General features: G+C 42.2%; 2 protein-coding genes across 5 annotated transcripts; one reads left to right on the top strand and one right to left on the bottom strand.

Moving 5' to 3' along the window:
• Window positions 1-23884: 23884 nt before the first annotated feature.
• Window positions 23885-26281, bottom strand: LOC125323441 (formin-like protein 14). Of its 4 annotated transcripts, none has more exons than XM_048298395.1 (3): window positions 26113-26281; window positions 24640-24935; window positions 23885-24260 (listed from the first exon to the last, which is right to left on the bottom strand). In XM_048298395.1, exons 2-3 carry the CDS (start codon window positions 24802-24804, stop codon window positions 24078-24080), a joined length of 348 nt encoding a protein of 115 aa, XP_048154352.1. In that variant the 5' UTR covers window positions 24805-24935; window positions 26113-26281; the 3' UTR covers window positions 23885-24077. The 4 variants fall into 4 exon arrangements, with proteins under 4 accessions (XP_048154352.1, XP_048154354.1, XP_048154353.1 ...); XM_048298397.1 differs by lacking the exon at window positions 26113-26281 and adding an exon at window positions 25896-26095; XM_048298396.1 differs by lacking the exon at window positions 26113-26281 and adding an exon at window positions 25781-25874.
• Window positions 26282-26746: 465 nt separating this feature from the next.
• On the top strand, window positions 26747-50447 carry TBX18 (T-box transcription factor 18). The gene is made up of 8 exons (XM_048299303.1): window positions 26747-27198; window positions 27965-28148; window positions 29679-29780; window positions 32717-32888; window positions 39232-39399; window positions 40588-40652; window positions 44263-44357; window positions 46924-50447. The coding sequence occupies exons 1-8, from the start codon at window positions 26928-26930 to the stop codon at window positions 47646-47648; spliced, it is 1782 nt and encodes a 593-aa protein (XP_048155260.1). The 5' UTR covers window positions 26747-26927; the 3' UTR covers window positions 47649-50447.
• Window positions 50448-71378: the final 20931 nt, after the last annotated feature.

The following is a 71378-nucleotide window of genomic DNA, read 5'->3' as shown; positions in this document are numbered from 1 at the left end:
ACAGAGGCATAGGTAGTCCTTTTTTTTATGTTATTGCATGTAGGCATGGGAGCATCAGCGTGCCCAGCTGACCTCGTGGGACAGTGCTTGCATAGCACCTTTTTCCACTCACGCATTAAAAATTGTTCTGTGTAGCCACTTCAACACACTCTTGTGAACACTTTGCTTTTGTTCTTTCTTGTTTTGTTTCCCTTAATCTAAATGAAATTACTCAAACTGAGAACACATTGTTGCTCTCTGAGTGTGGAAAAACATAACATAGCAACTTGTCTTAGCTTTCTAATAGTTTCACGATGTGCTTTTAAACAATGTCAAACTTGTTCAAGGCTTGTGACATTTGAAGTTGGCAAGTAAATCAACGTTTGGGGTTTTTTCCGAAAGCAAAACTTTTTAGAAATAAAATGGTTGCATTTATTTCAAAAGAAAATATTCATCCCTGTTTTTTCTGGTTTGGGTTTTTTTTTAGACACAAAGTGCTGTGTATGCAGGATTATTTTTATTTTGTATGTATGTTGCAGTGCTCAACATTTTAATTGCCACTTCCTCAATAAAACTATTGGAAATCTTCCATCTTGCCATTAGCACTTACAAAATAACTGTTAACAATATGTTATCCAGACACAGAAACTTTATAATTAACATTGGACTGGTCTTCAAAGTCTAGTGACTAAAATATATCCTATAAAATTACTGGACTTCATTCAATGCTATTCTGCTGGTTTAATGTTCAATAAATGTGTTGAGGGGAGATATTTGGCAGCATACATTAGTCTCTCTGGCAGAGAGAATGACTACAATGGGGTTTGCTCTCTGCTCTATGGCAAGAGCACCAAGGCTCTACTGGGCTGCCGCGCAAACACTGAAAGGTTGCTGCTGGTGTGAAATAACATCGCTCCCAGACACACTGCTGTGCAATCCTTCACTGCAGCGCTCCTCCCTTGTCAACTGACAAGGAATTGGACAGTTTTCACATGAGCAATAAAACACAACAGGCAGTGTATTTCTGGACCATTATAGCACAACTGGGGTAGTGTCAGAAGGCTGAAGGCCAAGCGTCTGAACTACAGGAGAAATACAAGATTGGCTCTGAAGCGTCTTAATGCTATCCCTAAATGGAATTTCTACAGTACATTAAACAAGGACGAATACTTAGTCCTGTGCCTTTAACACAGACATGGACATGACATCATTGGCAGCTAATTAAGACTTATTCCAGCCAGGATTGTGCTGCAGCCATAGCAGGCCATTGCACTGGTAAAGAGTTTGGAGGACAGGATGAAAAGGATTGGAATATATTTTTACTTAGATTAAACTATGAAAATGTCATGATAATGGATTAAAACCCACATAATTTTGCAGGATCAAGGTCATTTAAAGCAGTATCTCCAGATAATCTGGTCATATGAAGCTCTTTGCCCATGGGAAATATCTGAAAAAACTCTCTGCCTAGTTTCTGAGATAAATAAGACTAATGGACCAAGAGACATGTGGATACGGTTCGGGGAGTTATTTTTACTAGGGTAGAGCTCTTAGTCCAGCCAACAGTATCATGTTTAGCACTCTAGCTGCTCATGCGGTGAAGCGGTCACTGTCCCAGTATACGATCAGTTCTTCATAGGTATGAAATACTTCACGTGCAAGGTGATATCTGTGCCAGGAGGTGCTGAAGGCAAGAGTCAGGCTGTGCAGGGTTCCCACCTAGCAAGAAAAGTTGAGAAGTCAGAAGCAAAATTCTTGGCCTTAGAGCCATTTGATTCCATAGGACACTGAAAAAGGAGGGGTGTGAATGAGACATGCACAGTGCTCCCAGCCCTGCAGTTTTTGCCCTGGGTGGACCCAAATATATAAAGAGAAAAATGCATAAATATGCGCTATAAATATGAATACAGTTTTTCTGTATCCAAAAGGCAAAATTTACTGTTTTTCCAGACCACTTTACTAACTTTTTACAGATTTTTAGCAGGCAATATGAAAAAATATGACTTCAGCATCTGGGCAGACTTTCCTTCAGAAAATAAGCTTTAGTAGGAACTGTTTTCTTATACTATCCCTGTTCTCTGCTCACAAGTCATCTAGTGAGGCCACAGGTCAGAGTAAGGGCTTCAGTGGAAGAACAGCACCAGGGAAGGGCTTTCATCTTTCATGCTCATTGCACACATGAACATTTCCTTTCTGTCAGCAATTTGGACACCCGGTCAGACCAGTTATTTTCAAATTGTTTGTCATTGTCTGAGCAGGTTTGGTCTCTTTGCAAAGCATAATTTTTCAGATCTGTCACAAGCAGGAACAGACATCTGAGCAAGTGGTTGGGTTGCTGAGACAAGTTGCTTGTCCTCAGAAATAGCCACTAGAACACAGTGGAAGCTCCTGTCATCTGGATATTTCTCTGCACTGAATCAGTGGGTTCCCTCTGTTCAATAATCTACTTATACACTTATACTATAGCCTAATAATACACTTGTGGAATTAAGTTGCTGGTCATTGTGAGGGTGACTGAGCTGTGCTAGTATAACACCATTCTCTCATAACAGTCAGGTTTGAGATTAAAAACATTGACAATGTTTTAAAGGGAAAAAATCCTTTGGTTATTCACTGTCAAGCACTCCAACTGAAGAGAGAAAACTTATTTTGGAGGATATAATTCTGTGCCTTTTTTTTTTTTTTTTTTTTTTTTTGTCATCATCACACATTTATCACTCATAAGGTCGGAGAAAAGGCACCTGAAAGGGACACTAAGATGTTATCTAGCTGATTCATCTCCAACATGATAGGGCATATAACTGTATGTACATCATTCCTACCATTTGCTTTTCTAACCTGTTCTTTGGTCCCGTTGATAATTTCACTTCACAGTTTCCCTACACAATCTATTTCAATGCTTGCTTATTTATTACAATAGAAACAATATTCTTACTGTTCTGCTGCCTAAGAGAATTATTCCTTGCTTAAATTACCTCCCTTTTTATGCACAAAGGGCAACAGAAATTTTTTTCATTCTTCTTGCTGCTATCCTCATGTATCTGAAGGCTATTTTCACAACTCCTTTTGATTCTTCTGCAAACTAAACAATCTAAATTCCTTAAGCCATTATTTGTAAGGTGTGATTTTAGACCTTTTCCTATGGTTGGTGTCCTCCTCTGGTGCCCACCATGTCTTTTTGGTGTGCAACACCCAGGATTTACACACACTGAATAGAAGGAATATGACTTACGTATTACAGGTGATATCCCTGTCAACTGCCTTCTTCTAAGATCTGGGGTTAGGAGGCAGAGAGGAGAGATGTGAATCATTCACACTGTGACCAGGGTAGGTATAGCAAGATAAAACATTTTTGTGATCTTTACCCAATAAAACCACTTTCATCTTGAAGTTCATTTATTTTTGTGAACATTTGCCTGAATACACACAGAAGGTGAAAGCAACTGAGGACACAAAGGCAGCTGTAACAAATTCAGACAGATATCCCTAAAATAAGTGTAAATGTCATCTCATCCTGAGTTAACGTAGATACCCTTCCTTAGGATGATGCAAGATTATAAATTATTCTGCCAGTTTGATAAGATAAAATGGTATATATTCATCAAACTGGTAGTAGATGTATATAATGTTGTAGTTTTAATGTTTTAAGAAAAATGAGGCAGTGCTTATAAAGAATACATGGTATCTTATGCTCTAGACAAGAAGGGAAAATACACAAAAAAACCCCAGCAAAGAACTGTCATCCACAAGCTGTCCTCAAAACAGACTTCTGTCTTGGACCTGACAATGGGGTTTTGACCTGAAAGCTCATCTCCTTTTTTCCAATGATATTAGTCAGCCTAATAAAATAGGTGACCTCTCTCCGTAGATTTTGTTTCACTGGTGGTTATCACTGTGATATTTGCCACCAAAAGCCCCTAGGAATTCACAGATCATTCTTTCTCTCTCCCTCTCAAAAAGACAGAAAAGAAAAGGTCAGATTAAACCCTATCCCACTGCAGGTCCATACTCCTGTGTAAAACAGCAATGTCAGGGATTGCCACATCAGCCTCAGATGAGCTGAAGGGTTGATACATCAGGGTGCAGTGCCATGAAGAAACGTGACCTTATGTCCCAAAGCCATGAGGCCACCAGAATCAGGGTTGTGCTGGTGCAGTGACACCGGGACTGGTTTTGGAGGCTCTCCTGGTGCTCCCTCTGCTCTATTGCAGCTACCAGACTTCAGCTCCTTGGGTGCATGGTGGCTTTGGAAAATACAATCTCCATTCACAAGCAGGAGAAAATCACCAAGTGATTTGTTACAAATTATTTGCCATGCTCTAAGAATAACCAACTTATTTCATTTAAAAAGAGGGCACAGAGGTTCTCTGCAAGCACGTGAGCATTTTTCCCCAAGGAAAATTTCATAATGGTTAATATAAGCAGAACTACAGTAGTGCGTATGGTTAACAGCTGCTTTAACATGATATGGCATAACAACTGTCTGGAAATCATTAGCCTAACTTTACTTTAGTATTTGGGTAATTAACCAACAGACAGAGCTATTTCAGCTTATCAGATAATACTTTTTTTTTCTGTATTGTTTACAGTACATGTAGTGCTGTTTCTCAAAATAATACATGAAATGATTGCTGAGTGGATGAAAAAAAATCATAAGTCTCAACAGATATTTGACATATATTTAGATCTTTCCAAAACATTGAAGCATTCATGGGTTCCAAAGAAGACTGTCCTTTAAGGAAATTAAAACATAAAACGCTATTACTGTTAAGGTTGCATAGAGACTAACAAAAGCCTGCAATATAAATATTTATATGTATATATAAAAATTTTGTTAAATATATTAAACTGTAAAGCAGAGTTCTCAGGGACTTTGATAACGTAGATCACCTTTTGGTACAAAGATTCTGTAGCACGTTTTTGTTGCTCTTTACAACTGCCACCTTCCCCCTTTTTTCCTACCCATAATAATTTTGTTAGAAGTACAGCTATTCTTCAGCTTAAACAGTGATGAAACAGAAAAATGTTAGCTCTTGTAGTATTAAGCAGAGCCAAAATTGAAGAGGAAGAGAGAACAGCACCACACAGGGAGGGCAAAATAATCTTTATGTTGATCTACAGAAAGCAAGAAGTCATTGTCTTCTTGTATGAAAACGTATATAAACATGTGCAGCGTGAAGGAAGTATAGGAAGGCAGCTTGAAAAACAGAATATTCTTAGCAAGCCAAGAACTCTATAATTCATTAAGGCTGCTGGTCTAAGAATCAAAATTTTGTTCGTTAAAAAAATAAATTGAAGTTTTGTTGCATATTAAATCTTTATTCGTTCTGCAAAAGTTAAAAAAACATTCCTTCACAATATAACAATAGTATCACTTCCAAAAGCTTCTTTAGGAAGTAAATATGGTCAAAGAAATGTCCTAAAATTTAGAATGTACATAAGTGGCAGAAATAAATACTTAAAATCATAAGAGCTGATTTCTTTTCAACTTTACAAGTCCAAGTAATAGGGAGGTAAGGACTAAAGATATAGAGCTTTCCTTTCTGCTTCACAGGGTGTTTCATTTGGGGATTTGTGCACCTGTCCTTCCTTGAGGACAGCTCAGAATTCATATTTAATACCCACAGAAGGCACCCTCATGCAGGTGCATCCAGGTTCTTTTGAGAGGGGAAGTGAAATGCTCTTAATAGATTTGTCATAATGAAGCTTTGGGAGTGGGGAGGGAGAAGTGGTGGGAAAAAAATATCAGCAGCCTGAGAATAAGACAGACATTAGTTTGACACAATGGACTTCTATTTTGGATGCCACTAAATGTGGACTTCTCTAGCTGCTCCACACAACATAGCTTATTTTCCCCTGAAGAACCTCCTATGTACCAAAGCACATGTTTTTTCAGCACACATCTGAAAACAAAGTGGTAAATGCTAATTCTGCAACGGACTTCAGAGCGTAGGTGTGTTCTTGCTTGATAAAGATTCTATTTCAAGAGTAGCCATTTAGTAAGAAATATGTGTAATGCACTGAATCGGATCTCTCACATTTCTGCTAATACAAAACTTTCTAGAAGCCAGACACAAAAGACTTATTAAACATCAGTAGCTTTTCCAGAGACTTGCCACTGCTATTAATTAAGTGCCTGTTAGTGAGGACAGCATGCTTTCTGAATCCAAATCTAGCAATTTGTGCCGAACTCAACAATAAACCCACCATCCTGATAGGATTTGACAAACTACTAAAATGCCTGTTTGCAGTTGTCATTGGAAAATATGGTGAATAAAGATACCTGATGGTATTTCCACATTTACAGGAGTTCTATATGTTTTGTGATCCATCCTGGGCAATGACTGCAATATGTGTAAACTAATGGTGGAGATGTGTCTGGTCGCACGTAGTCAATGGAAGTCACCAAAGCATAGAGCAAGAGCTCCCTTAACTCTGAGAGCTAAGTTTTGGGAATAGAGGCTGTACTGAATCTGTTCCTAGTTTTGGTTCCATGGGAGACAAAAAACTGAAAAACTCACATTTCCTCATAAATGTCATGAGCTGGGCTATTCCTCCAAGATCTTCATATAGCAGAGAAAGCTTTTGGGCAGACAGTCTTGCACAATGTTTAATACTTGACCTATAAATCTCAGGAGAGTATTTAATTACATTTTGTCTTCTTCAAGCTTGACCCAGAATCCTGCTAAGTCACCCTGTGACTGAGAAGGACCTTGTGAGGTGCAAGAGTGGAAGTCCTACCATCTTCCAGCTGAGCATTCCCCTTCTTGCAGAGATCATGGGAATGCTTTTGGAGCACCTACCATGAACTGCCATGCACAAGCACATTTTGATGACAGCATCTGAGCCAGATTCCCAGCCTTCCTGGGGAGTTTATAGGAGTAGGATGTGCACTTTCAGATTGCTCTCATCTTTGTGCGAATGAGGCATACAGCCATTCATGTACAACAGGCCATTGTAGTAAACAAGTACGTAGGGGTCATGTGAGAATGGATGAAAAGCAATTCTTATTGGGGGACAAGGGTTTTTACCTCATTTGCCCTTTTTCTCTCTTATAGGACAATAGCTAGAGTAAATCTGCACAACAATAGAGTCAGATTTCTAATCACAAACTAATGTTTCCATTCACAGCACATTGTTGGCCTCTGACCAAGTTCCATGTGGGTCCAATAGTGCAATCTTCATTCAAATAAGAAGAGATTTATCAAAGTGAGGATCTCACTTTGTCTATAAAATCAGCTGGTTCCCGTTAGAAGATTCATTCAGTCATGATGACGTTTCTGATATCTACACCAGAATCAGTAAAACTCATTCCTTCTGCTTTGCAGGATTCATCTCATAGTACGTTATCAAAGACTTTCTGTTACTCAGACCTGTGACTGTAAAGAATTATCAGAAAAAAATTCTAAAACTGCTTAGAAATACTGATTTCATGAGGGAGATGGGATGACTGCATAGAAATCCCCTTCCAAATTAACAGCATTTGAATCCTGAATGAAAAGTAACACAATAAAATAGTCTTCAACATCACAATGAAATTAATGAGTCTTAGAACATTTCAGTCACAAAAACAAAACACAGAATCATATAAATAACACTAACAGTAACAGACAAATTCTAAGAATAGGTATTGCATCCATCTGACAGTAACAATGGTAAGAAGATGAGAAATTAAATCTCAAATGAACTTTCAACTGAAAGCTTACTACCCAGGAAATTTATAATTTAAAGTATGTCTAAAATAAAAGCAGTACGAAAATGTTAAATATTCTACCATTCTACCATGCTATTCATATTCCAATTTTTTTTCCAGTTTCATAACTTCCATCTTTGTTTTTCAATATTTAGGGCAAGATTCCTTGTTAGCTTCCCATTTATCATGTCTCTTCTGTTATTTGTTCCTAGAACGTAAGAAATTACAGTAAAGGAAAAATAATGGGTCAGTGAAAGAAAAAAACAGACAAATTATATAGCTTTAGTCCCATTTTCTGTAACATTATGTCTACTCTTCTTTTGTGAAAAATGGGAAACGACACATTATAGTTTCTAGATACTGTTAAATCCTGAATCTACCAGTCCACCAGACCTATAGTTTCTAGACTATTTGTGAATCCAACATTGGAAAATAGCTCATGCTTTTCATGAATCCAGCTGGCTCTTTTGCATGTGACCCAACCTGTAGTTTATAAACTATTTGTGCATCCAGTGTCGGACCTATAGTTACATTTTCACAACACCACCAGCATTTTTGAGAGGACTGCTGCCAAAGAACAAGTAATATCTACACTTCAAGAAACAGAATTCGTGCTCTAAAACTTACTCCAAGAAAAAGGAGAACATTACGCCCTGCCTTTATGTGTTTCTGAAGAAACATTTAATCTATGAGCTAATTGATTTATTTTGGCAGAAGAGCTGTCCTTTTCTCGTTCTCTTTTTTCTTTTTTTATCTTTTTCTCTTTTTTTTCCCCCTTTTTTCCCCTCTTTTTCCCCTCCTGTGAAACAAGGATGCTATCAGGACAGCTTTTTTAAATGTGATGATCTGCTTAATAAACTCCTCTGCGACTATTTGGGACAGAGATGTTTCTTATAATTATTAGTTATAGCTAAAAATAAAATGATGATGGCAAATTAGAAGGCTGAGTTTTATATTGTGCACCTATTAAATCTCTGTTAGTGACTTTATCCAACAGTATGCAAGAAACATATTACTGCAAAGCATGCATTAAATATAACATGCACATGTAGCCAGATAGTTGAATGACATACAAATAATGCAAATATTTGCACTCCTTTTCCATGGGGATGCATTTATTTCTGTAACATAAAGCAGTCCAAGTTCATTTAATAGGGGAATTGGTGTTTCTCCTCTTTTTTCATGGCAAATACATAAATCTTCCCCTCTGGATGTTTTCCTGTAAAGCTTATGTGGCTCAGCCCTCTCAGGCAGAAATAGGACAGCACTCGCTGTTGACCAGGGTAACATGGCCATGTTAGACCTTGACCTAAAAAACAGGTCTTCAGTATTAGCTGTCTTGCTGGTGCTTAGGGGTCTCTATTAGTGATCAGGGGTGTGACTCTTCTAAGCATCTCACATACACATAAGAGCAAAATTTTTGCTGCCCTGAAGACTTCAGAGGCTTGGGAAAGTAGCTATGGCCAGGCAGCTATGGCTGGTGCAAGTTCCTCACCAAAGGCAGGTGGACATCCCCCAGCTGAGAGCAAAGGCATGCAGCCTTTGGTGTCCCTCCAGGCCATGTTCTGAACTGCTGACTGCAAATAAGTCTTGTTTTCTCCATTTTTGACATCTCATTGCTGTGTTCTCTTTCTCCCTGTGTTTTCTTTTTTTTGTTGTTACTGGGGTTTTTTTTCCTCTTTTTTTTTCTCTCATTCCCTTTCAAACCCATCCCTGTGTTGCCACAGAACTCATTTCAGCCATCAAGGTTTTAAATTTAGCTCTGGCAGAAGTCAGAGGGCAAGCTTATGTGCCCACCTCTGGTGATTTAAGGCTAACCTCAAGGTCCACACTTCCAGCTGAGCCCAGTGCTCAGCCCAGGAAAGCTAAACACACTGATTTTCCCATGCCCTCAGAGAGGCCTGCAAAGCCTCTCTGGGCTGCCTGGTGGCAACCACTGGAGTAAACAAAAAGAAAATTCAGCACAGCCGGTTCTTGTTTAATCCTTGTGCATCAGGGTTGACCTGATCAACCCAGCAAGGCTGTGCCAGGTTCTGTCACCTGAGGGACCTGGCCGCTGTCTGAGGAGCCTGCCTTGAAGTTCACTGGGCACCTTCCAGCCAAAAAGCTTTGTGTTCCCTTTCCAACACTGATTGCTTTTTCCGGCCCACTGGAAGTTCTCATAAAACATGTACTCTTGTTATTATTGTGGGGCAGTAATGCTTGGTATTAGGGTAGCACCCAGAGGCCTGGAATGAGGTCCCATCAGGTTGTACACTGAGCACAGCCATGGGTCTTGGCAAAGGCATCATCCCTGCCATGACAGCAATCACTGACGTGTGCCTGAAGAGGAACTGGAGGTATTGAGCTGGAGGAGACCCCCGTGGCTGCCAGGTAGGTGCACACCAGCCATGCCTGTCTTCAAATACCCAATCTTTTGTGCTGAAGGCAGGTTTTCACCCTCCTTTTCACAGCCTCAAGGAGACTGCTGAAAAGAAATGTTATAGGATGCAACATAAAGCAGAGGGCAAGACAGGGAGGTCGTAGTGACCCTCACAGAACAAGTAAGAGAATATCTGATCTGTGCGTCACCACTGGTGTGTTTCTCAAGAGAAATATTCCAGTCATAGTTTCTCTGAAAGAGACACTTTCAATGGCTTAGGGTAACCAATAATGTCTTATGTTCCCTCCCAGGATTCAAAGATCACTCTTTCACATCCAAGAGGGAGAGAAAATGTACATGCTCCCAACTTCTGGCTCTCAGACATACCTTTAAAAATTGTGCAGTGCCCTGAAAAAGGGTTACAGAGGAGATGTCACCAAACAAGCCTGTCTGAAAGAAGCTTTCCATGGTTCAGATAAGTGATCTGCTGGAGAGACATGGGAGCCCACAGCTCATTTGTTCATTCTTTTTTGTCAAGAATGTAAAAAAAAAAAAGTATTCAATTAGCTTTAGCAGATTTTTGGTTAAAAATTTAACTATTTTAGCATGAGAAAACTCTAGTTACTGTGCCAGTTTTTTTGATGCAGAAGCAATTATTGATTGATACATGCTATTTATTGGTACTCTTTAAACACTGTGTGTTAACTGATTTAACTGATTCCTCAGTCCTAGTGTTGCCATTTGTTCTCTGTCCTAGGGTACTTGGAGACTGTCCCCATGCTTTATCATTCTGCAAGGTACTCTGCAGCCACGTAATGTTTAGCAAACCCTATTTTGAAGACTTTTAAAATCACATTCACAGTTTCTGGACTGGTTTCTCTGTTAGTTTAGATTGGCAGCCCTGCATTGACTTCACTGAAAGTCTGGCAATTTACACCAACTGTGAATTTTGATCTTTATTTCTTCTTCTTTTTATTTCTGAGGACAGATTGGTTTATTTTAAAACCTGGCTGCTGGTGCAAAATGTGTGAAATGGCTTTTTTGCTGCATAAATATTTTTAAACAGTATTTTCAAGGATTTTGCAATGAGTTACAAGAAGCTGGCAAAGCTCTGGTACCCCCTTCATCTTGTGCAAACAGAATTATGTAAAGAGTAGGCCTCTGGGACATTAGCATGTTCAAGCAAAAAGAACATTAAAAAGCAACTTTTTTTCTCAGAGACCCTTAACTTTTCCCCATCCTGGCCCCTGGAGTGACATTCCACCATCTAGATGTTCTACCTGATTTATCCTGACTAGATTTTCTTTGTACCCCTGATAGAACCAGCTGGCCAGTTCACTGCTTGCATTTGCCATCACTGTAATGAACAATTCATCTCATGCTGTGAGTCTCTCAGTCTATAAAGCCTACTCCGGATTCAATTAAGTTCCTAAGCATAGGCACAAGGCCATCTAAAAGTTGTTTTCCCTTGAATTTAGTAGGGTTTGGCCTAGAAAGTTGGTCCTCTGTCCTGGTAGTCTTTCCCACATAAGGGACACCTTTCTTCCTTACTCAGAATTACCTCAAGATCTTCTTAGCAGTGAGTATTTGCTTAGCTATACACCTTCCTAAAATGTTTTAATGTGATGAAGCTCTCGAGCATTTCTAAACATAGATGTAAATTTGAAACTGTACTCTAAAGGGTTTCTGCATCCTTTGAGGGCTGTCTAAGGCCAAAACTCATAGCCAAGGAAGCAAGTCTAAAACCTTGCCATGAAAATCAAGGCTCAGTATCTGGTTGTCAAAGGAGGGCTGCACCCGCTCTGAGGCTGCAGGGATGCTTTGCCTTCTCCAAAGCTGGCATTCGCCCAGCTCCCTGCACGTGCCTCAGCATCCTCTCTCTCACCCAAGGTTTTCTTTCCCTTCTCAACAGTATTTTGGGGAAGCCAGTCCTACTTCATGCAATATTAAGTCTCTTTCCTGAGGATGAAGAAATTTTCCTCCTCAGCTCTAACCACTATTATTCCAGCTTCCAGTTAGTTGTACACTGGTATTGCCAAAGGAAAAAGTTAACAAATTGGGTCACAGCAAGACACAGACACTGCCAGATACTGACATGTATGTGGGATGACTTTGAATCCTCTTTTGGGCCTGATTTCCTTTCACTTCCTCATCTCCAAAGGCTGTGGTGTGCATGGTGGTGCAAGGCTGCATGCAGGTGGGTGAGAGCTGCACAGCCAGTTCCAGTTCCAATTCCAATCCAAATCCCAATCCCAGTCCAAATCCCAATCCCAATCCCAATCCCAATCCCAATCCTGACATGAATAGCTGTCACAGGTCTTTGGGCATTAGAATGTTGATGGCTTCTCCTGACCTTTGCTTCATTTGACAACCTGCATGCCTTGCACCAGTGCATCCCTCCATCTAAGAACAGATGCCGCTTCCTGCCCCTTTCCACCTGCCCCAGATCTGCCCCCCTGCCTGCCCCTGCTGCCCAGCTCCATTTCACTTTGCATTTCCAGCCCCAAGGGGCTGCTTCCCCACCTGCACTGTGGTTCCTCACTCTTGCATTCCCATTGCTAGTACATCTGCTTCTGCAGAGATTTCCACTCCTTTCTGCTCACCTTCCTGCTCCCAGTTTTCCTGTCCACAGCATGGCAGCAGGGCCTGGCCAGGAAGAAATCCTGGGGATGTGCATCCACCTGAGCTGCTCCCTTCTCCTGGAGGTGTAGGGGTAAGGCACAAGGGGCCAGGCAAGGAGGGCTTCCTCCCAAAGGCAAAGCTGAAATTTATTAGAGGGCTGGAGTTCTGTCTTTAGATCTTTCCTGGCTCTGATCCCGAGAAAATCATGTCAGTGAGAAGAGCTGGCAGCACTGCTGGCTCCCCTGGCTCCTCAGCCCTGGAACACAGGCTCAGCATTCGGCCCTCCAGCTTCTGAATCGTGGCTGAGCTGCACATGGAGCTGGCTGTTGCTCCCAGCCTTTGCTCTGCCTCTCCATGCGCCGCTTCTATGGATCACAGGTGTTGTGCATTTGCCTCCATGGACTGAAAGGAGTTTTCAAGAGCTCCAAAATCACTCAAAGTTAATGGGAGCCGGGAGCCCAAAGCGCCCCTGAGGAGCTGCACTGCCCCAGCACCGCTCAAGCCCTGGTGTGTGCTGGAACTGGGATTCCTAAGTCACAGGATGCTTTTAAAAATGTGTTTCACTCTCTCACACAAGTAGGAGCCAAAAGCTTGAGAGTTCTGGTCTTGCTTCTGCAATTAAACTGTTCTGAGTTTTTTTAGGCAAGTCACAATCCTACTGAGCCTCTTTCACCATCTGTAAATGGGAGATAACAATACTTAACGTCCTTCCAAAGTAAATGTTAATGAGACTTCAGCAGCTTACGTCTGCATCAGGTCTTGAAGATACAAGGCACTGGGAGAGCATTATGTGCTGTTGTTACTAATTGTGAATATCCTTCACTTTAGTTTGTTGTCAATTATTATTAAAAGTGAGAATTTGTGATCCAATGTAATATTACTCAGAAAAGATTTAGTATCTTTCACAGCCTGTAAATAACTTGGTTGTATTTGTCTGATGCAGAGATGGTAATAGGAAACAGATTTCAAAAGTGGTGCAAAAAGGAATGTGTGGTTGTTCTGACAATATAGTTTTCTTAAATTTAAACCTGATAAATCTACTTTGGACTTATATTTTCTGTGAGGAGAATATTTTTAAGTGAGGCATCATAAATGAATTCCTTAACTGAAACATAAACATTAGCACTATGTTTCTACCCTTCTGTTGAATTGTAATGAATAAACAGACACATGTCGAGGCTTTAAACAATATTTGGCAAAGCAGTATAGGGAATTTGTTCACAAATTGCAGAAGGAATCTGAGGAGGGTCTTCCTTCTACCAACTTTTTAACCCCAAGAAGTGAAAAGTGACACGTGTTGCAAGTCTAGACACATCAGTGTCATGAAGGGCATTGTGACATTTCAGCTGTTTACCAGAACTCTTTGTCTTCATTAACATGAAATGCCTCTCTGAAGCCATCTAAAATTTGCAAATGAAAATTAATTAAGCTGCAGTGAAGATATTAGATCAACTAACCCCCTCATAGGGAAAATTACTCAGGCACAGGAGAGCTCTGCTCAGTTTCCTTCACCTTTTTCATTTTCTTTATTCCCCCTGGAACCACAGGACGCTGGATGCATCCACTCAAACTCTGTAACTCCAGCATGAATGTTTGGCTTTCCTCCCTCTTCATTCCCATGGACTCACACTACTGTAGGCTCCTCTGTAGTGGGGGCTATCCCTAAAAGTCTACCTTACTGTAAATGGTGGAATAGCTTTTGGCTGTTGTGTCATGAAGAAGTCAGTTTAGGAAATGCAGACGTTTTCCCAGGGATATGGGTTTGCTGGTTAGAGTTTTCCTCTTAGAGACTTCCATTCCCCGTTGACTGAGTCTACATTCCCTAACACCAAAGGGTTCCTAGCCCTTCTGGGCCATGGTGCACCAGATGAAGGATTACTGATATTGCCATACTGCTCCTTTGCACAGGAGCAAGTAAGCACACGAGTATGGGTCACTGATGCGAAGCAGCCAATTTGTCTGTGGAAAATGAAGTCTGGGCTCTTTCTTTCATGGCTGAGGGTTTTTTTACGCTCTCAAGCCTCGTAAAGCCACTGCGTAGCTCCAGGTGTATGTATGGTTTTGTGTGTTTTAATGTAGCTTCTTAAATACTTTAGATTAAAATCCATAATATTTTTCTAATATAATAGGAAGTTTGGAAGAGTCAGCTCTAATTAGTTTTATTATTGTTGGTAGCAGCTCTTGGCATATATGGATCTTTAATGGAATCTTGACTTCTGTGGAACTGAAGCAGATAGGAATTTCTCACAAGAACAGAAAGGAGTGAAAATTCTAGTCTTTTCCATATTTCTAAGCAGCCAGTTATTTTGGAATCTATTGCAGATGTATCCCATTAACTGTCAAGTTACTTAGTAAACCCACCAAATTACTGCACACTCACTCAATAAAAGTGTTAGATACATAAAATAGCAAGGAAGATCTCAAGGTTTTGTTTAAACCTCAACAGGGAAAAAAAAAGAATTGTTTTGGTTTGGTGTTTTTTGTTTTCTTGTATTTTTGGGGTTTTGTGTTTTTTGGGTGGTTTTGGTTGTTGTTTTGGAACTTTTTTTTTTAAGCAAGGAATACAGCCAGGGAAAATGAATGTTAGAAAGCTAGCAGCACAAAATGAGGGCTTACATTTCCAAACCTCGACATACCACATGTGCCTATAAAATACAGGAAATGGGTACAAATGTGAAGCTGCACACAGGATTAGAGGCACATGAACACATTTAAAGCAGGTGGAAATAATGTCAGCTGGAGCTGTAATGTTAGGTTTGTACCAGGGGGCAAAGAGTAGATGGGGCTGTACTGCTATTAAAGTACTCTTGACACAATTTTCTGAGAAGAGAGCATAAACGCAAACAATTTCTGGCATCCTTAAACAAAAGTACAGATGTTAGTTGCATCTCTTCCCATTGCTTTTAAAACAGGAAAGCCTCCGGGCCTTCAGTTCAACTGCAAAGACTTCCAAATCCAGAGAGCTACTTTGTCAACAAAAGAAGCCTGGGGGAATAACACAAAAGTGACTCTTTTTTGTCAACTGGCATTACAATATCATGCAAGGCCAACACATGACATCAACCTGTTGGGAAATCTGTGGTCTGGTGCCAAGTTATCGTCCAATAGGTGTGTCATGCATCAAAACAATGATGGGATGTACAGAGAACAAGGAATAAGATGGCCTCTACTGCCTCCACAGACTCATCCTTACAAGATCAGCACAGGCAGGGGTATCCTCTGTAAAAATGTCTGTTTTCCCTCACATTTACCGATTACCATTTACCAATTTACCCTTTAAGGTATCCTATATCAGAAAGAGCCTGCCAGGATGAGTGTAGGGTCTACAGAGGAAACAAGCTTTTAATCTCTTTTTGGATAATCCTATCGTCAGTGAGGGTAAAAGTAATTTGCCATTAGTTATGCCCAGTGCTACAATCTCCTCCCTCAAGATCCTGGGGGCAGCTTGAGCTATGAACCCAGCAGCCAGGTGCAAGGGCTAAGAGATGGCAAAGAGGCACAGCACAGGATGGCCCTGACCCTGTCTACATCCTCTGGGATATGAGTTGCTCTGTGTGCACAGTTGGTAAAGTTTACTGCATCCTGTGCCTCTCCTGCCAAACTCTTGCTCACAGTGAGGATCTAAATCAAAGGCTCTTCTACTTCTGCAGCCCTGCCTCCTCATAGCAGCTTAGATTACACATTTTCCACAGACTAGAGGAGCACCCATATCCTACGGCTTAAAAGCAAAACCTGAAGAGCTGCCCGGTCCAAAGAAATCTGTGTTTCCAAAAGAGACAAAATGAGAATGATTTCAGAGTCTGGAATCCCTTCAATCAGCATCTTCCAAAAACAACCCTAGCCCTGCATCCAAAATCTACTGAGAGAGAGAAAACAAGCAAACCTTTCCCACTTCTGAAGATACGGCATACTTGCTTCAGTGCCCGTTAAATGAGATAGTAAGTTTTCCTCCTCTTTGCCAGGTTAAACTACAGATATTCCTTCCCATTCTCTTGTACTGTGCTCTTCCAGAGAACACATAAAGCACCATCTGGCCCTTCATTAACTCTATTTGATTTCTTTTGATCTCATGTAAACGATGAGAAAAAGATCTAAGACTCCCTTCTCCTCTTTAGACATGTGCATAACTCACATCAGTGTCAATGAGAGTTAAACATGACTACAGAGAGGAAGAAATAGAAACCCCTGTGTGTTTCACTGTAGCATCTTTGCATTCGCAAAATGGAAACAAAATGGTCCAAAACCTAATTCCCAGATCACATTCCTCCAAGTCTCAAAGTGAACCTCAGAGAGGATGTAGAAATACCAGGATAGTATGACAGGACACAATGGGGTTGTTGATGTTCTTATTCATAAAGAAAATCCTCTCGATTGTCATGAATTCAAGTGTCTGCAGCCCAAAGGAAGAGAAAAATAATAAAATTTAAAATGCATTTTGAAGTTTTCCACAATACATTTGATCTTCTGTTTATATACAAGACAAAATTTGCTGTAAATTAAAGCCCGAGGTCACGGTGCTTTCCAAAGCTCCTCTTTTATTTGGCCTCCACAACCCCCCTCCCTAAACAGTACCATCACTCTCCAGATGAATGGATCACGTTCAGCATTATCTTTTGTCACTGCTGGTCAATTTGTAAGGACAAAAGATGCTCTCTCTGTTTGGCATTGGGCAAAGAAGCAATAGCTCTGGAGAACTTGCAGTCACCAGTTAATACCTCGCTTTCCAAGGCATGCAGGGAAGTTTGCACCGATGTAACACCTCGGGCAGTAAAGGCCAGGGATACCTACAGCCCCGGGAGAACCCCAGTCACCCACGCAGTTGTGGTCAGGCAGGGGGGCAGGGATGTGGCATAGCCCCTCACATCCCCTGGAGCAGGGTGCTTGTAGCGGGATGCTGAGGCGTTCACTCCGTCCTGCACCACACCCTGGCACTGAGGCTCCCGCTGTGGTCTCCTGCCAGTGGGTTTCTCAGCCTCTGTCCCACACCTCAGCATTCCCTTCTGCCCCTTCAGTAAAACTTTCCGTGGAGCAGGTGATGGATTTCAGGGTGCATGAGTGTGGTAAGAACAGCCAAGCCTGCCCAAGAGCTCATCGTTCTAAATACACGGCCTCTTGCGCCCAGCTGAAGCCGTCTCTATGTATGTGTGCGTATTGGTATAGACACACTTACACATCTCAGGCCTGTCTCTGCGGTGAGGGCGCTCCCAGCCTGAGCACCGACAGTGCAGTCGCGCTGCTGCGGGATGCGACGGGTGCTTTGCTGCCGGACCACGACGGGAGAAAACGGGGGCGCGGGGCTGGCGACAGCGGAGTAGCTGCGCGGGGCTCCGCGGGCGCGCAGCCGGGCACGGGCCGTGCCCACGGGGCTTTGAGCCTTTTCGAGGCACAGCGGCGGGCTGCTCGCCCCGCCATCCGCGGGTGCGGAGCGCGGCGGGGAGTGGAGCGGCCCCGCGGAGCCCCGGCCCCGGCGAGCCGCCGGTACCGCGGGAGGCAGCCGGGCCCTCACAGCCGGTCCATTTCGTTCCCCTGGCGTTTAATGCGGGCTCTGATCTAGTGCAATAATCAATAACCATCCTTTAGTCGTTGAACACCAGGGGGCTGAGAGGACTTTTCAAGACAAATTCCTCGGGCGATGATGTATATTTCACACTTACTGTGCACTTTCCACTGAGAAAAGAGAAAGAAAGGGAATGGAAGAAAAACAAAAAAAGGAGGAAAACAAGAAAAAAAATAGAGTGAGAGAAGAAAACACTAAAGGAAATAATTGCACTTGTCTACAGACGTGAACGACTGAAGGAATCTGAACCTCAAGGCATGTTTATATTTAATACAGAATAGTGCAATCGATATACATGTATGTGTGTATATGTGTTTGGACATACATATAGATTTATATTATTATGTATATCTGTATGGATATACCACGGGCATTTGTTTATTGTTAAAAAGGCGCCAAGGGACTTTACCCACGCAAACTTTAAAGGACAGCGATTTTAAAGACCCGCTTTTCTTAAGTCCCCCACTAGCGCCTCGTCCTTGCCCCACTCCCCGGGTAATTACAAGCAGAGTGCTCGCACAATTTTAGTAACTGTCTCCCTTTCAGCACATCATCGAAAAAACAATATATTTAAAAGATAATTCTTGTTTGCAACACTCGATAGGGAACTCGGGGGAAGTGGTCTCCTGGATCTGAAAGCATTTTGGTCTGGCTGTCTGCGGAGGGATTTAATTTTGACGAGCCAGGTCCTTCGTTCAGGTGACAGGGCGAATCGGGCCATGCTCCGGAGCTCGGCCGGCACCTCGCTCCAGCGGGTGGCGGGGGGGGCGTGGCGAGCCGCCGTGCGTGGGCTGCAGGGCAGAGAAGCCTGTTTGATGTCTTCTTCAGAGATCGCTGCCCAGATGGAGCTCAGTTTTCTCCTACATCAATGCTTTTCTAACCCTAAAGCCTACCCGCCTTCCCCTTTCTCCAACAGCTCCCCGATAACGCGCTCGCCCGCCGCTTCTTTGTGTCCCGGCCGGGCGCTGGGGCGCGACGGCGCCGTTCCCAGGCGGACTGCCCCCAAAAAAGCGGGCACGCGGAACCGAGGGAGCACGGCTGCGGGCCATGATGACGTTCCAGCAGGGATACGGGACTGCGGGGAGCCGCGGCGGGTCTCGGAGTGGGCAGTGCCCCATCACCGTCCCCTGACATGGGCCGCCGCCAGCCCGCGGCTCGCCTGGGCTTCGGGGATATTTGCAGGGGAGAAAAAAAAGCAGAAAACGAGTGCTGCCCCCAGAGTGCGAGTGTCTGCGCTCCCTCGGCAGCGAGGGACGAGAGGGGCTGATCCGAAAATCCGGGCGTGAGGCTGCGAGGCGAAGCCTTCGGGCTCCCAGCGCCGCGTCCCACTGCTCGGGTAAAGACCAGTCGGTGAAGGTGTGTTTCAGTCAGCGAGACAGTGCTATTCCCCTCGCATATAAACACAGGAACGGCCTTTCATGAAATTCAGACAACTTTGTAAAACACCATCTACTCACACGTTCACACCGAGAAGAGCAGTAAAAGGATATGAGTGCAGGGTCTGGATTTTATATTTTCCTGTCCTCTGGGGTCTGGTTTTAGACGGAGGGGATTGTGGTTTTTTATTTTAGGGTTTTTTTTTCTTTTTCTGTGTGGGGAAAGATTAACCTTTGGAGCTGAGAAATACAGGTGCTCCCAGGAATTTCTCTCCCCCCGCTTCCCCCCGACGCACACATCTAGGAGAGAAGGGCCAAGCTGGGTTGTGCGGGACAGGGAAAGGGAGATTACAACGTTTAAAGTTAAAACAAAGGGCTCTCGTGTTTCCCACCGAGCAGTAGTGGGCTAGTCACGGCAGGGAAAAAGTCAAGTCTTTAGCAAGTGAGGGAAGAAGGAGGAAAGCCAGTTCAAGACCGAGAGGCAGAGACTTTCGTTCAGAAATTGATCTATGCTTGGAACAGGAAAAATTGACTCTTCCTTTCACATCTGTCCGATTATTTCGGTTTATTTATAGCTGATGGGGAAATATCTTCTCCCTCGCCTCCCTGGGAACAGGAAAAGCGCTAGTAGCTCTCTCCTACGGGATGAGCTTTTCTGTCGCCGAGAACAAGCGCTGCCCGCGGGACGCGGCGGCCGGCGGGGCGGGGGCTGCTCCGAGCACCTCCTGCCCCCGCCGCTGCCCCCTCGCCCGTGTCCGACAGAGCCTTAGAGCGCCCCGCAGGTCAGGCTCGTGTTTCGGGGGAGCTCTGCGAGGCGCGGACAAGGAGGCCTGATCCTGCAGTCACACCCGCATAGCGTTCGGACTGAGCAGAGACCGTAAGGTCAGCTTCCGAAGCAGCCTGCTGGGCCGTTTCGTGGCCATAAAGTCCTTAAGTAACCTTGCATTAAAAACACAGGGGAGAAAGGAAAATAAAATTTAAAAAAAAGACTTCTTTGACACGGTTCAGTAATAAAACAATCGAAAAAGTTAAACCTCTCCTACTCGGGCTCTCCAAGAAGGGAGTTCGCAATTAGCTGCAAAATCCCCTGTGAGTTAATGACCTAATTTGTGAGGTATAAATTCACGAACTGTCTTGCTTTCTTACTCTTTTCTTCTTCTTTTCTTTTTTCTTTTCTTCTTCTTTTCTTTTTTCTCTTTTCTTTTCTTTTCTTTTCTTTTCTTTTCTTTTCTTTTCTTTTCTTTTCTTTTCTTTTCTTTTCTTTTCTTTTCTTTTCTTTTCTTTTCTTTTCTTTTCTTCTTTTCTTTTCTTTCCCTGGACCTCCGTGGAAATGTCTTTATTTATTTGTTATAATACACCAAAGCTACAGCTGGGACACTGCACAATATTGAAAGAACAGAAAATACTCGCTTGGGTACCCTTGGCTTTGTAAATAACTGCTTTGCCAATAGATGGCATAGTGTCCTTTCCATTCTGAGGAATCTCCGCTTCCCCGTTTATTTACCTGTCTTGTTTGTTTTGCTCGCAGCATTTTTTTTTTTTTTTTAACGTGTAAACGTCGCTTTGCATTTCCTTCCCCGGAATACAGAAAACATGGGTATCTTTAAAAAGGTATATTGCAAAAATTAAAATTACAGATGTAATACATACTGTAAAACCTATAAAAATGCGTTTACAATGGTTACTTAAAAAAGAAATTTATAACTTTCATATGTACCTTACTCGTGCAATATGCAACTGCCATATGTTTCCTAGTTCCATAATTCAGTTTTTCCTGGACAGCTGGAGCAGGTAGTACTCCTTAAAGTACATTTCACGTAATATGAGAACTAGCCTTGACTAAAGACCGAGGGTTGCCATAAAAAGACAAACCCTGCTTTAAAAATGCTGTTTAACTACACCTCATTTCTTACAATGGTATGATATAAATGTTCTCGTAGACCCACGTTATGATAAAAAGGGGATATACTGTATCTTTTTACTGCTGAAATCCCAGCTTCGCAAACATAAATATTTCCAATTAGTGACTTTACCCTAAACTACAGTGATTTAAAGCTACCTGATTTAATTTTATTCCATACACATTTTCATTTTTTTTCCGAGACAATAATGAAATTATGAGTTAAATGTATAAGGAAGCAATAAAAAAGTAAAACCAAGGGTTTCTTCAACCCTCATTTAGCATTTGCAAATGCTTATTTTGTGACTGGAGTAATGAAAAGGCTATTTTAAAAAATCGTTTGTCTGAAACGAACAATAAATGTAAGTGGGAGCGTCGTATTAAAGAATGGAGATTTCCTTAAAAATGATTCATACTCGTGACTGTGTAATTAGGAATTAAGAAAGTAATATAAGCGCTATAAAAGGCAATCACCAGAATGTTTATAATTTTAACACGGATGCCTTTAAACTGTGTTTTCAATTCTTTAATGCAGTTCCTCAGCATTTTCACCCGTCCGGAAAGCCGGTCGGTTGGCTGAGCGTTTATTTCCTTACGCTGATCTTATTTATACACCGCAGCAGGGGAGCGAATATTTTTTTTTCTCTAAGTTTTAAAACGAGACCTGAGGCTGCGGGGGCACCGCCCTGTAAGGACGGCCGGGACGAGGGGCTCGGCGGGCTCACGGGGAAAGGCCGGTGCCCGCCGCGCGGGGGGTGAGGGGCGCCTGCCGGCGGACCGCGCGCCCCGTCGGCGGCTACGGTGGGCTGGCCCCGACCCGTTTGCCTCCTCGGTGCGCGGCCGTCCCGCGGTGCTGAAGCGGCAACAAAACGTGCCACGCCGTATCGATGAGCCCTCCCCTAATCCCACTCGCGGCGGCTGTTTGAGGGCTGCCGTGGCCACGCTCCTGGCAGGTTGGGCTTGGCTTCGGCGCGACCGGCGATAGCCGCAACGAGGCTCCCCGCGGCTCAGGCTAAAGCTGGGTCACTGCAGGCGACAAAGGGCTCTGTGCGCGATGGGAGTTCGGGGCTTCCCCTCTCTTCCCCGGCCCTGTTCCCTTTTCTCGGCTCCTGAGCTAGAAGCACCGAACGGGATGCTGCATGCTCTCTGGTCCTGGAGGCTGGGTCCAGAGCGGCCTCGTCGTCCGCTTGTTTTGGGACCCGCCAGTCGAGTTACGTAGTTTGAGCCCGGGGAGTCTCAAGTGTTGGGAAACCGACCCCTCTCCCTCTCGTTCCGGCTCGGCCCAAAGCTAAAGCCCGTCGGGCGGGCGCACGAGGCGGCGCGTTCGGGACAGGCCCCGGGACGAATACCAGGGGGTTGCCCACGGCCGCCGGGGCACCGCGAGCCTGGGCCCGGCGTGGGATGAGCCGGGACCGCCTGCGCTGCACGCTGTGAGCCGCGCTCGTTTTGCGCCCGAGGAAGGTGATATACAAAAGTGGAAGCAGGGGCCGAGTTGCTCTCATCGGAAACCGATGCAGAGCCCCGCCGCCGCTCCGGACGACCGCTCCTACCGGGTCCCTAGTGCCACCTCTTCCGTCGGGCTGCAGCCCACCTGGCAGCGGGGAAAGCAGTCCGGCCGCAGGATCCCCGGCGGAGTGGGACGTGAGGGCTCTGGGGACTTTCCTCTTTTCTATCTAAGCCACGCTTAACCTTCTCTCAAGCCTCTTTCGAGGGTCACCTGTATCTCTGGGCTAGTCGCTCTAAGCTTGCTGTTCAGCCCATTATAGCAAAATTGGAAGTGCTAATTCGCCCCCGACACACACTCAGCCGCAAGCAAGGGCAAGGGAGAGAAACGGGGGAGAAGGTGCACTTGGGATGCACAAAAACAGGGTTCACAGACGACTCTCTCACCGGCGCCTATAATTTTTCTGCAGTTGATAATGTTTGACTGACTAGACGCGGTGAGCTCCTTGCTATCAGTTTTACACACCACGTCTCCTTAGGGTGAAGCGATTAGACTCACTTGGGGGGCGGAGGGAAGAAGAGGCTAATGATAGAAATATGTTTTCCTTAGTGACTGCTCCTATGGATCCCTGCTGGCTAGTTACAGAAAACCGTGTCTTTGAAGTGAAAAGGACGCTGTGGATATTTTACTCTCTGGATGCACCCGGGTTCAATGTTCGAAAAGATCTGCAGAAATCACACTGTGAATGGCAAAACATGGCCATAACCTTCCTGTAAATGTCATTCAAGATTTTCTAAGGGAGGACAGGAAAATATCTTTCTGGTGTAAAACAATATATTTTTTTTTCCCTGAAGTCTAAATATGTGACTCTTCTACATCAATTCACCTCACCCAATTGCCTAAAAACCCAGACTGCATTTTAAAGTCCGGAAATAAAAGTAACCTCAGAAAGGTGTTTTGGATATATATATTATTCCATTAGCAGATCATTATATATATAGATCCTTCTCTCTTTCATCATCCCATAAAAAAATTAATCGGACAGACATATGGATAACAGGTTGTTCGATAAATTTAAATCCAAACAGTTATTTCAAAAAGTCAAGAAATGAAAACAACATGCCACATAGCAACCTACAGAAATCTAGCGAGGAGTAAAAAAATCAACAAGGGTCATTCCTCTAGAAATAAAAACAATCCGGGCGATCTGTCCATCCGCCGTAGGGCGAGCAGGCTGCGCGCACCCCGCTGTGCGGCATGGAGGGATGCGGAGCGGTGCGGAGCAAGGGGTCAGGGTCTCTTCTGCGGGAACGCGCGGCGGCTGGCTCTAGAGGGAGGGAAAAAAATAAAAACCGGGCAGGATCAGCAACTCCGTGCCCAGAGACTTCTCCGTGACCTCCGCGGCACCGCCACCGCTTCGTCCCCGTCCCTGCATGCGCGCCGCAGCCGCCCTCCACCGGCGCTGCGCCGCCGGAGAGCCCGGCGGAGGAGCGGGGCAACTCGCCCCTACGCCGGCAGGTCCCGGCGGCCGCTCGGGGCCGGCCCCGCTCTCCGCACCCGCGCCGAGTTTCTCCAGAAGCTCAGCCTCGCCCTAAAGCCCCCGCGCCCCGCGTGGCTCGCACCCGGGCCCCGCCGCCCCGGAGCGCGCCCTCCTCCTCCCGCGCTCCTCCGCGCCCCTCCCGGGCCGCGGCGGCGGGGGTCGGTACCTGCTCCCGCGGGCCTCGCCGGGGCCGTCGCACCGGTGGCGGTGGCGTGTGTGGCCCGGCGGCCGGCCGCGGGCGGAGGGAGCGCGGAGCGGGGCGGCGGAAGGTGCCGTCGGAGATGGGCGGGCGGGCGAGGAGGCTGCGGGAGCGCCCTCGGACAGATAACATCCATTTCCTTCCTTCCTCTCCTCTATCGATCTCATCTCCTCCGCGACGGCGTTTAAACTCTTGCAAGATCCTCTAGCTTAGCACGTTTCGATCACTCTCGCACATCTGATTTCCTTCAGATTCAATCACGGCTGGAAAGGCAGAGCAGACAGACTTTAGACCATGGAACAGTTAATACGTCCCAGATTTAATGTAAAGATAAACTAACTCCACAGCACTGTTTGTCGGTGACAGGCATTAAGCATTTTCTGCTCTCCTATCAATTCAGAGTGACAGTCATTGCAGCGCAATTCTTTTCGTAGTAACGAATTTTTCTCAGACAAGTTGCCATCTCTTCCAATGTGGAGAGAGTTAGTGCTCCTATGTCGGTTTCGTTTTTGTTTTGTTTTTTATTTTTCTTTAATTAATTATCTTTCTGTCACATACCTAATTTTTCACGTCTGGAAAGCACTTCTACAATTTTAACGCTGATAACCTTATTTGAAGGGAAAATTTATCTCTAGGGTATATTTATTAATCAGTCCATTCCTCATAGTCTCTGACGAAACATCTATTGAAATTAGCGATAAATTTGCATTTTACGGGTAGGTAAAATACAATAATGGAAACGGTTACGTCTCCTAAATGGCAGCTATTTCCGTTTTAGATTACGATCAGAATTCTCAGCTGTGCCACTCGACGGCCCGAACAGGACCTCCAAGGCTGTGACACAGGCGAACCAGATCACGAATTTCCTTCTCTCCTTTGCCCAAAACAGCGAAATGAGTTTGAGATCCTAGTCCCCTAAACAGTGAAATCTGCCACATTGGGGTTTTTTAAAGCTGGAGGGTTTCTATTCTGTTTCTTTCAAGGGAGCATGTCACTGCATTTAGTTCTGAGGACAAAAAATAAAATTAAAAAAATAGGCAAAAATGCCCCAACAAGAGAAGAAAAAAAAAAATAAAAGAAAAGAGAGAAAACACAACAAAAATCTCACCAGCTTTTCATTTCCCTGGATGTGCAAAGGAAAGAATATCTGGTTCCAAACTTTTAATAGTTTTACTCACTGGAAAGATACGAAAGAGGATTTTCCCTGTAACTATTTTATGCACCTGAATATGATTATTACTGAAGTTGCTGCGGCTGGATGCATCGATGTTCATACAAGGTTCGGTTTAATTCTCGTTTTATTGCAGCCTTAGCGCTAATGGGTTGGGTTTAGCGGAGGTTGTGGATTCTACACTGGAACCTCTCTGCAGCCAGAGTTTGAATAACAACGCGATCAATCTCCAAGCGCAACAGTAACAGCAATAATTCCTAATCCCTTACAGCAAGACAGAGCACAACGTCATTTTTTAACGTCCGAACGGTTTTCCCGGCCCAAACGCTGCGCTCCCCGAGAGCCCCCCTTCCCTCTGCGTTCCGGGGGAAGATACGGCTGGGATTGGGGGTGTCCCTTTAGCGTTCATTGCGGGTGCATCTGCCGCGGGCCGGGGGCGCGGGGCTGTTCGGGCCTGGGCAGAGGCGGGCGCGGGACGGTGGGGCGCTCCCCCCGGCCGCGGCGGCGGGGCCCCCTGGAAGGGCGGCGGGGCCGGGGCGGCGGGGCCGGGGCGGCGCTGATTGGGCTGCGGGCGGCCGAGCCGCACCGCCCCCGCCCCGCGGCTCCGCCCGGCCCCCGCCGCCGCAGTGACACTAATGAGCGAGTTCTTCCCACAGGTCTCCTGCCTGGAAGTGCTGACAGATCAAGGCAACAAATTTCAATTACAAGCCCTAATTTGTGTCCGCAGAGCGTTTGTTACCCATGTCAGTCCTGCCTGGCCCATCAGACGGGGCAGAACGTGGAGGAGGAGGAGGAGGAGGAGGAGGAGGAGGGAGAGAGAAGGAACGCATCTGCAGAAAGGAATAGATTTTTTTTCCACTTTAAAAACCCCAAAACAATCCCCCCCCCACCCCCCCCCCCCAAAAAAAAAAAAAAAAAAAACTTGGCTGATAACTCGGATTTAAAAAGAAAGGCGAGGAAAAGCCCCAGCCCCTTGCCTGCGCGGTCGGGAGGACGGGAGGGCGGCCGGCGCGGCGGGCCGGGCGCGGGTGCCGGTGCCGGCGGCCGCTGGGCGCCTGGATGCGCGGGCTGTAGGGTGGCGGGCATGGCCGACAAGCGGCGGTCCTCGCCAGGCACCACGATGAGCCTCAAGGCTCACGCCTTCTCCGTGGAGGCTCTCATCGGGGCCGAGAAGCAGCAGCAGCAGCAGCCGCCGCCGCCGCCGCGGCAGCCCAAGCGGCGGAAGCTGGGCGGCGAGGACGAGGCGGCGGAGGACGAAGGAGGCAGCGGCTGCTGCGCCAAGAGCTCCCCCGCCGCTGCCATCGGCAGGACCTGCGGAGACATGGACCTGGGCTGCGCCGCCCGCGCCCCCGCCGGTGAGTGCCGCATCGCGCCCCGCCGCTGCCCGCGGCCCCGCTCCTCGGCCGGGCTCGGGATCCCATTTCCCCTCTGCCATCGGCGCTCTGATTCCGCGTTATCCCTGTCTTTTCACGCTGCGTGGGCACCCACCACTCTTCCCGCTGGCCTGGCGGTGAGGATCCACGGCGGCCTTGGGACGCCGGCACGGGGCAGGGCGGCTGCCGGCGGGGCTGTGGGTGCCGCAGCGCGGGGGAGCGACGGCACGGGGCTGTCCCTAGCCCTGCTTCCAAGGAGAGGGAGAAGCGCTTGTACAACACATATGTGTATATGCGCTGGCGAAAATGCATATGCAACTATGTATAGAATTATACGTGCATATATATATATATATATGTATATACACACACAAAACACCTACATATATGTGTGTGGGCAATTTGCTGTGTGCGGACGGGAGCGCAGTTTCTCGCTGCGGGACAGAAGCCCGTGGCCAAACGAAATGCGCCGCCGGCCTCTCACCCCGGACCCGCTGCCGCCCGCCTCGGCGGGGGCGCGGTGCGGCGCCGGGGGCGGCTCGTCCCTGGCAGCCCGGCCGTCCTGCCGCGGTCCCGGCACTCGCATCGGCCCGCTACCCGGAGCCAAGGCTGCGGCCCGGGACGGGCCAGCGCAGGCCGTCGCTGCCGCCGGGCTAGCGCGGCGGCGGGTCGGCCGGGGCCGAGGGGTACCCCGGTCGCGAAGTCCGCTCTGCCCCGGCCGCTATCGCTTCCTCCGCTCTCTCCGCAGGCGGCTGCGAGGAGGGCTTCCTGGCGGCCTCCCCGCCCGCCTCCCCCGGCGGCTCCCCCAAGGGCTCGAAGCCCGGCTCGCCGCTGCCCACGTCGCAGGCGCCGAGGGTGGACTTGCAGGGCGCCGAGCTCTGGAAGCGCTTCCACGAGATCGGCACCGAGATGATCATCACCAAGGCGGGAAGGTAACGGCACCGCGGGACCGCCACCCGCGCGCTCCCGGGGCGGGCGGGCACATCAAAGCGGGCGAAAACCGGGGGAACCCTCCAGATTTACGAGGCAGGTAGATGGCGATAATGTTAGATGGGCACGGGAGCATGTGGCGTTTCGGGTTTCCTGTTCATTAGGGCGAGGTCTGGGAGCGCCGTGCCCTTCTGGGGGGAAGCTTTTCCCCTTTCTAGGGGCTACACATGGTAAAAGCCTGGGAAGTATAAAAGTATTTGAACTTATTAGAAATTACAAAAACATATTTTATTGAATCCATATGCTACCGTCTGCATTTTCAGAGAGGCTTTATTAATGATTGAAACGCAGTCTTAAACAGCACAAAGCTACATTTGTCTTAAGAGAGTCCAGTCGGGCAATTTCTGTTTTATTTTACAGGTGCACTGAAATAACAGCAAAAACTAGTCAGCCACAGTCAGGTTTTTACCCTACTGCTTATTCAGAAATGGCGGAGATAGGATTTTTGTTTCCAGTAACGACTTTTAATTGATTGGTTTTTTTAATATATGTGTGTGTATATATATATATATATATATATTAGCACAGCAGCAAATACTGAGTAAACTGGAATAACTTTCAGGTTTATAAAATACAGAAGAGTATTTTATTAGCGTGCAGTCAGGACTTTTTTTTTTTTTTTTTTTTTTGGCTTCAAGAATGAAGTTTTCTGATAAAAAGCATGCCAAACTAAGAAGGGCAGTTTTATGTTAAAACCACCTAATTGGTTAATTAATCCGTTTCTCCACAGAAGAATCTAAATCTTGAACGTTTTGGTTTTTGTCTTTTTTTTTTTTTTTCCCCCAGAAATTAGCTCGTAGATTTGTTTCTGCTTTCAATAAAGAAGTTTTACTATACCTTTCAAGGACAGAGTAGCTCTCGCACTTCACCTTTAGTAAGTTGCAGACAGGAAGTCCCGTCTCAATAAAGACCATATTGTTGGGTTAGAGCATGGCACATTGGCTTTTATAACTGCATCCTTGCGGTGTTATAATTGTATCACCGTGGATTTAGCTTTCTAATTCGTCGCTACAGCAATGATACACCATTTTCTGCTGTCAGTTGAAACTTCGGTGGCAATTTGCCTTTTTATAAGCCTTGGGCTTCCTGGGTGGAGGTGATGTTTGCACATCTCCAGGAATACATTTCTAGCTAATATCACAAATGGGCTTTAAATGTGTGTACTGCTAAAGTAAAGTCTCAAGCCCAAATGATTTACTGTCTAACAATAAAGTTGAAATGATGTGGTAATAGCTGTACTCCCAAAGCGTATCCCCAAACATATGAAGCATTGTTCGAGTAAATCCACTTTGGAAATCTGTTTTGACATATCGAATGGGCCATTTCATGGCTATGTAACTATAATCGTCCAAAAGGACTCTGTAGGCTAAAAGGAAGAACGAGAAAAATCCCACGAAGTGGTTACTTTTCCTAAACAACCATTCCCGAGTCTGTTTCGTATTAAAAATGACCTCTCTCTTTCCAATGTTCAGGCGGATGTTTCCCGCAATGAGAGTGAAGATCTCAGGTTTAGACCCACATCAGCAGTATTACATTGCTATGGATATTGTGCCAGTGGATAACAAAAGATACAGGTATGGTGGCTTTTAGGCAAAAAATATATGATGTAAGCTATAGGGTGCTTGGCTGTTGGAAGAAAATATTAACACAACATAAATTAGCAGAAGATCATATTTAACTGTCCTTAAAGACTCTTATTTTCACCCAGTCCATTTTAAAAGACCATATTGTACCAAGTATGCAAAAGCACTTAAAATTTGTGTTGAAGCTCTTTGTGATACATTTGCCTCACACTGTGTATGTACTGTGGCCAGATGCTCAGGTTTGGCTTTCAGAGGGCAGTTCTGGTGTGGTCAGGAAATGTTATCATATTTTATTCCTCATCCTGTCAGTGGGAATTAATTCCTATTAACAAATAAATACGAAAATGTACATTTTTCTAATGGTAAATGGTATTCACATTAATTAATAACATTAATAGCATGGATGTCTGAATAAAATACTTATAAGCTGTCTTGGTCATGTTTCAAATTGCTTATATAATTTAATTTAAAAGCTGTTTATCACTGAGATGTTTGGTTGCTTAGACTCATAGGGGTAGTGTTTCTAATTACTGTTATTTAAAGAATTAATGGCATTATTGTCTGGAGAACGATGTGAACAACAAAAGAGGTTGTTCTATGAACGTTTAGGAGTAGAAATGATGTCCTGAAGCATTCGCTATTTCGAGGGTAGTTGTGTATTGAGGGAGCTGGTTGTGCTCTGCAGAAACCACTGGTCCTGTAGAAATGTTTGCAAGATTGGGCCCGCAGCAGTTCCTGTTGAGAGTTGAAGCCATTTCCAAGGTGTTGCTTTACAGATGCAATCCCATGCACCAGAGTAGCCAGGGGGGAAGCCTGGCCAGAGTAGTTCAGTGGAGACAGGATCAGGTCTTTACCAATTGCGGGTTTGATTGTTCTAACCTATACTTAGCATAATGTAGGGAAAACCGCTGCAGATTTAATTCTAGAACTAGGAATATTTCAGACCAAGATTAAAAGGTTGGTTCTGCAGGAATGCTGCCTTGTGTCCTAAGCAAACGCTGCCCTGTGTTTTTCCGGTACTTACCTCATTGACTGCTATTTTGTCATTTTCTCATGGGATGTTTAAGACCTTAGAACCATTTTAGATTTTGTTTTTCAACAAGGGGCACCAGATAAAAGGGCTGAGGATGCCCAGCATGTACATTTAGGGGAGTCTTTCCTGTCTGTAACACAGAGGAAAAAATGTTTTTTTTTTCTTTGTACCAGTGCAGCACAGTCCAAATGAAAACATTTTTCTTGCTTTGTGTTGCATGTATGCATTTACTTAATTTACTACAATCTAAACATATAGTTCCTAGAAGGTCTGAATAATTCATAAATTCATAGAAAAAGCAAGGTAGTAATCCCAAATTAATTAAAATGTTATACTAAAAATTAAAAGCAGTTATTCTGAGTATGAATTGTTTAAACCTCCTTTCATTTAAAATAATTAGTCAAACTGACCTGCACTGTCTTCACAGTGTGATACGTGGTGCACAGGTAACTGAAGTAAGTTAACAAGAGTTGTATGAATGGCAGTATTTTCTTAGCTGACAAACTTGAATTTTTTTGTATTCATGTATTAGTATCCATGCCTTTGAGCTTTCCGCTAAATATTAATATTTTACGTGTTTTACTTGTTGCCTCTTCTCATTCTATTCTGTGCTTTGTATTGCTGACTGCTATTTCAGCTCTGGCTGTTCGTGCAGCTTCACACACTGTCTTGCAGATCTTTAAATTTCATAGACATGACAGCAGTCACACAGAGTCTAGTCTTTAGCTGACAGAGCAGATAGCAAAACTAATGGAAATGAGGAAAATCACATCTAGGTCTGGATTTCTAGCAAAATTTGACCTTATAAATATTTGGAAGCTTAAGCTGTAGCTCAAAATGTGTATTTATAACTAAATGTGTATTTATGTGTATTTATAATTTTATTTACTTTTCTAGGGAAAGCATATATGTAGTATAAACCAAGAAATGTAAAGTAAATTAAAAATGTTACAACAGTGATCTGGGTTTAAGAATTTGTCCCCAGGAGAGAATTTCACCACCATTCTAGAATCTACTATGCAGCTTGATCTGAATTGTATAGAGTGATACCTGCATTGGATCATTTTGTTTTCTGTTCTGATTATGTTGCTTGTCATTTTCTAATAAGGAACTGAATTGTTCAAAGATATGATTTGATAAAGTCTTTCTTGTTTTCATTAAAAAATACGGCTGAATTACTCGAATTTTACTGTACTTGGAAAAAAACCCCTTTCAATTAACACTTTTTAAACTGCTTTGTGAAGTGTCTGCCTTCAAAATAGATTTTCTACCAAAGCAGGCACTATTTTTGTCATAAAATCACCTCATCAGCATTGGCCTATCAAAGGAACTACAGACCCTGTGTTTTCATTTTTTAACCTTTTTGCAATACTGTTCAAGCCAATTAATACGGTCTACAGAAATATCGAGGGCATAGTTTCAAATATTTTCATTATTTTTCCCAATCATAATGTTCTTTCCCTTCAACAGCTTTATTTATAGAGTCTTATATTAGATTCAACATGATAAATCTTCCAAATATGGAATTACTACTTAATTTGATAAAAGAAGGACCAGATTTGTTTGCTGGTGCCTTTTCAGAGCAGACCTGTAGCAGTCACTAAACTGACACCAGCTTAAAGTTCATTTTGAAAGCTAATGTTGAGACTGTGAGTGATTTTAGGAAGAGTAGGGTCACATCAGAGCATGAATTTTAACCTTATTTGTGCGGGTGCCAGAACTACGTTTTGAAACAAACAAAAAAATCTTTTTATTTATGTAAAATTGTGTCCTTTCATGTTTTTTTAATTGATGGGTTTTTGCTATGTGCATGGGCCCTAATTTATTAATGCTGAATGGGTCTAACAAATTGTTTTGGTGCTTGTGGTTAAAGGTATTTGTTTTCTTTTTATAGGTATGTTTATCATAGTTCCAAGTGGATGGTGGCTGGTAATGCTGACTCCCCGGTGCCGCCTCGTGTTTATATTCACCCTGATTCACCCGCCTCGGGGGAGACATGGATGAGACAAGTGATCAGCTTTGACAAACTGAAGCTTACCAATAACGAGCTGGATGATCAAGGGCATGTGAGTACTTGCTCTTCAGTGGTATTATGTGTAGGCACATTGCTCAGCCCTGAGAGGCTCTGACGTGCAGCTTCAGGGTGCCAGAAATAGACTTGACTTTTCAGAATTGTTTTGGAATTTTACTGTCCAGATCTAAAATCTGCTTACTTTCTGCTCCGATAATTAACTGCTTATTAGAGCCTGCTGTTTTACTCCCCCCTCAAAGAGAGAACTCCTTCTGCAAAGTAAGACTTTACAAGGCTAAATTGCCTAATACAGAGGGGCAGAATTGCTGTCAGTATTTCCCACCAAGCGTGTTACTTGCAACTTCTGCTACGATCGAAAAGGACGCTTAAATTCACAAGTGGCTAGAAGAAACATTAATAGTGTGTAATAACTTCACATGAATAAAAATACACTTAAGTATTTTCTTAACCTAAGCGTTTGTGTGAAACCCCGTGAGGTGTTAATAATTGCAGTCAAAGACAAACAACATGGGAGCTGGGTTTGCTCCGATGATGATTTATTACATACCTTATGAAGCAAGACCCTCTCACAGCTGAGGCTCATTACTTCTGAAAAAACTGGCGAAGACGTATGCAGTATGAGTGTTCTGTTTGCAAGTTCTAAATTGTTTAGTCATGACATTATCTAATGTGACAAAATGTGTTATGTTAATATTTCCTTTTCTCTTCAAAACTGTTGAAACATGACAGATGTAAGCCAGTATCATTCCAGCAATCCTTAAAATAGTTTTACTTGACACCTTAAGAAATAATTAAAAAATGAGATTTTTTTTAGTCAGGGTGAAGTCTTTGATTTTACAAACCCCTGTAATAAGTGGCAAATGTTGGCATCCTTTCAGAAGGAGCATCAAGTTCCAAGTGGTGGAGTTTTAAGATGTTGGAGGAAAGTTTTGAGACAGGATGTGGATTCCATTGTCCTTAGTGTAAACCAATTTACTAACCAAGATGCTTTGTCCTTCAAGGAAAGGAGTGAAAGAAAACATACCTGGCACAGAGCACAAAGATACCGCACTCGTCTTTCTTTATGGTTGCAACTCTGACATTGAGCCAAGTATTTTGTTAATACATAGTCTGAGATTTTTCCCCTCATTTGTGTTTGCAAATGAGATTAACAGAGGCAGGAATACAGGAGAGTGGCTAAGCTAGCAAATGTGATAACAAGGATAAAAAGGCTTCCATTTGTACAGTAGTTTTCATAATTTTATTTTGTTCTTCCTTAAAAGAAATGTGGGGGTATTCACTGAAATTAACAATGCTTTTCTTAGGATAGTACAAAAGAGGTTTTATATTGTTTCTTTCCAGAATTACAGTTACGGAGTCTTCCTTGGCAGCATCCTTTTGAGTTAAGGTTAGCATATGAAATTCCCTTAGTTTCCCCAGCATTCGTGTATTTGGTACTCCTCTCAAGTGGGAGTTGTTTTCCCTGCATCCTGAGCCTATTGTAAGGGCTCTGAAAGTGAAGCAGATGCAAATGGATAAAATGTTGCTTTTCCAGCAGGGAGCTGGTTTTTGTACTCGCTGGATGCAGAGGGATGATCTGTGGGTACTGTGGTCCACCCGTGCACTTGCAGTTGCAAGCTGCCCTGCGATAAAATCTCAGCTACGCAGAGAATTGTGTTACTGTACTTTTCCATCCCAGATTTTAGCTTTGTTTTTGTTCTGAACCGAAACCTGTGGAGTGTACACAGCACACTGTTATTTGTAATATGGGGGATATAAATTTTCTGGTCTTTAGTTAAGTATTTCAGCTTGGAAATTAGTGAAGCGAAGCTCAAGTACAGTGATTTGAGACACATTGAACTGATTCAGAGTTATGGCAGTACCCCTTCTCCCCAAAATGGAAATTTAAGTATTAAAATAAAAGGACAAAAGAAGGATGACTGTAAAATAATTTCATATTTCTCAAATCTGGGAAATTGCAAACATGTCATTCATAATTACCAGAAAAGGCAAAAGCAGAAAGCAGAAAAGTGTCTCTTCCAATGGGTACATTTTTTCTTTTAAAGCTATGGTGGTGTGGAATGCTGTATTGAAAAAGCTATGTAGCCTCTGAAAGCCTCTAGCAATAGTGGAAAATGAATAATCATATTTTGTGATGAATATAAAAAACCAATTGTTTCTCATAAGCAGGAGGAAACCATTTTTCTCAGGAGGGTACCAGGGGACGGATGGTGAATTAGAAGAGCTAGGAGTCAAGGCTGTCCCTCTAATATTTGTTCTTATATCAGATGTTCTGACTCTCCCACCCCTGTATGGAACATGGGGTATATTTTAGATTATTAGAAAGTGGGGTTTTTACCTCTCGTGTTTAGGCAGAGTGGCTCAGAGAAGCCTTGGTGGGGTTTCCACCAAGCAGCGTTGGGCTTTAGCTGTCGTTCTTTGGGAATGCTTTCCCTGCTTTCTGGTTCTGGCAATTTAATCCCTGTTGGAATTGTTCCTTTATGCTTCCTGTACTTGTCGAAGGTGTAAGCTTTTGCAGAGTAGTTGTGTTGAAATCCCAGGGGTAGGTTTGGTCTTGCAGGCATTGAGGTAGGGAGCTTGCATGATATCAGTCTAGAGCCCTTTTACCTATTCTAGAGTATTAACTCTCAGAATGTCTGAGAGAAGTGGCCCATGTCTGTGGGAATAGAGACAGTATTTGCAAATAGGCACTAAGGTAGAGTTCCTACACAGTATTTATGTTGTGGTAGTAGTTGGTGGCAGCCTGTTCATTCCCTTTGCACTGTGTTGCCCTGGGATTAGCATTCTGTGAAAGTAGATAAGCCATCTCTAAGAGACTCACTGCCCCAGTGCTTTCCAGATTTTGTGCTGCCTGCTGCTATTTTCATATTTCAAGTGGGAGTTTGTGACTACGCAATTTTATAGTGCTGCTCAGCGGAGAGATTTTGAAGTCATATTGCACATAGGACACTCTCTGATACATGGGTTCCACTTGCAGTCTGAGGAGATGAGGCAAAATTTGTACAGACACGTTTTCCTTGTGTGTTTCTGATCTCAAAAGGGAGTTCCAGGGTGAATTCCCTACTTTGGAAATACTGCATTCTTATAGAGTCGTTAAGACATGCACTGTGGCTTTTGTGTCTTTCATCTAAACTGTGATGCTAAGGAAAAGTAAACCTGGATTTTGCAGTTGTCACTGAAATGTGCATGGTCTGGATGCTCTTTGTTAATGCCTCTCATCCCTCTCTCGTCTGTGGAGTGAGTGCTGCATTGTAAAAGCAGTCTCTCCCTCCGGCTGGTTAGAGCTGGGTAATTTTTCTATTTCAATGCAGTTTTTAAACTGAATTTCAGTAGAGGGGAAAAGTCAATATTTTTTATGCTATTTTCCATGCTTTTCAACTGACTATTTTTTGATGCAGAGGAACATCTTTTAGCTTTTAGTGAAAATGAGGCTGTTAGTGTGTTAATTGTTCCTTGGTGGTTGGGGAGGGTTTTTTTCCCCATTTGAAAGTGGGGCGAGGCTGGAAGCAGAGGCGGACTGTAACTGCCCAGACTTGGCTCCAAGTAGCGAGCTCTGCTTACAGTCAGTGGGCAGTTATATGTTCTTGTCACAATGAAAAGCTGTGAAACGTCAGCATTTGCACTTGCAGTTTTTGTCTTAGTACAGAGGGAATCCATGCTCCTCAGCCCCACACACTTCCCTGACTGCAGAAAGCCTGAATGCTTGTGCTTTGGAGGGAGGATAAAGGAAGATTTTTGGCAAAAACAGCAGCAAGGACCGTGCCAGTGGTGGGGAGGTGACTGTGTACTCTTGACACTGCCAAGTTGCTGGAGGATTGGCATCTCCCCTGTGAAGGAGTATCTGGCTCTCATTTGTTCTGGCTGAGATGGTTGTGCCACAGTGGTGCTCATGCTCAGGGTTGGCTCTGAGGCCTCATTGTGGCAGCAGCTCTCAGAAGCCATTGCATAGGTGATTGCAGCTTTGTGTGCCTGTAGGTGCTCTGGTCGCCTTTGCTCTGCCTCCTACCTGTGGGGTCCTTTCTGCGGCGTCTTCTGTTTGATTGTGATTTCTTGACAACTGCTGTGGCCAAAATATAATTTTACTTTTTGTGAGAGAGGTTTATTCCCCCATGAAGTGTTTTGATCTTGTTCTGAGAGGGCTTTGTAGAGAGAGGCAGGCTCTTCAACTGTGAGTTGAATGTAATTCCAGTTCATATTTGGGAACACAGCAGGACTTCTGATTGGGGTTTTTTGGTGTTGGATTTTAAGGGCATGAAGGAAAAGTTGCTGTTTCTGCACATAAACTGTTAGATCCTGTTGGTGCTTTTAAATGTGCAAGCACTGTGAAATGAAAAGCCAGAATCTCCTTTTTGTTAGCTTTTTCTTCACAGTAGCTTTAGGTGATGCTTTGAATAATAAAGCTAAAATTGTTTTGGAGTGGATGTTGTATCTCCTTCTCCTTTTATGTCCTATATTCATATGCTGCTCTTTAATTCACAGGGGCTTTACAGTTATGCATTATTTAGAGTTCAGAGTCCTTCAGATCACTAACAAAGATCCCATTGTTAGAAGACATGGTACAAAATCAAGAAAAAAGATTATTGCTACAGATTTGCTAGTTGCCAAACAGTGTGTCACCACAGGAAATTTCAGTATAGGACAGGGCCAGACACGTGTCTCTTAGGGGATGACATGGATCAGTTTAGCTGTAATAGCCACCCAGATAAGCAGTGGGAGATGTTCATCTCCGTGCTGCTTTGATTTCACTTGTTCTGACGTGTGAGCAGAGCTCTTTGTGGCTGCCAGGGTTATCGCTGATGTGCGGGCAAGCAGTAGTTTGCACCACAGAGCTGATGGGGTCAAGTAATCCGTGTGGGAGCAGAACATGGAGTGCTCAGTGGCATCCAGACAAATGGCAAGGCACAGAGTTGCAGGGGGTTTGAATAGTGAAACATCTTTCCTTGATCACGTCTTTTTCTGTTGCACCAGTATCTCCCCTGGTACCACTCGGTGTTCACAGGAAAACAGGATGAGGAATGTGCTGTCCTCTCCACGTTTTCATTTTGTAGATCTTTGCCACTGGAGAACTGGAAGGAATGTTGTAAAAGAGAAAACACTTTTGCATGATAAAAAATCTTGCTCTGTTCAAGATCTCAGAAACTCGAAAAAGACTTCGTATGAGAACATCCATAGGGCACTCCCTGGGCAAATTAAATGGAGCCTATGATGTCATTGTCAAATCCTTACTCAAAGGCTAATAAAACCCCTGATTATCCAGAAACTTGCCTTACCAAAACAGGGTCATGTAATCTGGCCAGGACCAAGTGTATTAAACTAACCAAACTCTAGTTTATCCAAATGAATGTAATGTCCTCTATATCGTTTGGGTGAATGAACTTCCACAGTGTCTGGCATAGGGGCTCTGTTCAGTGCTTGAGCACATGTACACTCTGAGGCTACTCAAGGAGCAGGAAATTAAAAAGCTTCCCCAGAATGTTGATTAGTAGTTCCACAGGCCAATAGCCATAGGACTATTTATTTATCAAGTTACTAATTTCTTAGGGCTTCCAACAATAATAGTTAAACTTAAAATTTTTTTTATTGAAATCTTCTATTTTAATAGTGGTTAGCTGAAGTGGAGTAAAATAGAGGAAAAATTCTGTATTTGCAATCTCCTCTAAAATTGTGATGCAGTACCAAGAGGTATTTGTGTGTTTAATTTTATGCCCTATGAGTTCATCCACTTCTCTTTTATAATTTATTTTTGATTGAGTTTTTGTATGTTGGGAGGGGTTTGTTTATTGAAATTCATCGTCTGTATTATAAATCGATTCCTATTAACACTTTGGAGTTTTGGATTTTGGTATCATTTTACTCTTAAGTTTATGCTTCTTCAAAGTGTGAGAGTCTCAGCTTGTGTTCCAACCAAGACTTGTTTCCAGCCTTTGGGATATAAGGAAAAAATTGCTCCGATAGCATATCCTGGAGGTTCCAAAAACAAAAGGCAAATTTCTGCTGCTGTTAATCCTGTTAGATCAAATCCAGACTTCAGTGGAAAAAAGTGACAAAACTTTCATAATTCCAGTGGGACTTAGACTTCACTCCTGATTTCTCTCTTTTTTTTTTTCCTCATTTTTTTGAGCCAGTTTCAATTGAGCCAGTCTCTGAATTTGGAGCTCCTGAGTCGTAATTTTTAAATGCTTAGGGTTGGCAATAACATAAATGCACAGGGATTAGACTACTGTAACAAGAACCTTCAGAGGTTAAAGAAAACATTTGATTTCCAGTAAGTGGCATGGTAAACACATACCATAACCTGTTCCAAAAAGCTCTTAGTCCTGAAACAGCAGGGTGTCCTTTCTAATAAATGTTATCTTTTTCCTTTCATGACTATGTAGATTATCCTTCATTCTATGCATAAATACCAGCCTCGTGTGCACGTCATCCGAAAAGACTGTGGTGATGATCTGTCCCATGTCAAGCCCATCCCTTCAGGAGAAGGGGTGAAAGCCTTCTCCTTTCCAGAGACAGTTTTCACTACTGTCACAGCATACCAAAATCAACAGGTAATTTGGGCTTTCTGATTAGCACTTTACAGGCTTTTCAGAGCAGTCCAGAGACATAAAAGATAGGAGAAAAGCAAATAGTTTTATTGTAACTCTTATTAAAATAAAATTATCTAAACCCTTTTTGTACAAGTAGCTTTCACTGGTAGTATTGCTGCAGTGCCTGGAGGCTATAGCTGAGACTTCGGAGATGTTGCATGTAAAAAATCATTCTTATTATGGAGATCACACAGTCTAATTAGCATGCTTAATGGTGTCTTGATTATAAATATAGCATTGAAGAACAAGGCAAAGAGCAGTCTGATTTTTAAAGGTGTTTCTATACCTTTAAATGTAGATACATGTCTGGATAGAATTTTTAAAGCACTTTTGTTCCTGACTCCAGTGCTTTTAATACTCCCAGGACCTTAACAGAGAAGCTGAGTTCTGAAGAAAGTTTCAGTAGTTTTTATTAACTGCATACAGCTTATATTATTATGGGCAATTTATCTGGATCCACACAGATTCAAAGTCAAAAGTAAACTGCAGGTTGTATCACTCAGCTGTTTCTACTTCTCGTTGAAGTATTAGCAGACGTAATGACACCACAGTGAGTGTTGTGACATTTTATTAATTCCATATAAATTATTGCAGCTGTATTTTTTGAAATTACATATGCATTGATATCTTTACAAAGAGAAGGGCAGGAGAGCCACATAAATACTGAAATATAAGTATTTGGTGACTTTCCCATTTATTAAAATAAATTACAGTTATTTGGTGTGGGGTGTATTTTGCTGGGTTTTTTGGTTGATTGGTTGGTTTGGTGTCTTTTTTATGGAGGATAATAACCTAGAGATAATCTTTCTTTTCACATTTCCTTCTTGACCAGTACAGAAATAAAATTTAATTTAAATTTTATTTCAGTCAGACAGTGTACTCTCCTAGGTGAAGAATGAAATTTGCCTCAAGTTTTTCTCAGTAATTCCAACTGCCATTTGGGAACTTTAAACACCTATTAGTTTCTCTGGGGATCTGTAAAAATAATGATCAGAAGATTGGTCCTTATTTTGCTGTTTCAGGACAACCATCTTAAACCATACAAATATGAAGATGTTTCTATTGTCAGCTTACTTCTGTCAGAAGAGTTGTTTTCTCTGCTACTTACCTAAGTTGAAAGATAGTAATTTCTCTTAATCATATTCACAGATAACTCGTCTGAAGATTGATAGGAATCCATTCGCCAAAGGCTTTAGAGATTCAGGCCGTAACAGGTAGGTGTTGGGAAGGAGCTGGGCTTGTTCCTGCTGACAGAATCAGTTTGTGAAGGCTGTTCAAGGTGAACACTTGTACTTAGACACAAACTAATTTGAGAGCTCGTACTCCTTGAGGGACCACTCAGTAATGTTCTCTATGGTGAGCTCACTTTGCTACACCTCTGACCATCTAGGTCAAGAACAGGCTGGCACTCATGAACTCAAGCTTCCTTTCAGTGGAAGCAGTGAGACACCATGAAGGCTGCAAATGGACTTAATGTATCCTCAGGTCCGTGATTTCATGCTGCGCTTGAAATCTCCTCTTTCTCCTGGCTGGAGACACAAGTTACAGATACCCTTGTCAAACTCTAAGCCCAGGTTCTCTTGCATGGAAGTGGCATATAGCACAGATGGACGGCTTGTTTCCTCCTAAAGGGGGAGAAACTGCTTTGTGCAGTAACCTTACATTGAGTATACTTGCCTAGGAGGTGGAAGACCTGTGTTCAAGGGTCTACTTAGTCTAAGAAGTTTTAAATCCACTTCCTAGGTGAATACCTTTTCTAGCAGGCTATAGAAGACCTTGAAATGAGACTGGTTTCCACCTCTTCTGTTGCGGATGGACTGATTAATTGCTTATTCTCTCTTGATCCACGAATCTTTCAAAATTGCAATGGGAAATCTGAGTAGTGCAAAGTGGAGATTTGGGTCTGGTCCAGGCTGCCAGGGCTGATGAGGTATTTTACCCAACGACTGTTTAATGCAAGCTAATTAAGCCTGCTTTGAATTGTATGTTAAACCATTTCAGCTAAAAAAGCGCAGTATTTTATTGTGGTGTATATTATACTTCAGTTCCAGCAACCACATTGCATTTGGTGTCTGCAGCTGCTATATTTATGACAAGCCTTGCAGAGAAGGGAGCAGACTGTGTGCTGGTAGGAATGATCAGAGAGTTTCTTTTTGATAGTTACTTTATTGAGCTTGTCTGTTAGCAGATGCTACAGCATTAAAGCCTGTTTTGTGCCTACACCTGATTTACATGCAAGCTGAGACTGGACAGCAAATGAGAGTAGTTTTTAGAAGATGAATACTTACAGAAAGGATGAGGTTTTTGTAAAGACTTACAGGCATTCACTGTTAAGTATCTTTTCAGTATCTTTGAGATTTTGTCTTCTAGCAAGAAATAATTATCCATGCTCTGCAGCCCAAATGGGATGTCCCAGGCACTGACATAAATAGAGTTTGGCAGTCCTTTGTAGCCTTCTAGTTAGAAATTAAGTGAACAGCAGCTTCCAGGTAAATGCAGTGTCTGAAGCAAAACATGCTCTGTGTACTTTAGGAAGAAAAGGGTTGCCATACGTGCCCTGTTTGAAAGCTCTCTCTCAAAGACAGTGTCTCTGTTACGCTTGCTCTTTGCAGAACTATAAGATAAGTACTAAGGAACTTCCTAAGAAGTGTGAAATCCTGATCCTCTGAAACGTACAAGTTTAGGTAGACTTGGAATTTCTTCCATTATGTTATATGAAACAAGAGAAGATACCCTTTAAAACAGAAAGGAAAGAACTGTTCAGAAACCAGTTTTGAACAGGTCTTAAGATGGCAGGACAGCTCTGGTATTACCTGAGGACAGTGTAAGAGTACTGCATCTGCAACCGCACAAATACAGTTATGGGACTGGGTGTATCCAGAGAGGTGTTTTTTGTTTGGCTGCTAAGAATAGTCTGGTTCAGGCATTAGAAAAAAAGCTGGATATTTTGTATGGAAGACAGTTATTTTTTATGGAAATGGATTAAGAAGGCCAGTCCTGAAGGAAGAGCCATCATCTGTAAAATATTTTGGAGCAGCCTTTAAATGAGGTCTGAGTGCTTTTACTCTACAAACACACTCGTTACAGAATTGACTCTGCAAACTCTTGTTTGCTGCAAATTGACATTGCTTTACTGAGGTCGGTATTGCTGTTTTCTTTTATAGTCTGCATTACTGGGTAAGTGTGTTTGGGAATTCAGCTCAGAATTTTAATTGTCAAGGAAAATTTCTATGCATTTATTCAGTCCGTTATTAATTTACTCTGTTACTAAATACTGAAATTAAATGTTAAGGTTCTGTTACTCTCATTGTTCTAGCTGGTAGGTTTATCATTGAGGCATTTTAGTCTGCAACAGGTTTAAAAAAATACTGTGGTAAAATTATACCCAGCTTTTCAGTATTGCTTTAATAATTGCAGCTATCTTACTCTGCACTGCTGCGTGCAGTAATTCTGTTCAGCTAAAAATATGCCCTTCTAGGTCATTCCTGTTCAGTCCCACAGGCTATTTTACAGAAATCAGTAGCTTCACCTTTTAAAAACATTCCCTGTGCATTTGCAAAGTGCAACAGAATTTATGTGCTGAGAATAGTTTCATTCTTCAGGTGGGCCTTAAGTTTGACCCTATAAAAACTTTTACTCAGGAAAGGACCAGAATTTCTCCCTTTAAATACTTTGGGAAAAACATAACTGTTTTGTTAAATAAACTTGGGCATTTGATAGCGCAAATTAGGGTGGTGATAAAATGTGGAAATTGTTCGAAGGCATCTTGTATAAATTATCGCCTTGGCTACACTCCTCCAGGAGGTGGCTTTTATCTCCACTTTAACTAGAAATGAAAATTCACCATTACTGCAGAAAATTAAGGCTATCTTTTTAGTCCAGGTTCAGCTAATAAATGCTTCATAAATGTTTCCTGACAGACATTTGTGCTCCTGCTGGAAGGAGCAGTATCAGAACATGTTGGTTGCTTCACATCGGGCTATTTGCATAATTCAAGTTTACAAAGTGCTGCTGCTCGAAGGCAAGCCCTTGTATTTGGTGTGTGCCTGATGCTGACACTTAACAGGCCTCTGGGGCCCAGCAGCCAAAAATAACACCAAAATTATACCTCTAAGCATATATACCTCTGAGGTGCATTATTCATAAATAATTGTCAGAAAACAAATGGGCCTTTACATTCAGGAGACAGAGATTCTTCTAATTAGTGTCTGCCACCGTTGTCTACGCAGTCACTTCTGTTTTCTCAGGACACTGGCAAGAAAATAAACGAAGACTTTTAGTTTCTAAAGGCATTTTGCTTAGCAGGTAGTAACCAAGACAACGTTGCTTTATATGTGATTTTAGTAGCAAAACATCTGTACGCCCATGCCTTGCTCATGTTCTGAGTGTGATTTTCCAGCTCATCAGTAATGACTAGGAATTCTGTTTTAATAGAAGTTGTCAGCAGATTACCTTTTTTCTAGGAAGAAATAGCAGATCATCCCTCTGGATGATCTCTTTAAGAAATATCATACTAGCAAAACATTTAGCATCGTTTTAGCCAAGTCTTCCCACTCAAACAGCTGTCCCAAAAGACCCAAAATATTGAAATAGAGAGCCAGGCTTGTGGAATTGGAAAACACTTTGTGTGGTGTCAGCCCAGTGATTGCAGGTCTCTGTGGTCTCGTGGATAGGCTGTAAGGCTCTTTTCTAAAATGCAAAGTCAACTTCAAAATAATCCTGAAATCTTACTAATTTTTACATGTTTCTGAGGTAGAGTATCCAGAGATGTGTGGCAAAATACAGGTTGCTTTCATGACACCATGATTCTTTTGTTCTAAATAGAATGGGACTGGAAGCTCTGGTAGAGTCTTATGCCTTCTGGAGACCTTCCCTGAGGACGCTTACATTTGAGGATATACCTGGGATACCCAAACAAGGTAACAATTGTCTTTGTGTTCTTTCAAAACAAAAACCAAAGAAGATGAAGCTTTGCCCATCATACCTTACATAAGTCTAGGTAAGTGTGTCACTTGCAAGACAGAAACAACCAACTAACCACAGTGCACCCATCCCCCCATATCAGTTATTCTAAGTTAGAAAACGAATGCCAACTCAACCACTGTGGCAATAAAAATGTTAGATTGTAAACAAAAATCAGATCACATGTGGAGGAGAATGCCAGTTAGACAAGAATTGAACAACCTGTTCCTTAGCATTATGCTCTGGCTAGTTACAAAAGGTAGAGATCACTTACAGATAACTTCTGTTGTACACACCCAAATCCCAGTGTAGGAATCACTTGTGTTTTTAAGAAAAAAAAAAAAAAAAAAGGAATTAGAATAGAAATGTTCTCAAAAGGAAAGAAAAAATAGTAGGGCGCTTAATTTTTTTTCTTCTTAGAACCCCTTCTTGATTCTTAAAGACCTGTAAATTGTTCAGTAAGTGGGCCAACAAACTTTATCTGCATCCTAGAGCTTAAAAAATTGGATCTCCTCTCCATTTTGCTTTTTCCTGCTCCTCACTCTTTGTTGGAAACCTCTTTGTTTCCACTTTCCCCATTGTGCAGGTAGTGTCATAAGTGAGAAAAATATTTAAATGGCCTATTTGGACAGAGAATGGAATCTCTGTACTCTTTTCTGAGTTCTTTTATTTTCAGAGTACACCAATGCATGTAGAAAACCTCTCAGCCTTTTCCCAGCTAAATCAGACATATTGCTCCCAATTCTTCACATTTTCTGCTACCAAATTTACAAACATCCAGTCTGCTTTCTTGATAATGACTGCAAAGTTGTTAAACCTCCTCAGAGCAAAAATCCAGAAAATCCAGAAATTCAAAAAATCACCTTTGTCAGCTTCTTAGTTCACTCCTTCAAGAGATCTTGAGCATCAGTCCTTGATGTGGGCAACTAAAAGGTTTTGTGCCAAGTCAGAGATACATTGAGTGAGTGTTGGCAAAGTTTTGGGTGGAGCATGGGGGTGAGGGGTGGTCTCATCAGAGAGGCCTTTAATGAGAAGTTAGATTGAGACCTGAAATCCCTTGTAAAACTCTGTAAGATTGAAAGGCAACTGATGATGCAGGCAATCTGTTTAGGAAAAAGACCAGCTTCATTGGCCGTTTGTATGTAGGAGCATTGTTTGAGAGCACAGGAACTGCTGCTATGAATGTCTCACTTCCTTTTCTGCTGTTACCTGAGGTTAAGAAGATTGTTGAAGTTACTCTTGATATTCTGAGGATGGAAACTGGGATCCTTGCAAAATCTGTAGCCACCTATACCTTGGACATAGAGACTTTCCGAAAGACCCCATTTGAAATTTGTCCTGGTTGTTAATGCTGAAAGTGCCCATCTTCAGGTACTGGAGGCATTGATTGAGATTAAAAGAAAAATATGTCTTATACCAGGATTTCTGTAATGTGGCCGTGTCTAATGGTGCTTTGTGCTTGTGGTATCCTGTTAACAGAGAAGAAGCAGCAGGCAGTGTTCATTAATAATGTATTTTTCTTTTTACTACCTCAGCTATTATGATCAACTGTTAGCTTATGGACAGCATTTATTTCTTTGCAGCATCAGACTGCTTGATTGTTAATGTGATTCGTAAACAGGAGGTCTTCCTTTTTAAGTGTCTTCTGCCCGGGAGACTATAAAAGGCCCCAGTAAATTTTTCTACGCTGAGTTTTCAGGAAGATACAATCTTTTAAGAAAAGGAAATGTTTCTTGCAGCTGGGAAACTTTCAGTCCTGAGAAAAGGCTTCACCTGTAGCAAGCAGTGTGCTTTCAGGAGCATTCAGCACTGGGATTTGTAATGTAAAAAGTTCTGACACCAGTAAATTAACAATTTTCAAACAGTTGACTCCAAATCTACCTATTCAAGGAATGAAGCAGCTATGCACATTGTTCAGCCTACACTTTTCCTGAAGTTGTTCTGAACCTTTTTGGTTGTTCTCAGAATTTTCTGGTTTGAAGTCAGAAATTTTTTGTTCTGAAGTTTTGTTCTGAAGTTGGGAACTTTCCTAAAGCTGTTATCTGTGAGAGCCTCTGTCATCTGAGCTAAGGAGCTGGTTCCTCAGGTGGTGCTCTGACAGTAACAGTCAGGCAGAGAGTGCTTGAAACCCATTCTGAACTGTAGCAAGAGCATAGACAAGCCAAAAATCATAATTTTGAAGAAGGCGTCCTGTGATGTGGTACTCACTAGGTTACATCTTGACTGCCATGCAATTTCCTTCCATGTCACATAAGGAGCAGTTAACCTTTTGGGCAGGAGCTCTAAGTACTGAGTGATGGCTGTAGAAATGTAACTTCGGTTCTCTTTCTTGGTCAGGGTGTTTCTTTAGATATATGCATGTGGTTTACTCACACATCCTCCTGCACATGTATGTAAAAGTTTTTAATTGATTTGATTTGGATTCCATCTCCAGGGTTGTTATAAAAGGCAAAGGTCTTGATCTGTTACCTAGGAAACGGACCTTTCCCAATGTGCTTCTTACACTGTAATATTCTCTTCCAGGAAATGCAGGTTCCTCTACTTTACTCCAGGGATCTGGCAGTGGAGTGCCATCTACCCACCCTCACCTTCTACCAGGTTCCCCTTGCTCATCTCCAGCCTTCCACCTCAGTCCCAACACTAGCCAGCTGTGTACCCTTGCTCCAGCTGACTACACAGCTTGTGCCCGCTCAGGCTTGACCCTGAACAGATACAGCACTTCCTTGGCTGAAACCTACAACCGGCTCACGAACCAGACCAGTGAGACCTTTGCACCCCCAAGGACTCCCTCCTATGTCGGTGTGTCGAGTAGCACAACTGTGAATATGTCTATGAGTGGCAATGAAGGGGATGCATTCAGCTGCCCGCAGACTGGCTTATCCATGCAGATTTCAGGGATGTCTCCACAGCTCCAGTACATCATGCCTTCCCCATCCAGCAATGCCTTTACTGCTAATCAAACCCACCAAGGCTCCTACAACACGTTTAGACTGCACAGTCCCTGTGCGCTCTATGGATATAACTTTTCCACGTCCCCTAAACTGGCTGCCAGTCCTGAGAAAATCGTTTCTTCCCAAGGAAGTTTCTTGGGGTCCTCACCAAGTGGAACCATGACGGATCGGCAGATGTTGCCCCCTGTGGAAGGAGTGCACTTACTTAGCAGTGGGGGGCAGCAGAATTTCTTTGACTCTAGGACCCTAGGAAGCTTGACACTCTCGTCTTCTCAAGTGTCTGCACATATGGTTTGATGAAGCCTTTAAGTAAAAGTACAGTATGTTTGGTGTCTACAATGTATTTCTTTTGGAATATGAAAGAATACTCGATGTAGCTTGTAAAGTGTGTGTATATATAATATGAGAGGAAGTTTCACTAAAATTTTGTCTTGCTTGTGGCCAGATTATTCTCCTATTTTGAGTTACACAGAGTTTGCTGGAGTGCAGACTGCTTTAGTTTTCTGGTATAATACACTTAGTTGTATAACACGTTGGGACATATGCAACAAATTAAGTAAGGCTTCCTCCCCTTTCCCCCTCCTCTGTTCTAACCCTTTAAAGAATGAAGTGACACTTGGAGTATTAAACAACACAAAAAAGCCCACTTACATTTCCTACTAGCGAGTTTCTTTAAAACATTCATACAATAAGCTGATGCACCAAAGGCATTTTACAAGTTTCTTCTCTGTTATAAGGGATACAAAGGGTATTTGGGCTTCTTAGTGTTAAGCATCAAGCATCCAGCCTAAAATAGAAGTTTAGCTAATGGATTATTTACAAAGTAAACGGAATGATTCGTTTGCCTTCTCATGATATGCTGTTTTTAGCTTATCAACAGCACAGCATTGTCACTAGGATTTGTTTTTTTCAGCATTAGTCTAGATTTATGATTATATATTTGAGACAAATACTGCGTATTCAAATTGTGGTGATAGGAACAATATAAACCAACAGCACTAGAAGCAGCATTCCTTTGTATGAAATGAACTTTGGGGTGCTTAATTTTTGTCAAAGGAAGGGCTTGATGCATTTTTTCCTCCATAAATATTGCCTATAAGACATTTACTGGACAGTAGGATATTCTAATGTATCTTTGTTTTTGTATTTTTACTTTTTTAAAGGAAAATGCAGGTTTGATTTAGGAAAAAAAAGTGAGCAGGATAAGAAATTCCATTATTGGTTTTACCTGTTTTGTGTGTGATGTGTTTTGGGTTTGGTGTTTTGCTATTTTTTTGTTTGGTTGGTTTTTTAATGAGGGCGAAAGGTCGTGCATCCTGAATATTTCAAAAATGTATCACCTGTATCAATAAGGCAGATGACCCAGTTTGTCCAAAAGTGTTTCTGGAAGCAGAACGTTGTCATAGCTGCCTTCCTGTTGCTCTGGTTTTGTCCTGGAATTGGACAGGTTTCTTTCATTCCCACCTCTGGTTTCTAAATGGCACTTGTAAGAAAGTAGATCACCATCTGCTCCTGACCAGACTTCTCCAGAGTGACAAGGACACAGAGAGTCATTTACCATGGTCAAATTTCTGCCCTCATCTGCACCTGCACAGCCCAGGTGTGTATCAGTCCTCCCACAAAAGCTGCCTCTCAGCTGCCTGTCTGTCAGAGCTGAAACCCAGAGGTTCAAATTTTAGTGCTTGAGAGAACAGGTCATCTTCAACAGTATGCTAATCCTCATTTATATTGTGCAGGTGATGTAAAGGCATTCTAAGGTGGGTACAGATGTAGTTGAAAATGCTTCCCTAGTCAGCACTGAAGGAGATTAAGGTCTTTCAGGTTTTATGTTTGTTGGTTTTTTTTGGTGAAGGTGAATTTTCATGTTTCTCAAGTGTTCCTATATCTTTTCTGGCAAATTGTGGGCTTAAACACTCTCACTTCAAGAAAGACTCATTCCAGCTAACATTTCTTCAGTGAGATGGAGATAATGCGTGCAGAAACAGCCCTCTTGCTACCTCTGCTTACTTGGGAATAGAACAGCAATCTTTATGCCTCTGCCTGAAGAAGACTTTATCTCTATCAGTTATATATCTGTGTCTGTTAAAGATATGTATAAAGTTCTCATTCAAAGTTAGAAAGAGAAGAGGATTCAATTGAGGTGATGTGGGCTTGCTTCTTTGCTGTCTCAAACTTCCTAAGTGACCTTTCTGAGTGAACCTAAATTCTCTCAGTCTCTATTAGATTTTTTTCCTTCTGAAAAATGTGGTAATAGCACTTCTCTTCCTCTGAGGAAGGGGTGACAGTACACTGAAAATGAAGATCATTACGTCCACTGTGCTGTGGACAGTATGTTACAGATGAATGGCTGGGTAGGGTTCATATATGAGGATAATGAAGAACATGCGTGGTACTTCGGCTCTGTCGCTGGTCTTGGCAGTGCAGCGTCCTTTGAGGCAAACTTCCTAGAAAAGACCTGCAATGCTAAAAGCACTATTCAAACTCATGATAATGGTTTGTGAAATGGTTCTAAGGTGTGTAGGTGATGGGCAAATTTTCAGCTGTCTAAATTGTCATAGATCTCTTGGTTTAAATTAAGAAGTGATTTGTGCTTAGTTATTCCTGCTCTAGCCAAAACTGAAATTTTGCAGTTGGAAAAACACTTAAGTGGAAAGATGGTACAAGTAATCTGTACTTGAAAAAGGGTAATTACCTGTATCAACTTAAGAGCTGTGACTGGGTAGAAATGTGGAAGAGCTAAATCATGCATGTTCCTATAAGGAAAAAAAAAAAAAGGGTCGTGCATGGATGTTCATGGTGGTGCTTCTGTCAAGACTATGTACTTTATTGTCTGGGAATTTTTTAGAACTGGTCTCTTATTTTTCCTCAAATTATTCTTATCATATAACCACACAATATCATTTCATTTGTTCCTTAAAATTTGAATAATATTGTAAATACTGGTTTGTCATTGTGAAAAGACTAGCTTTTTTATCAATACAGTAAATGCTATATATGCATTATAACTATAATGATATATCTGTATTTTACAAAAATGCCACAGAAAATATATTAAAGTGTGTATTCAAACACTTTTTACTACATTTGGAAAGCTGAGAGGCTTGGGCCTATTTTTTTCGCTACAACTTCAGCAAGACCAAAGACAGTGTCTCTAAGGTAAGCTCTGAATTTCAGAGATTTAATACAACAAGCTCCAACAAGTACGCAATTCTTTAACCATCTGCAGTTGAACCTCTCTTATTATTTCTATGCAAAACAATCGTCCCAACAGATGCTGTGTACCAGGAGATACTCAGGCTGAAAGCAGAGCTGTGAGGTTTTTATGTGGGGAAAAGGGACTGAGCTGCTTGCCAGGGTCTTTAGCCGGTAATGGAACTTTGGTACTTCCTCATAGCTCATGTCATCCCAGCTCCCAGGACCAGTTCAGCTGCCCTGTATCAACTGGATTTGAGAACTTAGCACTCCATGTGGGCAGTTTCTTGGGCCAAACTATTAATGTTTTCTCTCTCTGTATTTCTTTGGTAATTTGCCCTTTAGTTCTGCTAGTTCTAAATGCAAAGAGCCATTGATTTTGAAGGCAGAATTTACACCCTATAATCATCTTGGCCTACTGTTACTCAGCAATGAGCACCATTTCTCCCCCCAGAAATACTATTATGCATAGTGGCCTTATTTCCTATTGTACTGCAATAAATGATTCCATGTGACATAGGGCACAGGGCCTGAAAATCTGATTACTTCAGAGACTGGGGTTTCATAGTCACTTAACACCAGCATTGTTGCAAATGACCAGAATTAGGGCAAGAGAAGTAGGCATGAAATGCTTGATCATAAATATCAGGCCTCCAGAGAGAATGAAAGCTTCTGTTTTTAATAAGAGAACAGTCTTTTTTTTTTTCTTTTCTTTTTTTTTTTTTTTGAATATCACAATCAGACTCTTAAGAGGGCTTACTTCTGCCTTGGTGAAGAGACAACTGGAGCAACTTGAAAGTCATGGACATTGTTGTCATTAATACTAGTATGCCTGTACCTTAAGCAGTTCAAGAAAAATAAATATAAATCATCATCAGAAGTAGCTCACAAGTTCTATGGGTATATTTGTCTTGTAAAGATAAAATATCTAATTAATCTGTGTAGAAGTGTGTTTAAAAAGGTTTCAATTTATCATAATAAATTAGTGCTTTTTTGGGGCTGACTCTGCACTTCAGATGACAAAACTATTAATTTGTCAGTTGAGCTCTCCATTAACATGATCCTCAAGATTCAGTATTTTGCCTTGAACAACATGAAGTTGTAGATAGGTCAATTTGAAATATGTAAAACTGCAGGAAAATTCATGTTCTGCCCTATGTTCCACCATATTCCTCAGTTACGTGGTTGATTCGAAACACTGATATGCCAAGGTGACACACACTTTTAAGAGGTCGTGACTTGCTTCATTAGGAAATAACATTTCTGGAGAATTCAACTTGCTTTAAATGGTTTTTGTCAGTGCTGTTGTGTTCAAGCTCTGAAAAGGTGTTTGTTACCCAAAAAGAGCAGAAGTCCTTTGCAGTCACCACTTACACTTGAAAAGCGGTGTTGAATTGGCCATAAAACCATCTCAGATAGTCAGTGCCCAATGCCCAGACAGAGAAATTACATCAAAATGAGAATCTGAATCTTCTGCCTCAGTTTTAGAACTTGAAGCCCGTAAAGTAAGTGTTTTCAAGAAGCGTCAGTAAATCAGATCAAATACTGTGGGCAAATAGAAACACTCACCTGACCTTCATTTGGGTGTCACTTTCGGAGGTTTTTTGGCACTTAAATAGTTAATATCTCACATCTTTCACCACTGCAGAATGAACATTAAACTTCCATGAGCTGGATACAGTTCCAGATTTTTTCTTTGAGGCCTTTCTAAATGTTGGAGGCAGCGCCCAGGTTTCAAGACCTGGGCTCCAGTTTTGCAGCAGGGAATGGCGGGAGACAATGGAGATGGCACAAATGGACCCTGCAGTGCCACCACACCCTTTTGGAATGTCGCAGGTGCTGTGGCAGCACCCACAATGTGTAGTTCTATCCAAGCATATCTCAGTGCACCTCTCACAGGACGCTGTAGCCTAAACTGAGAACTGACAATAAAGGCTAGCCAGGAAGGATAAAGTGTGATGTGGAAATTCTTGGTCTACCTGAAAGCTGGGCTATGGCAGTGAATGTTAAGCATAGCCCCAGCACAGACTTGCCCTTTGTCAATGCTGCTGCCTCTTTGACTTTGCTGCGCCCTTATGTTCATTTGCACACCACTGGTTTTATTTAGATGCTCTAATAGAGAGCCAAGAATAAATTCAGAGCATGTTGGAGGAAACCTGGGCTCACTGTGGCCAGTGGTAATGCTGCCACTGACTTGAGCTTTATGGATACCACATTGTCAGACCCTAAGCCATCCCCCTTTCTGTTCCGGAGTGCTTTACCCACGCAGCAGCTGTAGTCATAATGGTCTTGGCCATTTTTTTTGTCCATTTGTGATGTTTTTTAGACAGATAACTGGCTTCTTGCATTTCACATTCTTGTATTTTGTTTTTAAATTTGTGGTTCTGCAGTTTTTGAGTCATAGTCTGAAAGACAAGACAAGGCTGCAACTTGTTGCTCCATCCTCCAGAAGCCTTGCCGATGGATGGTGTATTCCTTTCCACTGCAGATAATTGACTATATATTTCCCCACAATGTTTTTATTGTATTTTACAGAGAAAACTAATAAAAATAGAGGTTGTATCACAATCAAAGCAGTGTTTCCATTCCTCAGGCAATGTTTTTCAGTAACCCAAAGGAAAACACCTCCCCACCCTTCCCTGGTTACTATACTCAGTATATGGTTCTCAGTAAAAAGAAAACCAGATGCCATATTTAAATGTAAGATGGCAGAAACCAGAAAAGCAGAAAAATGGGTCCCAGTTTAGGGAAGTGTTCCCAGATAGTCCTTGTATTCTTTGAAGTGCAGTATGGACACTAATGCTTCCAGAGACGTCTGTGAAGACCCTTTGATATGTCCCCCAGATGACTGCTGTTGATGTGTGATAAAGGCCTCTGATGCAGCTAGCACTCCGGATTACCTGCCCCTACTCAGCCAGGGTGTTGTCTGTGTCACACAAGGATGTGCAAGAAGATGTCATTTATGTGGTTCTAGTAATCCTGTGCAGAAGTGTAGCCTCACAAGTGTTAAGCAGACCCCAAAGCTACTTTAAGAGACCAGATTTCGGGGAGAATTCATTTCAGGCCAAGCCTGTGCAATCCTGTTATCCTCGTGGTGGTAACTAAAGAGCATCTTACAATGAATATAAAAGCAATTATCTAAGCAGACATTTATTTCACTTTGCTATAACTGGATATATTAATTTCCTGAACATTTTGGTGGGGAGGGGGGAGAAGGGGACTAAGCATCTAAGGGCTGTAGCACTGAAGATTCCAGTCCCATACAAATTCTTTTGTGGAAAGAGAGGAGCCTTGGAAAATAAAATTTAAATTAAGGCAAAGGAAGACTATGAGTAAGGACCCTTTAGACATCAAAATATACCATCATGAATGTCAAAAAATGGTCTGTCTGGTGTCGCATCTTTGCATTCGGTAGAGGACAGAACAGTTAGATCAAGGAGTGAAGTGTTGGGTAGAATGAAAGCTTTCGGTAAAATGACCTACTTAATCTAAGTTTGAATGTTGTCCATTTTAAGTCTTAACATTCTTGCATTCATGTTTGGTTTGATTTTTGTTTTTGTTTTATTTAAAGATGCTATTAGCACAGATGAGATGATGCTTAAAAATTTCCAGCCAGATGTGTCTCCAAACTTTCCCAGAGATGATGGATATTCAGATGTAATTTCAATTAAACCCATTATATAGATAAGTTTGTTTTATAGCTGGCTGCAGCTGTGAAGTTTGGATTCAGATCTGTAACTCCCCTCAACTTTGAAGACTGTAGTCAAATCTGTGGTTTTGGATTTGAGTCTCCAGTTGCTTGTTGCATCAGACTGTCTTTCACATCTGTTCCACCACCAGCTCGGTGCAAGACTCTGATACCAGTTTCAGACTCAACAGAGCTGAAGCTCAGAAAGGGCCCTTCTCAAGCACAGTGTTACATATGAGCAGCGACAGCAGCATTTCGTAGGTCTGTAGGTTAACAACTCTCTACATGCCACCTAATGGCCATCGATGACCCACCACAGAGCACTGGCTGGTGGGTCACAGGTTGTTGGCTCCCGCCCTTCAAAGTATGCTTTGCATACTTCCTTCATATTATGTTTCTGTGTAAGTGAGAGCTGTAGCTTCCCACAGGGATATTACATGATCCAGTGTGGAAGGAGAGAGGGATGGTGTAATTGCAAATGGGATGAAAGCTGCTCCTTGAGGTACTCTCTGAGGGCTTATCTGTACAGAGTGGTTGCTGAGAAATAAACTAGGTGTGAATTTACAACACCTCAGCTCCACAGGTGGGCACTCTTAACATGCAGTATGGAAGAAGGTGCTCCATGTGAAAAGTAAGAGAGAAAATATTCCACACAAGGGATGTTCCTGTGAGGATAATAATGCTTTGAGGCTGAGGTCCTGCAGTTTCCCTCTCTTGTTTGCTCTACAGGCAGACCTTAAGGCTTCAGCCACGCTGTAAAAAATAACAACCCACAAAATCTGTCTGGGAGGGTGTTGCTGGTTGTCACCATGGCACGGACGGCCTCACCAACTGCAGTGACGGAGCCACCCATGATAAATGCCGGACAACTCTTCTGACCTGTTAATAGTTGGCAGACTATTTGATGACAGTTGCAAGAATCTGATGCACAGCAGTATCCTTTACAGCAGTTTAATCTTTGTCATCAAATCCCCCAGCAGCCATGATTAATAGCAGCACTTGAGCTTGTTTTGAAAGTTGTATATTTGGCAGCTATGAACTTTGATCTATGGTTTCGCTTTAAAGAATCATTATGACACAAACTTTTCCTGTAATCCTTCCATCTAATTAAACCACACACAAATACTATGTGGGGAAATATGATGCTATTGATATAAGCTGTCTGTTTATTACATTATTTTAGGCACTTTATTAAAATGGATAGTTGTTCCCAGTAAGATAGTAGATAAGCTCCCCAAAAACAATAACATCACCCAGAAAGAATATATAAGAGAATTTCCCAAGGCCAAATTCGATTAGAAACTTTCTTTGTTGATTAATACTGTGCCCTTGAACCCTTTAAGGGCTCAGATGTTTTAACCTGAGCTAAAATTACTAGCATTTAATGAATTCAGTCTACTAATGTGTACTTTTCCACAAAATGTTTGCCTTTGTTCTGGATAGTCAAAGGACTTCAATACCTAACATGATAGCATCTGTCTTCCTGAAGTAGTTCTTTGAGTGTTTGGGTACAGTTTGATCAGGAAGTTTTCAAAAATCCAAGAAAATTTGTTTTCATGTAAATATTTTAAACAACAGAACATTCATTTTTTTGTAGCTGAATCAACCATAAGACAGCCATTTCTTGCTGGTCTCTATCCCACTGCATACTTTGTAGAGAAATTCCCATGAGGCAGATAATGCTCATGTTTTCAAGATGAGAATATGAACTGCAGATCAGTCTGATCATTAATTTTTTTAGGGCTGAGGTACAGGGCTACATAGTCTGGACTAAGTTGACTTGCTTGCGCATTTCATCTTCATGACCCCAGCATTTGTGCAGAAGTGGATTTTTTCCTCTAGAACAGACTACTGAGTCTCTGAGCAGTAGTTTTATGGAGCTACCTGGAATCCCCAGAATTTCTCCTGATTGGACTACACAGATCTCCTAACCTGGGTGCCACCAAACTGAGAGATAATAGAGGTATAAATCACCACGATGAGGTTCCTACTGCTGCCAGGGCCAGCAGTGTTTATATTTGCTGATGACCATCTTTTCCATATTTTCGGGGTAGACTTTCAGCCAGCTGGCTTTTGGCTACAACATTATTCCTGTCAGTACTGGTTAAGCCCAGTAACCATGGTTTCTGAGTCAGCTGGAAACCAGACAAAGTACCAAGTATAATAATTTCCCCAAATTGTCTCACAAATTTCCAGAGACTTCATATAAATGTAGAACAGCTGAAGAAACATGAGTGATCCCTTAGAGAATTCACAGCTGAGCACCCTCAAGCAGAGGAATAGCTGCCCATCACCACTCCCTGGACTTGATCAGGAAAGAGTGAAAGGGAACTGCTCTAATGCAATTCTATCTCCTTGTGCCAGGTTCTCCAGTCTTCGTATTAATACTCTGTGATGATCTGTGTCCAAGGCTACCACAAAACTAAGCAGAATTAGCTGGGACATTTGTCATGTGTCTGTTGTCATGTGGGAGACTGGATCAGTGGCCAGAAATGGCCTTGACCTAACCTGCTCCTGAATAGCTGGACATGAGCTACATGAGCTGTCATCCTCTCTTTAGTGGCTCTTCTCTGAAAAGCAAAACTTGCTTAGGTGACCTGGAATCCCTCAGATGTCTGCACAAGCAGGGCTTTGAGTGACGGTCGCAGCCTGGGCAGAGCGGAGGTGTCACATTATTCTCAACCAGCCACACAATCTTGTGCATGGATATGGGGTCAAAATGTATTTCATATGCAACTAGAATAAAGTTTTGTATAAAGAGCTTATAAAACCTCATGAAGACTTTTTACTAGTTCAAGGGCTGCCTCTTGTTCTTATTGAACTCAATGGGAATTTTGCTACTGACTTCAAAGGAAGTTGAAAGGAGCCATGAGGGGTTGATTTTCACTCCTACGTGTGCACTTCTGCACACCAAATTTGCAGCTGGAAGGGCTGTGTTTTAGTTGTTTTTGTTGCTGTACTTGTTGGGTTTTTGCTGCTTGAGAGTTTGCATAAGCACAAGATCTGCTACATGCAGATTGTCTACACACGTGCAAAGCTGTCTGTATGCTACATACATTGCATGTATGCAATGCAAAAAGGATTCATCAAGCTACCTCATCTGAGTGGTTTCATTCTCCCAAGAGGCAAAAATCTCTCCTAAGCACATAATGACTGGTGAAGAAGGTTCCTCACTTACCACTGTAGGATTCATAAAACCGAATCAAATATAAATTACTCCTTTTGCAGGTCTTTTCCCAGGCTGCAAAATGGAAAGCTTCAGTTTCTTTTCTATAAGCAGGCACAGAGCCTTAAGACCAGATTCAAGAATCCAAACAGTTGTCAAATGGTTTGGAACTTACTTTAACCACTTCTGAGAGCATTCTTTTCCATTCCTTCTCTGCGGCAATTTGCAGAGGATGAGACTTACCAGCCACATCCAAATGCACTCCATTAGGCAAGAGGGCCTCTTGCACAGGAGTATGAGTTAAGGCTTTGGTGGTTCAGAAATAGGAAGGAAGTTGTTTAGAATGGGAGCACAATTTAAAACTAGTGATTCACTATGAATAGGGGAGTGACTTTATAAATATCTGTCAGTTCTGTAAAAACCTTGTGAGCACTGGAGGCTCCTGGGGACCTAGGCAAAATCATATAGAAGTCATTTCTGTGTCAGTATTGGCATACTCTGTTTGCTTTACGGTTGACTGAGACCTGGCTGCTGAGAACTTTCTTTTAGGGATGATTTCATAGGCTGCAATCTTCCTGCTAGGAAACACTTCTGCATTGCGTGCTTCAATAATTACCATCCCATTCTTGATACGCATTCTCTGTGAGTCTAAATAGCATTACTCTTGCATAGATTTTTTAGGTACCTCATATATTAGCAAGCATTATCATAACCTTCTTCAGTGATCCTGTAGCCAAGCCGTATGTATTTAACTCTTTCAACCTTCCCTTGTGAAAAGATTCCAGGGAGACCAGAAGAAAAGTTGAGGCAATATCAGCATCTCTGAGCAAGTATATAACAGAAAGAGGAGTGGTTGGGCCCCCAGTCTCTCAAAAGAAAACTGCTTTGCTTGGTCTCCCCTCCTGCATGACTCTCTTCTGAGTTACTCAGACCATGGGCATGGAGTAGAAGATTGCAGAAGCTTCATAGAAGATGACTCCTGCTAAACCAGAGAGGATTGAGTGACCAGTATGATGTGTGTAGGAAGATGCTGACTGTGGAGATAGAGAGTAGTAAGTAGAGAGGATTGGTGAAAGCCTACACAACCATGTGGTAAAGAGTTTGTGTAGTCCCACAAAGCACCAGCACCTGGTTGCTGATAAGAAACAAATCCAGTTTTCTGAGCTGACTGATGTTTCTTTCCTCTTCATGAAAAATATGTACTTAAGATCTCACACTCTGAAGCTAACCCAGTCAACTTTTCAGAAGGGGTTTAATATCTTTCCTTGTTTTGAGGTCAAAGGGCTTTGCTGCAGCTGCAGCTCAGTCAAATAATCTGGACCTGTTGCAGGAGTTACTAGTCAGAGCTCTGATTTGTGTCAGGTGTAGGTTCAAACCAGATGTGACAGGGATACTTTCTGGTGTTGAAAGCTAGAGAGGGTGTCCCACACTTCCTGGGAGCTTAGCCTTGGGCAATAGATACTTAAAATATATTTAAAAGGCAGACAATAAAAAAGTGACTTTGGAAATGGAGTTATAATTCATGTAATAAACAGAAACATCCTATACCATGGTTGTGGTGGTGTCTAGTGTTGATTTTTTTATGCTTTATATAAGGCTTGCTTTATGTCCAGGATTAGCTTTTCAACATCCTAGCGTGATAAGGGCTTTTGAAGGTCTGTAGGTAGCTAGCTATAAGATAAGGCCACAAAACAGGTACTAGCTTTCTTGCTGTTAAAGCAAATATAAGTACCAAATGTAAAAGAAAGTGTCACGGAGACAGGCACTGACACACAAGCCCAATTTCGAGGTTCAGGTCTTTTAAAAGGTGGAGTTTAGACAATAAGCCTTCATGGTTGGGAGGGAATGAGGAGACTGAGGGGATATGTGCACATACATGCAAACCGGAGCTAGACTTGCCTTTCAGTTCTGGCAGCCCTCAGTGTGGAGTGAACAGGCAAAGATACAGTACAGATACTCATCATCCATAGTGACCTGACAGATGTTTCAACCAGAATGTTTGACACCATTTTGTCACCGGGTTTTATGCCCATAAGACCTGATGGGACTTCATGGATCCTCACTTTGCATTGCCAACAGTGTTTTAGTATATAGTTAGTGACTCAGAATACTTGGATGGACAGCTTCATTGTGATAATTAAGAAGAATTTTCTCACATTGTTATGTTAGACTTTTTAAAAAGCTGTTCATGCCACTTACTATTCACTAAGGGTCCGACACTGCGCCCTGTTTCGCTACATGTTAACAAAGAGGAGGAAATGTGTGAAATACCTGTATATTGCTGCCTGCATCTTAGAAACTCAGAATACACCCTGCATATGTAAAAGCACAGCACAGCTCTCTTCAATAAGCAAAACGACAACACATGTATTTAAATATCAGAGTCTGCTTCTTTTCCCACACCTCTGTAAAATCAAAGTTTGAAACCCTGTAGGAGCTCTTTTAAAATATCCTGGCTTCCTTGCTGCAGACCATATGTTTTTTCAAAAACCAGGACTGCAAACTCGAATAATTGCATGACTTGCATTCTATCACTGTAGACTGTGCTCCACTGGCTTCAACTGGCACGGTTTGGTAGCTGTTACAGATGCCACAATTCATTGCTTTGAAGTCTGCACATTAAAAAAATGGGGGGGAGGGGAAAAAAAAAGGCTTTCAAAAGATTGCCTGACTTTCTGTTATGAATAAGTTGACATTTCACAACATCTGTCATAGTCCCTGCCACTTCAGCTTCCTTCCTCTGCTCAGGCTTATGGGCTTTGTGTTAATACTGGAGCAGCTGTGAATTCACACTCCAACTGAGGTGCAATGGAGTGGCAAGGGCAGGTAGCTGCTTTCCCTGAGGATTAGGCCAGTAGGTGCTGCCTTGCTCCTGCTGACACAAAGTGGGGGGCAGAGAAAGCCTGTGTGTTGCAGTGACACCTCTCTGGAAGCACATTGTCATTGCAATAGTCTGCAATAGCCTGTCCTTGTGAAAGAGCCTTAGATCATCCCTACAGGTACCCCAATCACCTCTCAGCACTGCTCAGGCATTTACCCCTTCTTCTCTAGTGCTCTGCACAAGGTGTTATGGACACCTGTGGCTTGGATCACTGGCTACAGCTAACCTGCTCCTTTCCTGCTGTTTGGAGGCTCAGGGGAGGGAATCCACGCTCTGCTCAGTCCATCATCATTACTAGCTCAAGTGTTACTGTTGGAGGAAGTAAGCCTTCCCTGTGCTGTTTCTTTGGTTATTGATTTTCATATTCCTAGATGCAATCAATGTAACCTCATTCAGCTGTAAATGATAGGACTCTGAGACAAAAACCTGTCCCAGCTGGACTTGCTATCAGTTTGTTTTAATTAGTTTTTGAAAACATTGCCAACAGGACAAAGCAGTGCTACAAGTCTATAAGTGTATAAGCTTTGACTATTGAAGTACTTGAACACTAAGAAAAAGCACATTCACTTTGGCAACTTCAGCTGGCTCCCTGGAGAATTTGCAATGTGATACCATTTTGCATGCAGTACAATTTCTCCATTAGAAAAGTGACGCCAACCCATCCTTGGCATGTGCTAGCAGGGTTCCTTGCATAGTGCTCATGCCCGTGGAGGTGCCCTGGCAGTCGGCAGGGTCCTGGCTGTGTTGAACTTTGGCTCTTCCATTCAGACTCCAAATGGAATAATTCCACACAGGCTGTTTTCAGGTTTGAATTTAGGGGCTGGAATTCATCGCCTCGGAGGGCGCTTCCCCTGATTCAGTGGTGTGTTCGATCACAAGCATCTGTAATCCCCGTAATCCATTTCACCCTGCTCGCCTTTTGCGTGCAGGATGGGAAGAGAAACGGTCTGACTCCAAAAAAGCACATAACACTGCCTGTGACCCTGCTTAAAAGCCAGAGGAAGGTGTCCTTGAAGCTATGATGTGACAGCTCCTTACACAATTATTTTGAATATTGGCTTCAACTTCCTTGTTCATTTCCAATGTATTTTTTGTTTGTTTCTATTTGCTTGTAGTATTCTGAACATGGTGCTCATCTGTTTTAGCTGAGGTGCTGCTGCTGAGGTGGGTTCCTCCTCCCCCCCCATACTGTTGGTCTGTTTTATAGAACATGGGAAAAGGGTCAGGGCAAACATAATTAAAATGCCAGCACATGAGCAGATTTTGTCCACATGTTCTTAAGATCTTGTTGTTCTCGGGCTGGCTGTTTCTATGCACCAGGTGTTAAGACCAAGCTATGTTATAAGGGTTTCATATTAAAAAAGTATATTTGATGTGGTATATGATTAGCTGCCAGCAGTGCTGCCTTATCCCACAAGGTAAAATGGCAAGTTTTTGCACAACACTGCAGTTTGCAATCTTTTGCAATGTGAAACATCTAGGTCTTGGAAAAGTGAATGCATTTCAGCAGATACTGCTTTGTCTCTCCCTGTCAGCTATGATTTGGGAGGGTTTCTAAATCTTTGCCACTTGAAATCACATTGAGCTGAAACTTGCCCAAAAAACTGTCAGCCTTGTTGCTTTTTTTTCTTTAACATACTGTTCATTACTTCCATATACCTTCCCCCACAAATAAAAAGTGGCAAAAAAGGAAACAAAGGACTTTTAAAAAAACCAGATTTCTAACTGGTGGTGATTTACAATCTTTGCAAACAATTAGACTTTGGTGAACACAGAGATTTTGTTTTTATTTTGATGATTAACATTGCTAAAGAAAAATATTTTGAAGCCTTGATATACTGATGTTTGAAAAATTAATTAGAACCATGCTGTGTTTTTCATAAGGATATGATTGTCTTTCATGATGCTTGCAAAAGTTCAGATTTAAAATTCAGAAACATTTATCCATATTTAACTAAGAATCAATATAAGAGGCAAGCATGAAAGGAGAAGTAGCTAGAGGTAGAAGGGAACATTTTTCTCGAGGAAAATTCGTGAGCAGAAACCACCTTTGCTCCCGCTGCTCTTGTCCTTTTTAGTTAACAGGATGCCTAAGCAGGAGATCAAAGTGACACACAAAAGTGATTCTCTGAACAAGCAAGGTTAAGGATCAGCTCACCACTGTTGTTATCTTTCCTGCACCATTTAGGATACCTCCAGGGGCAGAATTTGAGGTGTGGGGAGGGGCAAAGCTGGAATAAGAATAGAACAATGTTGAAATTGAGTGAAATGTGAATATATCACACATGCATGAATATGCCATGCCAGGGTCATGTCATTTGTACCATGGAAGCTTTACCAGCAGCCTGGGAAACACAAACTGAGCAGTCACCATTTGTCAAAGATGGGGATCTGTGCATGTACACAGATTTTATACATGTTCTTCATACGTAGCTACAACACATGGACTGGTTGTCTAGTTACTACTTTATAGCTCACAGCAGAAAATTGAAACTTCCAGGATTCCATTCCTCTTTTTCCCCTAAAGAAGATACATAAACCAGGTCAGATAAATTACTTTCTACAAGCACTGCTAACTCTCCCAGAACTACAAAAGGCAGTTACAGAAACCCAGCTCAGATGTAACAAAATGTCTGTTATTAGGTGGGATGAACTTTATCTAAAATCACGGTGCTAATGATTCTGACTTCCTCTGGATCTCCTTGTATATACGCAGGCACAATATATAACACACAGCAGCCCTGCCCTTGCACACAGTAATGGCTTGTTGTTTGTCTGAGATTTGCTCATTCCAGTCCTGTGGTTTCTTTGGAAAAGGAAATGCTTTTCTATCAATGCTTTGCAAGGTGCTATCCATAAGACAGAGTGACATTTATACCTGTGCATGGAGCAACACACTCTAAACTTTGCGGGGCTGAACGTGAGCTCCTTCCATTTCTGCTCCTGAAGTGGCACTTGGGAACATTTTGCACTTGGTGCTGGACATGCACAACTGTCTGTTCAGAAACCTAAAACCTTAGTGTTTTGAACATCAGGTGTGGCCTAATTCTTCCAGCACTGTAAAACAGCACTGGTAACACAACTTAGCTGCCTCTGTTCTTAAACCAGGCCTTGACTAGGGCTGCTACACTCTGCCTTTTTACAGAATCCTGAGATCAGTAATTTCGCAAAGTTAAAATCCCTTTCCTTTGTCAAAGACCTGAAAGAGGCTTACTATAACTAAGAATTAGCTGTGGGCCAGACTGTCCCTCTCTTTTCTGCTTTTTTATAGCATAAAATTGAATTATACTGCCACAAAGGTGTGTTGCTATCAATACAATGGTAGTGTCCATAGAGTGGACAGTTACTTCACTCAGTGTAACTCATTACCAGTAAACTAGACCTGTATATTTACTTACCTATGCTGAAATAAATACATGGCTGCAGTTGTGATTGTTACAGTTAAAACTGAAGTGAAACTTCCAGTTACAGCTCCCACTTATATATCTAATTATAATGTTCTTAATCTTGTACCAGCTTTGGTTGGCTGAAACATTGTATTCACACTCATTTGAGAAAAGCATTCATGGTTTTATCAGCCATGAGTAATGTCGTCATTTCTATTTCATACCAATAGCCACATAATCTTGCCTTCGTATTCTATATATATAAAGTTTACATCTATAACTTGTTATTTTATATGAGTACTTATTTACACATACATACACAGACACATAAACTGATAAGGAAAAATATTTCAGCATTAGGCTTTCAAGGAATTATGAAGTTAGAGCAGAGTGAAAGGTTCACGATGAAACTTAAAACTTTACTGGCTATAAGATTTCATTACTAACACAAAACTCGGTCCAATACTTTGCTCAGGCCGGGGTCAACTTATTTTTAGCAGGCAGGATAGTCTTATAGTTAAAATACAAGGGAGAATAAGGTTTGAATTTCCACACGAAAACTTCACATTGCTGAATAGCTCCTAAAAGGAAAAAAAAAAAAGGAGTGAGGTCTGTATATTGGCAAGAATGAAATCTTGCTAAGTTTGGTGCAGGAACTTTGGATTTGCCTTGATCTGTGTATATGGGAAGGTTCTATATGTTTGCTTCTTTATGTGTTTTCATCCACTGCACAACATCACTACCTTATTCCTTTACTGAAATTGCAGGGCAGAGGTTGGTGTGAAATAACTCATCCACGCACTAGCCAGAAGTATTTCTTCAGATACAGATGTTGGCATGGTTACCTTCTGTGCCCTCCCTCCTTCCCCTTGTGAGAGTATTTGTGCCAATGAGAAGGTTTTTAGAGAAGGAGGGGTGCTAATGCACACATAGTTGCTCCAAGTTCCTGAATAATTATCTTGGAAACAGCTCTGCAGTTTCAGGAGTCATCTCCTCAGGCAGGAGGCAGCAATGCTTCCTATTTTAGTCAGTCACAGACCCCAAGGTGTCAATGAAGAGAAAAAAGATCTTGCAACAGTAGTCATACCACACGGTCAGCATGAGCAAGTCTCCCGTCATTGTTCATTTGTGTTTGCTGATGAGATCAACACTGAATAAAAAAATTAATTTATAAACTTTATTTGTAATTGGGATGTACTTTCTAAATGTCTAGAAACATAAAGTGTGTATTAACAAAGCTGGTCTTAGAAAGATGAAAAACAGAAAGAGGAAAAGTGGCTGCGTTTTCCCCTGTTAATTGCTTAACACTCTTCATGAAAGAATTTATTGTCAGAAAAAAAAAGATATCTTGAGCTAATAAAACAACATAAAAGTTGATGACTTTGCTGGTAGATTTATATGTGAGAATTCTAAGTTGAGAAGGGAGAATGAGTCGGTATTTCTGTCATGCAATAAGGTTTCAGAACATTCATCATCAGGAACTAGGTTCTTACATTTCTGAAGCTATGACACAAGCTGTGACATTTTCCTCAAAGGATTTTGGAAAAATATATACACACACTGAAATTTTACACCTGCCATTGGTTCCCTCCCTTGCATACTGGGGAAAACAATACTTTGGGTGCAGAGACATTTTAAAGCCCTTTTATGGAAAGACCATTGTGCCCAGTATTGTGCTAATATTTTGTTAATCTAAGCAGATGTTTAAACAAAGTTGTAAGACTGCAGCATCCATGGCTGCTGGGAATTTCCCTGTTCCAAGGCAGAATCGTGGAAAGTTGCCATAAGGAATTATCCCTCCATGAAAATGAAGCATAGGTTTGGAGGTGACAGACTACCCCTGAGGAGAAACAAGGAACCCCTGAGGAACTTCTTTTCTTTGGCACTTGGCTTTATATGAGCTAGGAGCCCCCCTGGGTCTTCTGCAATTTTTCCAGTGGGTGGGAAACACAGTTAACATTTAGGAAAAGCAATTTTTGACTGCCAAAACTGCAGTGCCTGACAGTTTTTCATCCAAGCAGAACTGATGAAAATCCAAATATTTGTGGATTTTGCTTCAGATGCAAATATTTTGTATAGCTTCAATCTCAAATTGAAGTCCCAATGGAATTTTGATTAAAACTCCTGATATCCATACCTCAGTGTTTCCCTCATTTCAAATAATATCAAGCTGCATATTTTTTAATAACTTTCTGTGTGTATATAAGTGTCACAAATATTTTAGCCTAGTACATGCTCATAATGTGGTATGGGTGTATTCAAAGCTGACTTCAGTGAGGATTTTTATGCAGGGTGTGCTTTATGTCCAAAATAACGAGCAGAAAAGATGATTATTTGCCAGGAGGTATCATTCAAGCAACCAAACCACACACTTCTTGGCCTTGGGTCAATTGTGATATCAATTGCCTTACACAAAATCAAACTCTGGAGCAAAAAAAGTCGCAGCTTAAAACAACAGTCAGGCTTGTGGTGCTGTTTGGATTAGCAGGAAGGATATTGCTGAGGCTGAATAAGTATCAGTGTCTTCTGTCAGCTAAGTAGACACAGCAGACATGGCAGAGGTGATTGCTGGAAGGAGAATTACAGGTAGAGTGATCTCAATTTTTAAAAAATATCTCAGGTTTTGTTCAACATATTCAATGCTTACAGTTACCAGCTTTCATATTAGTTCTTTGAAGCACACAGATCAGGAAGGTACAGCTGTATTCTCCTTCTTGAAAATCCAGAAAGCTTTTAGCAAGGTGTCCTCACTGATGCCTGCTACAAAAACTAAGCTGCCATGGGACGAGAACCAAAACTCTGACATGACTCTATCTGATTAAAAGATAGGAAAGAAAAGGTTAGGAATGAAAGGTGGAGAGAAGTCAAGAGTGAAATCCTGCAGGATCTGTGTTCTGGCCTGTGCTGTTCAACATGTTCATAAGTGATATGGAAAAAGGAGTGAATAATGAGGTGACAAGGTACGCTGATGATAGTAAGTTATTTAGGGTGGTAAGGACAAGGGCCTCTTCATGGTCAAAGAAGGACCTGACAAGATAAAGTAACTGAGTAAACAGAAGACATTTGATGTAAGTAAACGTAAAATAATGCATAGAAGAAAGAGCAATTCTAGTTTTACCTGTTCACTGGTGGGTCTCAAGCTCTGTTGCCACAGTCTTTCACAAATAAGATCTTTGTGTCACAATACACACTTCCATGGAGACACCATCTCAAATTGCAGAAGCAGTGAAACAATAAATCATTTGTTAGGTGCTGGTAGCAAACAGAGGACAAAAACTACTTATGATTATGCCGCCAAAGAGCCTGTGATGGTGCTGTCTGAAGCAGTCCATACAGTTCTGGCCTCTGTGCCTCCACAAGGGTGTAACAGAGCTGGGAAAAGTCTGACAAAGAAGAGCTGTCAAAGTAGGGCACAGCTTCCGTAAGGAGTGACTGAGGAGAGTATGAGACCCCTGACAAGAGGTACAATACTGCTCTCTGAAATCATGCTTCTGCTACAGAAGAAAACAGGAAACAGATATGCACTGTCTTTTACAATACAAAAGCAGTCAAACCAGAACAATGAGACCTTCTATGGAACTAATGGGTGACAACTGTGAAAGAAAAGAAGGGGCTACTTCTTCCATAAATCGATGGTAAGCTGTGGAACACCTTGCGACTGAATAATTTGGATGCTAATTGGCACTTGAGTTGAAAAAATTAGACAAAAAAGCAGTTCCAGACTGGAATACTCCCTAATCTACAACTACTGTGAGACTGAGGTTGTATTTTGAAGCAATATTATTGCAGAGCTGCACTATTCTTGCTGCCTTCCCTAGACATGTGCTACAGACACTCTTGGAGACAGGACACTCATCTAGATGGACCTCTGGTGTGGAATAGCCAAACTACACTTAGACTCCTGTATTTACGATTCAAGATCTGTGTTAGCTTGTTTACACTTCCATGGAAAAATGAACTTTTAATTAGGAAAAGTAAAAATGCTCCCCACCTCCCCAAGCTAAAAAATACCCAAGTGTTTCTGGTAAATTCTTGTATAACTTTACAATCAGAAAATAGTTTGATGGTCACAAATGTTTCCTTGGCCATTTGAATTTTACATGGAGAACCAAGGGTGACTAGTGTGAATCCTTCCCTCCATGCTCAATAAACTCACCTTCATATTTCTCTTCTGCATCAAATCACTACAGTGTTTCCAATGCTGCTGTTGGAAAAGCTGCAGGAATACCTTCATAGGCTACTGTAAAAACTTCTGTTTCTTTCCATTTTATGGTCTTTACTCAAATAAAATCATCTTAGGTGTCAAATTTTTGAGATATACTGTTTAGTCACATCATAGAAAGCTACATTAGAACATTAGTTGGGCAATATTCCTTATTCAGTCTTTCTACAAGTCTCTCCCCCCTATGAAAAGAACTTGACCTGGCAATCATGGAGCACACAGGAATGACTCATTACGTCAGTCCCAGAGAGTGTACAATGAACAGGAATAGCAGCACTGCCATCAATTCCAACAAAAATAAGGAATTCAGAGTCGTTGAAATGACAGACATGAATACTGTTCTTGCAGAGGAGATAACGATGCTACCAACCAGAAAGAGGAGCAGCAAGAACAACTGTTGCTAAACACAAGGGGATCTTTGACAGGCTGTGATGATAAGGAGTCCTCAGCTGGCAGGCAGACAGAACGCATCCCTGCAGAACATCTTTAAGTCAGGAGATGCCTGTTGGCCAAAGTGCCCGCAAAGGAATAGTGTGATGCAAAACAGGAGTGAAAGATAGAACTCTTTGTGACAAAAATCATCATCGGGGATGGAAATTTTAAAAAGTAACACAGCCTTGTACCACCGTGATGCCTGTACTTGAACTTTTCCTAGTCAAAGTTGCCTGTTGCAGCAGAATCTCTTTCCAACATTTCTGAATGTGCTGTCAATCACAGAAAAACTCAATTTTTTTTAGGAAATCCTGTTTTAGGAAACTCTTCTCAACCACGTATTAATTTCACTTTCACCAATGTGAGACTTTTTTTTTTTTTTTCAGCTGCAAATGCCTTCTGTTGTAGCAAAAAATAATCCAATACCATTTTCTTTGGGTTGTTGCTTGGAGGAAAAAAGTTATTTTGCTTTTTCCTTCTGTCTTAAGTAGAGAAAGTGATTTGAAGGTCTCAGTGGTTTTCATTATAAGAAAGAAAGAGACACAGAGAGAGAGAGAGAGAAGGAAAGACTTTAGCACCAGTAATTACTTCTTCCTCAATTCTAACAATAATTGTTTAAGATCTTGAAAATGTGTAACTCAGATTTCCCCACAGCTCTGTCTCTCTAGCTTGTCAGAAAGAATTTACAGGGTCACTTAATTACAATTTATGGGGAACATAACTCTGGTAAGAGAAAGATATAAATATACTACACCCTTCAATGACTCAAAAAAACTGATCTGGAAGACAGAAACCTAACTGGCAATTGAAATAACTGAAGTGATAAAGGTTTTCTTCCAGGAAATTTTAATTGAAGGCTGGGTATTTATATAGAACACATTTAATTCAATGCCAGCTTTTGCGTTTCACGCAAGAATTCAGTCAGGAAAATCCTGTATTATTGAGGGCATCAAAAGCAATGTGTCCCCCTTATAGATGAAGAAAGGTAGGGCCCCTAAGGTAAATCACACCTATGACTGAGGACTGGCAGACAGTCTGGCAGAATCAGCTGTTAAATGAGCTTTTTGGGGAGGGACCACTTTGAGCTGGCGCTCAGGGGTCTGAGGCTGTATGAACAGCAATCTGAAACCCGCGCTTTCAAAAGCCCTTGGTGGCAGCTTGAGTACTCTCATTCCGAATAAAGAATTCCAAGTTGGTGGAATTTTCCGTTTTAGAGAACAGCCCACCCTGACAGTGCCTGATCTCCTCTTGTTCAGACACCACAAGGGCAGTTTTCTCTGCACACCCAGACATCATCTTAATCAAGCTGAAATGAAGAACTTCCTGAAGTAATAAGAAATGAGATCTCTGTTCCTCTCTCCTGAAGAAGACAGGGTCTCCATAAGAAAATCAAGGTGAAGAGATGGGATTTGTAACAAATCTGAGCTTGTTCTCCTTGGGGGCTTCTTCTACCAATAGAATGTTCTCAGGTGCTTTCTACATTCCAACTGTCGATACTTTTAGTCAGCTCCTAATCTAGCAGAGAAATGACAGTGTCTTGTCTGAAAGGATGCATTTGGCAAGATACCAATGTGGGTTTTATTTATTTTATTTTATTTTATTTTTTATTTTTTATTTTTCCCTAAAAGCCTCTGGTTTACAGTTTCCAAGAACCTACTCTGGCTTCTGGAAAAGCTCTGTTTTGCCACATATCAACCTCAGGGAATAATATGTAATAGAGTTACCACGATAATAATTTCAAATTTTGCATTGCAAGACCAAATGGGGAACAATAGTGGTTTATATACGGTTCTAAATACCTGATTTGAATAAACCACTGCAACTGGTTTTAGATACCTCTTCTCCCTGCATCTTTGTAAAGAAATCTTGAAGATAAGGAAATTGGGAATATTTTGCAAAATTCTTGTATTGAAAGGCAAAACATGAAAGCAGATTTATCTGAGGGCACTGGGAGATGCCACAGAGCTTTTCTGATGTGAGATCCTTGAATTTCCAGACATTAACTCTTTTTACCTCAGTGCTTATCAGGAGCTGAATCCTCCATAACTCTTAGGAGTTCACTCTCCCACTTACCATCCAAAACATAATAAAATGAACCTGTTCAGAAGAAGATTATGACACAGACTTCCTGCCATCACAGCTATGTGCTAGCTTCTCCTGCCATCACAGCTATGTGCTAGCTTCAGCAGGGCTGCTGGCTGTTGTACTCAAAGCACGCTGACATTTGCTGGTGCCTCTGTGAACAGTTGGCATGATTTGTGATCTGCTCTTTGGGCAGGTGAATGGCAGGAAAATGCAAGCAGTGCATTTAGCTGGTAGGCGCCTGTCCTTGCAATCCAAATCCCTGGCTGATATAAGAGAGAGAGTGTATTGCCATTTCTGCCCTCTTGGCTGCTGCTACCACCACCTTCTTAGTTATTTATTTTTAGCTGGGAATGAGAGGAAAGTGGCAAAGCAAGTTACACAGCAGATTCAGATATAGTTTTCTACCAGACTGTTTCTTGGAGCTTGTCGTGCTCAGTATGTCTTGTGGATTGCTATCTTGCAGCATAAGAAAGAAAGGAAGGAAGGAAATGAAGGGAAGTCAGAGGATATTAGAAGCAACACCACCAGGTTTTGATTCTCTATGGTATTACACTAACGGATAAGCAAAATGCATTTAAATTTCATTTACATTCAATGTACGTGGCTGGAGAATGTAGTTGTTTACAGCAAGGTTATTTTGCATGTAATTGCCATTCTTGGACAGAATTTTTCATGTGTGGAAATCAAAAGCCAGAACCAAAGAAAGAGAGGACAAACAAAAAAGGTATGAACACGTGCCCTGCCCAGCTTCTTCACTTGTGCTTTCTTTAGGACTCATCAAGGAAAGGGATGACTTTGAGTCATGTTCCCACAAATCTGAAAAATGTTGTTGAATTTACTGAATCTGCATCAAAAACTGGGATTCTATGTGTCATGAGATGACTGAAGCTCACAAACATTGGCTCAGCTTCAGAGTTTCAGAGCATGAAATATAGAAGTACGCCTGGTCCTATTAGGAACGAGCCTCTGCCTCTA

This window comes from Corvus hawaiiensis, chromosome 3 (genome assembly GCF_020740725.1).
Source record: "Corvus hawaiiensis isolate bCorHaw1 chromosome 3, bCorHaw1.pri.cur, whole genome shotgun sequence".
NCBI classification, from domain to species: Eukaryota; Metazoa; Chordata; class Aves; order Passeriformes; family Corvidae; genus Corvus; species Corvus hawaiiensis.
The sequence above is the reverse complement of the archived record's forward strand: the minus strand, read 5'-3'. Positions and strand labels throughout refer to the sequence as shown.

What these genes read in the sequence shown, in the direction of transcription:
- LOC125323441 (XM_048298395.1), bottom strand. Translation starts at nt 24,804, where the DNA reads ATGTTATCTGTCCGAGGGCGCTCCCGCAGCCTCCTCGCCCGCCCGCCC. An exon ending in GGCGAGGCCCGCGGGAGCAG is followed by an intron (nt 24,261 to 24,639) that starts GTACCGACCCCC and finishes CCCTCCCTCTAG; the next exon opens with AGCCAGCCGCCGCGCGTTCC.
- TBX18 (XM_048299303.1), top strand. Translation starts at nt 26,928, where the DNA reads ATGGCCGACAAGCGGCGGTCCTCGCCAGGCACCACGATGAGCCTCAAG. An exon ending in CGCCGCCCGCGCCCCCGCCG is followed by an intron (nt 27,199 to 27,964) that starts GTGAGTGCCGCA and finishes CTCTCTCCGCAG; the next exon opens with GCGGCTGCGAGGAGGGCTTC. An exon ending in GTGGATAACAAAAGATACAG is followed by an intron (nt 29,781 to 32,716) that starts GTATGGTGGCTT and finishes TTCTTTTTATAG; the next exon opens with GTATGTTTATCATAGTTCCA.